The sequence below is a fragment of the Teleopsis dalmanni genome, chromosome X (assembly GCF_002237135.1).
Source record: "Teleopsis dalmanni isolate 2A chromosome X, ASM223713v2, whole genome shotgun sequence".
In the NCBI taxonomy this organism is placed as follows: Eukaryota; Metazoa; Arthropoda; class Insecta; order Diptera; family Diopsidae; genus Teleopsis; species Teleopsis dalmanni.
This window is the reverse complement of record NC_051848.1, coordinates 52,035,657-52,099,505: the sequence shown is the minus strand read 5'-3', so window position 1 is coordinate 52,099,505 and position 63,849 is coordinate 52,035,657. Positions and strand designations below refer to the sequence as shown.

At 28.8% G+C, this 63,849-nt stretch overlaps 2 protein-coding genes across 3 annotated transcripts in view; one reads left to right on the top strand and one right to left on the bottom strand.

The window, feature by feature from the left end:
• Nucleotides 1-14,304: 14,304 nt before the first annotated feature.
• LOC119689900 (glycoprotein-N-acetylgalactosamine 3-beta-galactosyltransferase 1) lies at nucleotides 14,305-44,857 on the top strand. 2 transcript variants are annotated; one of them, XM_038104830.1, is made up of 6 exons: nucleotides 14,305-14,586; nucleotides 41,613-41,799; nucleotides 41,859-42,369; nucleotides 42,426-42,522; nucleotides 43,714-43,998; nucleotides 44,069-44,857. In XM_038104830.1, exons 2-6 carry the CDS (start codon nucleotides 41,757-41,759, stop codon nucleotides 44,261-44,263), a joined length of 1,131 nt encoding a protein of 376 aa, XP_037960758.1. In that variant the 5' UTR covers nucleotides 14,305-14,586; nucleotides 41,613-41,756; the 3' UTR covers nucleotides 44,264-44,857. The 2 variants fall into 2 exon arrangements, with proteins under 2 accessions (XP_037960758.1, XP_037960759.1); XM_038104831.1 differs by lacking the exon at nucleotides 14,305-14,586 and adding an exon at nucleotides 37,710-37,845.
• An 18,775-nt stretch (nucleotides 44,858-63,632) lies between these two features.
• LOC119690010 overlaps nucleotides 63,633-63,849 on the bottom strand; it is a 2,102-nt gene continuing 1,885 nt past the window's right edge. The window contains exon 2 of the mRNA XM_038104981.1: nucleotides 63,633-63,849. This exon is cut by the window's right edge and continues 487 nt beyond it. The gene's annotated coding sequence lies outside the window, so the exon portion shown is untranslated.

The window sequence follows — 63,849 nt, the reverse complement described above, 5'->3', positions numbered from 1 at the left end:
TTTTTCCGATAATCAAGAAAACCACATTCAGTATAGCAAACATTTTCACGCTCATGGTATCGCAAGCCACTTTCACTGCCAGATGAATACTTGATTTTATCGTCAAAATATCAAACAGTCTCAGTTTCACTACAGATCTTGAAGCCATGTATATAAAAGATGTTGGGCAATCCCTTAAGCAAGATTTTTGAACCAATTGGATTATTTTCTATGGAAACAATATCGCTGATTCATTTTGATAAGTTTGGAGACATTAGACCAAGCTAGACCAGGATATTATATTTTAAATGTTCAAAATCATGTTTAAATATTAAGAGTCTTAAATGCTCAGAAATTTGACTTCAAAATCCATTTACTTTTCAATAAAACCATTTTTATAAACATATCTTTTGTTTCATTTTATTTTAAAAACCAAACCCCTAAAAAGAACAAACAATACTAATTTTTTTTGCATCATACTACTGTGAGGAATATTTTTTGACTTGATACCGCCATTTATATTAACAACAATGTCAGTCTAGATATCAGGCGAAAAATTAGCAATACCAATTAATGCTAGCGTGAATAGTTGCAAAATAAAACTCTTCTCGGCCGAGAGAACTTGCAATCCGCACTTATATAGTAGGTATATACCTATACGTACTATATACTATATATACTAAATGTATATATATACTATATATATGTATATACAATAAATATATATATACAATATATATAAACTGTATATGTATGTACTATATATATATATATATATATATATATATTATATATATATATATATATTATATATGTATATATAACAGAAGGAAGTGGTAATTGTACTGCCTTGCTATTACTGATTGTAGGGGAATTAACTATATTATACATATGTGACATTTTTAAAGAAATTCTATTTAAATTGGAAGCATTTTTACCTATTTCAATTAGTTTATTTGATACTGTATACAAAACAAATTAACATATACATTTAAAGTGTGGCAGAATAAAAATTTTGTAAAAAAATTGTTTTTGAATTAGTACTTTATTATTATTTAATTATTTAAAAAAATAACAAAGTATTTAATTAAAAGGTAAGTACATGGAACATATCGAATACGCGCATTATCACTAATTGACAACTCTATTTTTACCGGTGGGTCATGCGATCTCAGATAATTGATAATATTAATTTTTTATGATACATCATTTGATTATTAAGTTCTATTTAATATTTTAAACATATTTAATTGCCACATAACTCATTGATTAGTTTATATACAGTCACGAACGTAATTATTAACAGAGCAAACATATTGAACTTTAGCACTGTCTTTACCCCGTTAATGCAGCGATTTTTAATTACAAAAATTTTTATAAACAAAAACGAAGTCATTGGTACACCTTAGGAAAATATTTAAAAACATTTACGGTAACAATTAATATATAGTGGTCGATATCGAAGAAGAAGAAGACAACATCGCAACCAGCACAGGAGTATGCCAAGGATGCTTACTTTCGCCTATCCTCGTTCTCATTGTCATCGACGGTATTCTGCAAAACCCTATTAATGGAAAACGAAGAGGCATTTATTAAAACTTTACTAAACAACTTGAGGACCTGGCTTATGACTTATGGAGACGACATCTACTTAATTTCAGTGAGTCACTCCGATATGCAAGCTAAACTTGATGAACTATGCGTCAAGGCCAGTAAATTTGGTATAAAAATCAACACCTATAAAATGAAATCTATTAAAGTTAAAATCAAAAACAGCAATGAGTTCACGCTGAATGGTAAAGTAATAAAGCTGGTCGAAGATTTTAACCATGGTAGTGTGATATCCGTAAAGAATAGCGGAGGAAAAAATATTCTGACCAGAATTAGCAAGGCAATGGGCATATATTCACAGTTACGTCAAATATGGAACTCAGCGAAAATATTCTTCTACATATTCTTCTATTCTTTAAGTCAAGCGACATATTAGTGTTGCTCTATAGATGCGAGAGCTTGTTTGTAACTGACTTTCTTACTGGAAAAATTGAAAGTTTCATCAACAGATGTTTTCGACGTATTCTCAAAGTGTGGTGGCCAAATGTCAGCAGTAACTCCAACTGAAAAATATAAATTGGAACCAATGGCCAATTATATAAAATTACGAAAATGGCAGTAGCTAGGTCGCACATTGTGAAAGAACGCCACGGAAATTTGTCGATAAGCTCTTGTTTGGAACCCCCAAGGGGTAGAAGGGGACGTCCTAAAAACATTGCAAAAGGAAATCGAGAAGTCCCAAAAACGTAAAACGAGCTGAAGATTTTGACGAAAAACAGACAGAGATGGAAGTGCTTTATTAAAGCCCTTCCTATTTCAGTGGAAGATACGTAAATTGATGATCATAATGATGAAGATGGTTTGTTTAATAACAGCTTCCAATTGCCTTGGCGTCGAAAGAAATCAATTTCTCTGTAGTTTTTAGCCCAATATTTTGCCACTCTTCAATGGTGCCACTACAGTTCTGTCTTTCTTATAACAGCCCTCTGCTTAAGGCATGTATCCAATTCTTTCCACAAATGTTCAATCGGATTGAGATCTGGAGATTGGGGCGGATGCGGTAATGTGTGTTTTACTTGATGTATAAGCCACATATGCACATCATAGACGATATGTTTCAAATCGTTATCATATTGGAAGCTATACGTGATTTGTGAACTCAAGTTTTTGGTCCTTCTTTTTGACATTTCTCTTGCAGATAACTATATAATATTTTTTGTTAATAGTACCATAAATGAATAATAATTGTATTTCCATATAGCACGAATTGAAATAATATCCTTACATTTAGAATGTATCAATATAAAAAAATAGTGTGACTAATGTGAGCTCCATATTTTTAGTTTAAAATGGAAACAAAATGGTAATAGATACCAATATGATTTTGTCATTATTTCAGTTTTGGTCACTTCTTCACATAAATTATATATACAAAAAGAATCAAATTCAACCGAATCATGTATTATGTAGAGACGACTGAAAACATAAGAGATCTGTCATGATCGCAGTGAACCACTCTGTCGGGAGCCAGTATCCTCTTCATTCAAATTCTAAACCTCTTGATATTTGATAAACATGACCTTCATATATATAAAGAATCATGCATTATGTAGAGACGAATGAAAACATAAAAGATCTGTCATGATCGCAATGAACCACTCTGTCGGGAGCCAGTATCCTCTTCATTCAAATTCTAAACCTCTTGATATTTGATAAACATGACCTTCATATACAATTTTGTATATATACAAAATTTAATTTTAATAAATTATATGAAACTATTATAGGAAAAGTTTTAATTGAAATGAGAATTGTAATGAGAATTACAAGTTTTAAATTTTCTTAATTTCGTATAAAAAATGCTATTTTATATCAATCAAGTGCTATATGTTTAGTTTATAATAAATACCAAAAGTATGTAAAATATGTACTTGATTTATTTATTCTGTTTAATACAGTTTGATAATACATATATTTAAATATGATTTGATCCTTTATTATGGCATTGAATACTTATAAATATTAAATTCTGGAACAAATGCAAATATATAACGATTTCAACTACGTCTACTTCTTTCTAAAGTCAATAAGTCTCAAGAATTATCTTGTATATTATGTCCCACTCAATGGAATAATATTAAGTATTTCGATTTTAATATCACTACTTTAGAGATTTTAGGGTCACGGTGAAATTTAAGGTACACGGTGAAATGGATTATTACCAGATTTTGTGTGTTTCATAAAACTCTTCCACATGCCATTAGGTTTGTAAGATCATGTACCATGAGATCAAATTATATATACTATGGTTGGCGAACCAGCCAATCATACAGATGGACGGTATAGAATGAATTATGTACCATACATTAAAATAACCAGTATTACATACACATTCTTTAACATACATGTGTAAAGAATTCTGTTATGTTAATGGGTTAAACTGGACTTGCAGATTAAAGAAATTACATAGAAACAGTTAATAGACAAAAAAAAAAAGAACTTGAGGTCTGAGCTTTTAAAAATATATATACATAAAAAAAAATTTACATGTATAATATTTGATTCTGTACATAATTGTATATACACAGAGTTAGACGATTGGAGTGTTACCTATTCAAGCGACCATATCTTTTTTGTCTGCAATCATTTTTTATTGATTCAAATTACAAAAATTTGTGAAAATAATCAAAATTTCTGAATCTATTCACTTTTGCTCGATGTGCCCACCTTTTGCTTTCACCTTGACTATGGCCTTCAAACGATTAAAAAATGAGTTGCATGCTTTACGAGTATGATCTTCATGCTCGTAAATGGCTTTCTTCAACGTAAACATACTGCTATATTTTTTAGTCCTCACTTTGCTCTACATCAGTCCATCGATGGTCCAGATGTAATAGTCAGATGCATTAGGTTTGCATCGACTCCAAATCCATTGTGTGGATGAAATGAAGTGTGAAACATGATTTTTTAACCAATTTAGTTCACACGAGCTTTATGTGACCGAGACAGGTGCCGAGTCTTGTTGGAACGTTCATGGTCTACAACAAAAATATTTGCGTGCCCACGGCTTTAAAGCAACTCCCAAAACATTTTCCATTCTTCGGATAATAAGTCACAGTAACTAAGACACTAGTTAAATTGGATTGGAGAGTATCCATCGGCGGTTGCAGCTGCTCATACCATTCCTTGAGATGGAATACTACTTCGGGTAGCCATTCGTAGTCTCAAATGGTAGTGAATGGCAGTGCATATTTATAATATTAAAGTATGTTTTTTTTTCGAGGAGTTAAAGCATCAATAGCTTAAGGTCAGTGATGGACTTTTACCTCGTAAACATCTCCTCTCGTCAAAGGATAGGTCCTCCTAGCATCTCCGCACAGTGCGCCAAAACAGAAATCAGTCGCTCAAAATTCTATATTTTGTGAACGAGTGGAGATATTGAATTTATATTTTTCTTTGAATTTAATTTGAGTCCTATTACTACAAACTATTACTTCCGCTTTCCTTCACGTGCCTACATATCTATTGGTCGCATTCCCGATATTACTCCTATTGCCTCATTTGAGACTGTGCGAAAGGCACTGGCGACATTCAATGCGCAGAGACGATACGAAATTGGAACCTTGGACAAATTGAATGTAGACCTTTTTTACGTACTGAAAATGCAGATCAAGGAAGTCTGATGTTCTTTAGTGGCATTTCTCTAAAGACCTCATTAGTTACTCTCAGGAATCACTAAGTACATATGGGCTTTAGAAAAATATACAATCATTTAAGGATTAAATATATAATAGTTACCAGACTGCTGTTTTCCTATAAAGCTAAAATGAATAGAATGTCATTAAATGAAAAATCCAACATATTTTATCAAAAACTGTTCTTACGGTATAAATTCATCCCACATTAGATACAGTATCGCGGAACTAATGAGATGTTAAATATATATAATAGCGAAGTATTGTCTCATTTCATCCGATTGATGGCGTTAATGATGATTACTAACACATTTCCGTATTTACCAATAATGGAAGATGTAAAAGGTCTGAAATATCTACTCGATGTACTCGATCAGCACTATTTGTTTCTTTTTAATTTTACCCCTTTTATCTACTCCTGTTACGCCCGTTGTTTTTTTTTTGCATTAGAAATTGTCGTATTAAAAAAAGACAAAGCCATTTCATATACATATGTTAGTAGTATTGTTCACATCACAGTTATTTAAATAAAATTCCGTATTGTTTACTCGTCGCATGTTTCAATCCCATAAAAAGCATCTCAGTCTGTCTTTGCTATGACTCGAATAGATTTTATTCATTTAAAAACCTCATTTTTGTTCCGCTTTCCTTATCTTCCCATTGATGATCTGTTCGTGAACGTCAATAAATTTATTAGCACCACAGGTGTTTCACTAACGTACATTAATTTTTTCGGCTCAAAACTATAAAATAACACTGGGGCGATATATTGTTGAATACTCTTAACAAGTCAACTCTTTTTGATACTCTTAAAAATTCAAAAAGTTTCATATTATCCGATTATTATTATATGTTTTTATTTCACAACCTGAATTTAGAGCCATCGATATTATATACCGATCCTTACAAATTCACAGGTAATCAAGTTGTGATTAAATCTCTTAATAACGCAGTCCATGTTAACAGAAATCTCGTTATGCTAGATATCTCCTAATGAGGTGAGTGCAGCAGACTACGTTAAGTTCTGCGTTGATGTCTAGGAAAAATGTAATACCGATGATCGGGTCAGATATAGTACTATACTTTAAGTTAGTATTATATAAAATTTTCTGAAATAAGGACATCTTATATCCTTGATTAATCATCTTATTAGATACTAAAAAAGTGTCAATGCAGTGAGTGGCTGGAATTTGAAATCAAACTGTTACAAACTTACCCAAAATTGGTTGAATATAACAATGAGTATGTCAATCTATTTGCATCCGTAGTTACAAGTTTTTGACAGCCCTGCAGAACGTATTATTACTACTTAGACAAAAAAAACCCTTTGTACCCTTTGTACAAAGGGTATATTTGTACCCTTTGTACTTACCCTTTGTAAGTCCGGTTCTCTCCAGATGAAGCGCAATCTTTGATGTTAGTTGGCTTAAGTAAACTTATAAAATTGTAATGATATTATAAAATACATTACATCAATGCTTTCTCTTTTTGGAACTGGCGTTATTACCAAATAATAAAAAAAATAATTTTAATTGTATGTTAACGCCAACAAGGGAAATGATTGGAGAAATAAATTAATATCTTTAAAAAAACAAGAAAATGTAGATAGGTTGTTATCAAGATGCCATACACAGACTTCCAAATTTTAAGTGATTCCAGTTTGAGATATAATCAATAGAGTAGCATTATTAAGAACTACGTGTCTACAATGTGGTCGAGTTCGTTATTTGCCAATAGAATCATTTTATTAACCCTATTATAAGGTTCTTTGTATTTTTAGAAGAAAATTATTAATTAACGATTGTAACAGTATCCTGTTAAGCTATTTCATCCCGGTAGTTAAACTCAGTCATACCAAATAGAGTCGTTTTAATAGAGTCCTTCGCAACGCTGCTTAAACAAATAACACATTCTCCAAAGTATACTTTGCGGCAAGTACATGGTTTTCCACCGAACCCATCTAGTGAGCGTGTGTTCTAAAGAGACAGCATTCAGTGAGTACACTAAGCATTATATAGCAGTCGCTTCCAGTTGAATCACTTACATGTGGTCTGTTTTTGTCAGCTATTAGAATTTGTTGTTGGAGAATAATCAGTTGGGGTAAATACAAAAAAAAAGTGAAAAAAGAGTGTATTAAGTTTGTCAAGATGTTTGTAACACATCAAAGAAATATCATACCCCATAAAGTATATATATTCTTAATCAGCATAACGATTTCGGTCAGTTTAACTCTATGCGTTGGTCTCTTTCATAACAACGGATTTCTCTCACTTTTTAGGTTATTCAAATAAAACCTTGCACACATACATTTTCGTAGACGACTCTGATCATTTGTTGGTTTTGCTGATATTGGACCACTATATCTTATAGCTGTCATAAAAACTGAACAATCGCACATGAGCTCTTGTACTTACACTCATATTTGAACATTTTATTCATACCATTTCCGATTTATATATAGCTGCTTTATATATAACTGCTAAATTGTCGAATCAGTCATAAATTTTTGTTAACAAAACTTGTTTGCTTCCAACGTATATTCTTCAAATTTGAAACTTAAGTATAATTTATTCAATGAGACCTAGTTTGTTGGATTTACTGAAATCAAACCACTATATTTTATAGAACAATCCGATATGAACAATCAAAATTTTTAGTAAAAGTAAAATCATGAGATAAAATGTAGTGCCAAATGTTTTTATATTTATATAGAAAAATGTACTGAAATCGGACCACTATATTTTACATCTGTTCTATAAACTGAACAATCGGAGATAAATGAACACAGTTTTTAGTAAAGATATTAAAATTTAATTTAGTACAAGATGTATTTATATTGCAACAACTTTACGTATATCGGTTCAGACTTAGATATAGCTTTCATTATACTGCCGATTCGCGAACTTTTTTTTTTAATATGCTGAACTTTAAATATGAAAATTAAGTATAATTTCGGAATGCAACCTGTAGAATAAAAATGTGGTCATACAGTTTATAGGCTTAAATCACATCTCTCTCTCTCTCTCTCTCTGATTACTATAATGAAGTCTCCTCAATGCTGTTGAAAACTTCTCCATTCATTCCTAAGAGGGGTTTTTAGTGGGTTCAAGTCTCACACTGTGGCTTTCGATGCTTTCCACATACTGCAAAAAGGAAAAACAAAAAATAGACTTAAACATGGCTTACAAATAAATCGCTGATTTTGAAAAATTTTTTTCTGAAAAAACCTTTTTTGTTTTTGAATGTATTCGATGCATATATACTTCAGATTATTCATATTCTATGAAAAACTGTTTTATATCATGTTTCTGCTGCAGCTAATATTAATGAAATTAAGATTTGATCGTCATGCATAAGCAGATTATTCATATTCTATGAAAAACTGTTTTATATCATGTTTCTGCTGCAGCTAATATTAATGAAATTAAGATTTGATCGTTTCCATTGGCATAAGCTGATTTATGCATGTGAAATAGTTTACTTGTTTACATTTTACATATTAAACATAATCACAAATACTTCTAATTTAAGTAATTTCCTTTGTGGGAAAAAGTGATTCCCAACATTTTGTTGACCAAGAACCACTATGTTACTTTTGTTTTTAGAAAGAACCATAAACTTTAATAGTTCATTCACACTGTTTTATTTAGACATTTGCTCATTTATATTAATGAGTGAACGTTCACATTATAATGAGCTCATTTATGCAGCTTTTATAAACTTAATAATATATTTACTTAATAATATATCACACACAAAAATGGAATATATAATTGATATATTAAATCATATATATGCATTTTATAAATAATTATATATTAAATTATTAAAAACAAAGATTTTATTAAATGCCTTTGTTTACAGTTCAGCTGTTGATTGTTTACATTTTACATAAAAAATATATGATAAATATTTCAAAGTTTATTAATTTCCCTTTTATTTAAAGGGTTGCATTCGACATTTTTTGCCTTAAATGAGCTGATTTATTGATAATGAGCTTATTTATATAAAAAATTTTTGCATGGTTAATCATCCTCATTAGTGGCTATAATAAGCAAAACCGCCTAATGGATACAGTGTAAATGTGCTATAAAAATAATTAGCTATATGATTATTAAAATATGCTTTATGCATCTCTGGTATAATTTATAATGAATTGTATAAGTGCATAGGTACATTATATAGGACAAAAAGTAGATATATAATTACTTAGAAATTTTTTGTTTATTTTCTAAGAAGTGAGATCTCAGTGGATAAACTACAAACTATGTATCCATACTTATTAAATTTGATTCACGGATCATTTTTAACCATCTCGTGGATGACAGATTGGGAACCACTAATTTATAATAAATCCATTTATATGAAATCAATTGGTAAATTACTCTAATTAGCGGGTTTCATGAACAAAACTGCCGAAATGAAAGAATTGAAGACATGGTATCAGTTGTTAATGTTTGTATCCAAATTTAGCTAACGAAAAATTAATGTAAATAAAAAGCTTATTACATTTGTTATTAATATTATTATACAATTTACTATATTAAATATAATGAGGTTTTCGAAAAGTAGTGAACTACAATAACAAAAATTCTTTTTTATATTATTTTAATATAATATATACCCGAAACAGACCATACAGCTGTTTCGAGTATGTCCAAATACCCATCTTCAGTGGTCTTCGAATTATTTTTTATATTAAATTATTCATTAATAATTTTTTAAGACTGCAAGTACCAGGAATCGAATTCGTGCCCTGTCAAATTTGAAGCTCAGAGTCGGCGCTCTTTAACCAATTGATCCAAAGCCGTACTTGACTTTTATGTTCGCACATTTTTTTGAGTTTTGTTTGTTAATTTGCTGTGAAAGTTTTTATTAACAAATTCACTTGCTGTAGAATAATTAAATTAATTAATTATGTTTTTTCTTTTTAATTGTTAAATTTCAATACTGTGCTGTTTGTAGAGGCATGATTATATTATAATATTATATTATATTATTATAATATATTCAGTATACTTATTATATATCATATTTTTCTATGTAAAGGGTATCTAAGTTTCGACAAAGTCTGACTTAGCATCTTTACTTGTTTTTCTTCCGTTATTGTTTCGATTTATTAACATATGTTTTCTTGACATAATAACAAAAAAAAAGGTTCTGTAACTAACAAAACGAAAATGTTTTAAACAGTTTTACACAACTCCCATGTAAAGGGAATATATAGTTTTATATGTACACCTTTACATATGTATTAGGAAATTACAAAAAGGTGTCATTCAGTAGTCGTAAATATCTGTCTATAAATCTAAAATAGTATATTAGTATAATCGAGTATATCAATTTCACGCCATTCATTATGTTTTGATTTTTAGTTCAAAGGCACTAAAAAAATTCAGTAATTATATTTATTATATATTATTTATTCATTAACACATCTTAAAGACAATGCCCCCATTAATTTGATTGCTGTAGCAAATGAAATATAAAAATAAAAATTAAAAATTATTCCAAATGAGATTAACAACTCCTCACTGTATAATGATTTCTACTGCATGTGTACAGATATTTTTGACTTCACGCCGCCGATAACTAATTATAATTAACGGTCTTCCATATGCTGTGCGAAACTCATAGATTGTACGAATATGGAACCATATACATAATTCATTATCATAATCCCATGTCAGCGGAATGTATTCAAGTGCTCTGCAGTTCGTGCATACGCATTTATAGATACAATATAAACGCGAAGTACTTAAACTGCTTTGCACCCGACTCACATCAGTTGACAAATAGCGTACAGAAATATTTGGATTTAGATTTCAATTAATATTTAAAACTTTGGACACATTTTCTTATTGTTATATTATAATGTTTATTGCTCTCTCTCTACTCACTATAAATAACAAAAACATTTTGTTTACTTTAGTATTTGAACCTTTAATTTCTTCCACACCAATGTCAAGCTATCCGTACTATTCATAGATTAAGTTCTTTCTGATACGTGTTTATGTGCTCTCCCAACCCTTAAAGAATCAATATAAACATATTCTTTTTTCAGGCTGCCTTTTTTAATTCAATATAATATTATTAATTCAAATAATTTTATTAATATTATTATTTAATAGAAATACTTCAAACAAATTATTATTATTATTTAGTAGAGAAAACTATATACTGAGACTTAAGTTATATATTTTTTTGGTAGAGTCAGCTTTTTTAAAAATATATTTCACCCTTGTGGATTCACTTAAACCTATTGGCCCATTGTGTTACCGTATTTAGAGAAAAACTCAAGGTTTAAAACCATTTAGAACCTTTAGCGAAGTTTAAAATGCTGTTTAGTGAAAGGTCTTGTAATTGATCAATATTCTCAAGAAAGGGAGCTCCTAAAGTATTGAATCACCGCCGTGTATGAGCTGGGCAAAAACAAAGTAGATGAAAAGTATTGTCATTGTATTTTCTCAGTTCCCTAGTTTGCAGTGACCTGTAAGTAAACATACTATTAGCCTATTACGGGGCATCTCAATGGGAATATTGGATACATAACTTCTCTTTAGAACATGGACATTTATGAAAATTTTATTTGAGGACAATGTTCTAAGGCTAAACAATGAGTGTTTTAAAATTAATCGATTTTAAAGTTTATAACAGTCTTGAAAGAAATGTCTTCATTACTTACTTCCCCATTAATCTATAACTAGTACAGGTGAACAACTCAAGTGGAGTGCCGCTAGTTGATGCAGTCAAAACAAGATATTCCGGATAAAGAATTACAGCATACTAAAGAAAGGTTTCGGAACTTGATCATTTTTCCTATCATTACAATAAAAAGTATCCTACCCATTAGATATGTATAACTTTGATTTAAAGCTTCATTATCTTACTTTTTATACGAACACCATCACAAATCATATACAAATCTCTTTATACAATTATGATCCCCATTTTTTTATTATCTTGTTATACAAATTTGTCTCATATGAATCTGTGTTATAGAGGGTTTACTAAATGAAATAACCTTCGAACCCTAGTTATGTTATATTTGTTACATTGCTTTTGTTTTCCCTCAAATGTGAACGATCGATTTTTTATGCATTCAACATTATATGTATATGAAATAAATCTCGTAACAGTACAAATTACGATTATAGTATTTGGGGCTCCAAATTGATTACAAATTTTTCTGAAGCTCAATAACAGCTAACTTCAAGCCCAATAGCTTTATGATCAAAACTATATCAAGGTATATTATATATATATGTTTATATCGACATATATACATTTTTTTATTTACTTTATATTTTTTATTCAATTCTGCATCAATTTTTACGTTACAATAATTGAGATTATTAATTGGTCATTATAGATTAGATTAGTTTAATAAATAATATTACTATTTTTTTAAATTAATATTTTGTAGGGGTACCAATAATAGACTGAAACCTTTTTAGCATAGAATCAACCAATATTATAGATTAATCTGGATCAGATTTCTCCTGTTTTCAAATGGTTAATCTTCAAAACCGACTACAAATAAAGTCTGGTGATTATATTGGAGCTTACAGAAACCACGATTGTAAAAATTTTTTGGAGAAGTCTGAAACAAACATTTTTTATTTCTTGAACCTTTAATTGAGACCAAATTTCTTACTCTATTTGATGACACATGTGCCCAAATTATATTGCCAGCGCCGTAATTTAATGTAGCGAACTTGACTTAAATTAAGTAAGATTGGAGATTTAATATTTTTTTCTTTCTTGAAGCTTTTTTGTTCCTTTATTTTCTACATTTTTATAAATAAAACATTCAATTGTGTACCGAACTGTTCAGTAGCTTATGTTAGTTAGTTAATTTCTAGCCCGTGGGAAATTCCCTTTTTCAAATGCTCCAATACTAACTCAAGTGGTTAAAAAATGCAGGCACCTAAATTTTCAAAAAAAAAAACACTCTTAGAATTGTTCTTAAAAAATAATATTATTTTTTTCGTCTGAACTATCGATCTATATTAACGGTATTTTTACCAGTATCATTTAAGCTGTGATATGAGTTTAGCATTCACATGCAGTTTTATTTTTTTCAATAAAGAAGCGATTAACATTTGATTGTATTTTATTTTAAGAAATGATGTAAAAGTCTGCGTACTTTATTATTTCAATTTTTGCAAAATATTTTGAAATATACGCAACTACTCAAAAAATTCTTAGCTGCATCTAATAGGCAGTGAGCGATTGTCTGTATCTATAAATGTATATATGTAATCAAATATATTTATATATTCTATGTAGGTCAATTCATTTATTTTTCTACATTCATTTATTTTAATATTTTTGAATTAGCTTTTATTAAATGAACTAGCAAAAATTAACAACTAAAATAATTTTTTTAATACTGGTATGTTAAATTTATTCACCACGGCACCCTTAATTAACAGGATTTCATTGTATTGCTCTGGCACCCTTTCAAACAAAACCACCTCATTATATCAAATAAACCAAGAAATGCCAAAATTTAAGCGTAAACACTTCAAACCGATTAATGGTCAGACGGAATATGTTATAAGTAATATAACATATTTGAAGGGTCACACATTTTTGCCGGCTAAAATAAAAACAACAACATAGCAGAACGCATAAAGAGCGCAATAACAAAACAAAATATAAGAACACAAGGAATATAGAGCAAAGCAGAGAGAGTGAATGAATTCTATTTTGTTGACAGCAGCAGTCGTGCGCATTTTTATGTTTTGGGGAAGATTTGATTTGCCAAACGGACCCTACTGCAATGTTTGTTTGTTTGTTGCGTTAGTTGCTTCGAATTCGTGTTCGAAAGTGGAGTGTGTGCGGTGCTCGCGCATTAAGGCAGTGTGAATATTTACTTTGTTGACAGTGCCAACCAAGAGCATAAAAATAATTTAAAGGAAAATTATTTTTCGTGCGCGCGGTATCAAGCATTTAATAACAAATGTGCACAAAAGAAAATAAAATTAATTTTAATATATAATGATTGTTAATATATATACATAAAATGTATTATTAAGTGGTATAAATAAAATAATAGTGTGGAGTGTTTTTCATTCAAAAACGAAATTCAAAAAAAATAAAAAATTTAAAACTATACAACATAATTTATTTCGATATACGATGTAATTGCAAATTTATTTTATTTTTTTTCAACATTTGCATACTAAATTAAAATGTAAGTTAAACACAAGAAGTACATTTTTGTTGTTGTCGCTGCTGCTGCTTTGGGTTGGTGTTGTGTAAAAAGGATTGCGAAGCGTTTACGACAATGCGGCGTGCAAAAAATCGATGTCGCTAATTTTGAAAATTGAATGAGAAAATCCTTCTGCTATATGTGAGTGATAAATTGATAAATAATAATCGTAGGCAAAAAATTATTAAATTATTTTAATACAAGTTGAAAAATATTTTTATTGTTTAAGTGAACAAAAAAATGAAGAATTCTTCAACGCGTTCAATTTGTTTTTATGCAATGTGACAGTTTTTTATAACATAGAATGTAAATAGGCAAGCAAAAAGCAAACGGTTTTCTAGAATTTAAACAAAAATCATCTACATAATCAACAAACCAATAAACAAAATTTCAGGGGAGGGTTCAGTGTACAACGAAATTTCGTTTTCAAAAAAAAAAATATCAAAGTAAATTTTCAAGTTTTGAAAATTTTAGTGCTGTACTCATTAATCCACCACCTAAAGTTCGTTTCTCTATTCACCATTCAACATCATTCCAAAAGAACCCTTTTGAATTTTACAAATGGTCAGATATAACTAACCACGATTTTGTTGTTATTGTCATTTGTGTCTTCTGAAAACACAGTGCGCGATAAACAGGTGCGCGATATATAGGTACTATAATTAATTTCAATGTAACAAGTTTTGCAAAAATATTTATTTATTAATTATTATTTGATTATTTTAAATGCAGTTTTTATAGTTAATGCATTGTTGTTGTGGTTAATGTCCATTTCGAGATAGTGAACGGACCGGTCACTATGACTCCTTAACTCACCTTCACCTGTACTCAATTGTATGTGTGAAGTTGATAACACTGACAACTGGCGGTACGTTTTCAAATGAATATGGTGAGAATGTTCCCATATCTGCCAGTAGTGATGGATAACCTCTCTTTGTCTTCAGCAAAGTGTGGGGTAGATTCCAATGTGTATCGTTGATGTTGAAAAGTTTCAGTGCCTTGTTGCGTAAATTTAGAGTTTAGCTTTCAATATGAGATCTTTAGAGTGTTGACCTAAAGCACTGTTAAGACCTTTTTAAACGATTAAAATTAGTATAACTTAAGACCAAGAGTGTTGACTTAAACCACAGTTTAGATCCTTTTGAACGATTAAAATATGCTTGACTACGATTTTTTTTTTTTGAGTGTAGTTTCGAAAGTTTTACCATTAGTCGAAGCATTGAAATAAGAGTGTGAAAGATATATAATATATAAGCATATAAATTGAATAAAACTAAAATTCTAAAACAAAAAAAAAATTTTTATTTTAAATTTCCCATAAAATGTAATATTGTATTATAAGAAAAAATTATGTTAATATAATATGTATGATCGTAGTTGGACATAGTCATTCTCTGGTATTGAGTTGACTGCATTTTATTATTGTTAATAATCATCAATTCTATATATAAATAAGTTGGATGAAAAGTACACTTTAAACTTATCAAGAGAATAGTTACAGTACCAGGTTATTGTGATGGATAGTTGTTAGGAAAATATCAAGGAATTAAAGCAGTCTAACGACGAAGAACATCTCTAAGATCGTGGGTTATATAACCAGACACTAGCTATTTAAAACTTATGCTATTAGACTGTGAGTTGCCTTCAATGCAAATTGTAGAAGTTGTGGAGTTCAAGAAGAAGAAGAAAACATAAAACATTTCTTGTATAGATTCTCGAATCTTGCTAAAAGATGCTGGAAAACTTCTTAGGCAAACATGTCTTCAGTTAAGTTTTTTTGTGAACCAGTGGTGTTATTATGGTTCCGCAAAGTCTTAGTGTGTTGGTCAATTAACCCGACTACAACATTAATCGAAATGAATCTACGATTAAAGAGTATATAAAATTAACCTACGACGATTTTATGGTATATAAAAGAGAATTAACCGTATTATAAAATTTTGATACAATGTAAATAAAACTAAGTATACTACGCATATATTGAAAAATTATACAAATCAGTATAAGAATTTAATTACGTAGTCACCATTATTATTATCGATTACGTATTATCAACGCTCAATACTGGAACTCGTCTACGTTAAATGTAGATGTGTTAAGTACAAAAGTGGATAAGCCAAGACTATTGCTTAATGAATGAACTACATTGTGTTCGTTAGAAATAGGAATCAACGGGGTACCAGCTCCCAACGGAGCTAAGTACTGCGACTACTTCATTTTTTGTGCTGTACATTGCGTTCGTTACTGTTGGTAGTATTATTCCCTTTGTATGTTGGTTTAAAACATTTGCGATTAACTATATATTTAAATGTATTTTATAGGGTATTTTTGTTATGAATTCAGTGAATTAAAAGTTATTTCTACAACATGCAGTTTGCTTTTTACTATTTTTTTTTACCTATTTTCTTTGCTTGACTTTTGTGTCGTTATGGACATAAGGTACTTTCAGGAGCGATCGAGTGTGGAATTACTTATATTACTGTTGATAACAACCAATTCTACCTACATACAAAAAAAGGTGAACTAAACCGATTTTTTTAAAAACGGACTACAACAACATCAATATGGTACATCATGATTCGATAGATTTATATTCTGATTTTTTTAGTCCAAATTATAAAGAGTATAAAACAAGAGACAAAAAACCGGTACTCCATGGTATCTTAAAAACGTATATGTTCATTACGATCTAGAAATTTCATTAGTTTCTGATGCTATAGCTACATACTACCAATAAAACAAAACGAAGTTATACCAGCTTTGGAATCCAACTCTTTAACAACTTTTTTCTGGTCACAGAAAAAAAGTCCTCATACCAGCTTATTTGATATTATAGATACATAGATTTTGAAAGCCTTGGGAACTATATCACCAAGTCACTGCATTCTTTGAGAATTATAGTGACAAATTCATTCTAGTTCCATAGGCGCGCAGCACTTAAAAATGCCATTATGTCCCTTGGAGAGATATTTCCTATTTCCGTTATAAGTGTATAGGCATTGATAAGTACCAAAGTCTGGAAACACTATTACAATTACACAGAATGTGTTCTGCTGTTTTCTCTACTTGGTGACAAAATCTGCAGCTATCGTCCCTTGTAATGCCTAGATTCCAGAGATGTTTTTTGACAACGCAATGTCCAGTGAAAACCCTTTGATAAGTTGGATGCCTTTTCTGTTCAGCATTAATAGCTCCCTAGTTCTGGTTTTTCATCTAATGTGATAGTATAGTAAATATCCACAATTCTTCTAAATATCTTTTATCTATTTTATTAACAATTTTATTTTTCTGTTAATTGCCTTATGTATAATTATAAGAGTTTAATAAAAATTTTCAATTACTAGTAAGAAGGATCAATTTTTAACAAATAATAAACGAGAAATGCATATGATATATTCCTGTTTAATGAATATATCTCTTATCTTAAGCTTATGATTAAGCTTTTTTGGTGTTATCTCGTAAAATTTTTTACATTCATCTTTAAAACACACTTTTTTTTATAGTAAATATATCACTTGTTTTAAGCTGTTGTCTCAAAAGTCATTTACCATTACACGTATTTTATTTTAAAACTATATTTTTCAGGTATATATAACTTGAGACTATCGATTTTCTATATTCGTCCCCCAATGTATGCTACGAGTATAATCGTACTTCTGCTTACAATAATCATATCGCTCGCTTGAAACTTGAGTGTACTACTTTTTTAGTGTTGTTAACTTTCAAGACTTTAGTTTCCATTTTAAAATATTATTTTTATTGTATAATGATAAAATCTCCTGTTAAAATTTTGAGGCTACTGTTTTAGAAGAGCCATACTTAAGTTCTATTAGTTCATTTTTAGTCGTGATGGCTTTGTATAATTAACATCTTGCCATTAACCGTTCTAGGCTATTACTTTTCAAGAGTTATCTTCCCCTTAAATCTCAATTATAGACTATACTTCCACTGTTTAGTGACACATCTCTCTTGTTATCAACTTAAAGCTATTGCTTTTCCAGAGGCTTCTCTCCTTTTTTTATTTATACTATGTTTTTAAGTTTCAGAAAAATCCGTTGGTTATGTCCTCTGAAGAATGTGTCACTCTGAAAAGTAAATATTAATTTAAATGATAAGAAAATTTTTTTTTGATTATATATTTTTTATTATCTTCGAAAATCATTCGCTTTTATTTTGTATAAATCAGAATTTCAAACCAAAACTGTCTTTTTTACATACCCGACCCATAAAGCGGTAAGAATTACAACAGTAATATTGACTCATTTTTGATATGATAATTACAGCCTTGATATATCTATATCATAAACCATATAAGGTTGGAGGAAGGGTGTGCATCTTTACAACATTGAAAGCTATAAACTAAATTTATTAGAAAAATTTTATAATTTTGATAGCAACATTTTAAATTATCAATAGCAGTTTTTTTTTTCTTAAGATAAGTAACCAAAAATAAAATCTAATAAATTATATATTTTTTCTAGCTTATAATTAAATCATTTTTCCATTTTGTGGAATTATATTATATTGTATATAATTTTTTTTTAATGAAGTTTTTATCTGTAAGTATTATGTGCCTTTTTGAAACGATTACGAATGAATAAGTTTTTCAAATGCCATTTCCTGAAATTTAGATAAGATTTTTTTTTATACTAAGAAGTGAATATATAGTTGTGTGTGTATATAAGAATTAGTTAATGAAGTATAATTTTTTATAAATTATTTTAAATATTGAAGTTTAAAATATTGAACAAATAAAATAAATAATAGTAAAATTATTCAAAAAGTTATTAGTCATATGAGATTTATTATTCAGAACACCAATATCTTATACACAGTACGAGTATTGTGTTTCACACATAGTCGGAAGAGTTTTCTCTTTCAATGTATATATACAAAAAAGCACGAACCTAAAATCAAATAAAAATTCTCCAATATAACATCACACAGAGTACTGAGTTTTATATAAATCTGCAAGAAAACGCCTTCTAAAATTTGGAGGTTAAAGTTTGTATATAGGGTAGGAATTTAATATTTTTGTTTTTAATATTTTTGTTTTTAGCTTATTATTATATGGCATACCTTCTGCTCAAAAAGTATCCGGATTTTGTTGTTTGTTAACTACTCTTCCAGTAATAGACCTTTTTCAAACCTTTTTCAAACCTTTTGTTATGTTGGTACACCCTTTCTTGACATACGGTACAAATTTGAGTGCCATCTGTCAATTAGCTTGTTAACAGCAGCTGTTAATGTGAGACTACCTCAAGTGCATTTAGCGAATTTTACTATGGAAAATTCTTGTTGTACGCGATTTTTTGACTAAACACGGCACCACTGTCATCGCTCAGACACCATATTCGCCAGATCTGTATCCGTGCGACTTTTTCCTGTTCCCGAAACTCAAATTCCCCTTTCATGGTAAGCGTTTTGAGTCCATTGAATCGGTAAAAGATAATTCGCTAAAGGAACTAAAAGCCATAACTTCACGGGCCTACGAAAAGTGTATGGAAGATTGGGTTAAGCGTTGGCATATATGTATCGCTTCAGAAGGAGCATATTTTGAAGGAGATAAAATAAATTTGGAATAAAATTTAAATTACAAAATCCGAGTACTTTTTGAGCCGAAGGTATACAATAAAAAAGAAAACTTGTTAAATAATATATAAATTTCTTCAATTATAAGTTGAAATTATAAGTTGAAATATTACAAAATGGAAATGCAAACCTTATACCTTTCTCATAAATGACAAAACTTAAAACTTCTCTTCTTATTCCCCTTGATTTCGAAAAAATGAAGTTGAACACGGTTTGAGACACTTGACAGTGTAACGAAATCACTAACCTTTTATGCGAATGTAAAATATATATTATCGGAAATTTTTTTTCAAATCAAAAAATTATTTTGTGTGGTAAATAGAAAGAAAGTAGATAGCCTAAAATTACGAGCGGACCATTGAACCATTCTTGGTTTTTGCACGACGATAATACACTATTCATTGGTTCTTGAAGATCATTTCTATAAAAATTAAAATCATATCATCTATCCACAACCATCCATTTAGAACTGTGTGATGTCTTGCTATTTCCTAAACTCAAGAAACCATCATTTCGGACACATCGTTAAGGATTTTTATCTCCTTAATCGTGTCAAAATGATGTCTTCGTCTCCAAATCTCTGTGCACTTTAAAAGCGATTCTGAAATCAGTTTTAACTATTTTTTTTTACACGCTAACGTCCCATCCGTACTATTTTCATGGATAAAAATCTGCAATCCTCTAACAAGAATAGGATTCCATCTTTTCCTGATATAGAAAAAATGAAATTGAATTATTTTAAAAAATAAAATAAATAATAAATATGAATTAATGAAAAGATTTTTTTTTGAAATAAAAAAGGAATTAATTTGTACTAAAAATCGTTAAATACTTATTTGACAATTTAGTATCTTCACAGCAAGTGGCTTTCTCTTGTTTTTCAGGGCTTTTTGAGGCAATCTGGATCATTATCAGCATTTCTAAAAAATTGATACAGTCTGATTTCATCCGTTTCGTGCTGGTCTGTCAATTTTGCGAAACAATCTACTTTAGTTCTTGATATTCGACTTAACAAGAGAAAAATCAAGCATATGATCTGATATCTCTTCGTTTTTATACATTAAGTTTTCAAAAGAAAATTAATTGTTAAATTATTGGTAACAATTTGTTACGATACACAATTTTTCCAAACTGAATTACTAAATTTAATTAAATATTTTTCTACTTATCTATTTAAGATAAAAATCTAATATACTATAAATGCCGTCAAGTAAGTATTTATATACTATTCCTATATCGTATGATAAGCACGTGAAAAATATTTGTTTCAAAATTAATTTCTATCATATATCAATTTTTTTTTTGAAGCGATTAGTAATCACTTCAGTATTTGTTCAGTTCTATTATTGGAAATTGATGATGTGTTCTTAATTATTAGCATTCTTAGTGCTTAATTTAAAGTATTGAACATTATTGATTAAAAAAGTTATTTTGTAACTACTTTGCCAACCAGAATACTGTTTTGAAAAACTTCCCAACAATCTACTTTAGGGTAAAAATCATTGTGAATTGAATTAACTTCTACAACGAAGAGTTAAACCTTTATTCATATAAATCTATACCATTTACTAAGATTACTAATATCTTACCTAAAACATAAACTAACATGTTCTCCTAGATAATACGTATCTACAGGAGTATCCCTTTACGATATGCAAGAGAAACTTCGATAAAGCAAAAGTAACACCATACTTCCTACTTATTTAACATGAAGTATAAAAGCATAAAGCTTTATAAAAGTATAAAGCTACTATTATCTACAGTAGTAGCCCCTCAACCTAATATTTTGTACATATGCAGTTTAAATGCAACCACTGTGAAGCAAACTACTACCTAAGACAATACTTGATCACTGCGCTTAGGTGCTTTAAGCAATACGCTTGATCCTTTTTGTTCCATACTATATAAACGAAGCGACGACGACTGAACATATTATCTTTTATTATACAGGATTCAACATGGAATATGCAACACTGAAGACTGTAATCTGTGTCACACCCACACCCGCAAATCTATTTGAACAGATGTGCGCATAGTTTGAAAAATGAAATGAAGCAAACACCTTTACAAAGCAAATTATAAACGTTCTTATAAGAATCAAACTACAACAGTATTTGTAAATAGAAATACAGACGATCCTGATTTATTTTTAATGCTAACGATGATCTTCAGATGTAATACCTATCACAGTTTAGTGCCAAGTATATACCAACGTCAAAAGGAGATGTCATTGTTCCACCGTCATTAGGAGCACTAACTTAGTTTGCTTATGATTAGTCAATCTTCAATAAAGTGATAATTAGTTATAGTAATGCTTGCAGTATTATTTTTATTTTTTGTTTTTCTAAAAGTGACGCTTCTTACAACGAAAAGAAACTATTATTTAAAAATTAGAACAGTTCGAATAGAAATGAAAAGACAGCAACAAAAATTTTAGTTATTTTATTGAAATTTGGCTGACCATACAACGCTGTTTCGAGTATTGTCAAGTGCAGATCATCAGTTATTTTAGGAAATATTCGCATTTTTCAATTAGTTTATAGTTCATATATATGTTAATTTGTTTGGACTGCAAGTGACAGACTTCGCTTCAAATTAGAAGGGATGACCAAACGTGTTTTTCCACAAGTAGCCAAGACTGCACAAACTATCAATACTCAAGCTTTGACTTTTTTGTCACTTTTTCTTGTTTTTGCTGGTTAGTGATAAAGCAGATGTTTAGTAGACACTTTCTTAGTGTTTCTCACAGCCGTGGCAAGAATCATTAAATGATGTTTTCAATCGTTTACCATAACTGCCATATACATACACCTAAGAATTTAATCTGAGAAACTTTTGTTACGATACTTTTCTTGTTGTTTATAATTTTGTGAATTTGTGAAAAGTAGTTACCCCTTTTCATTTTTGATTTTCAGTAATAAGTGATAAGTAATAAAATGTTTCCACTGACTTCGTAAGACCAGTTAACTTACTTGAGATTGCTTAAATTACTTGAGATTGCTTGAAGTACTTGAATCAGAAGTAAGTTAACTGCTCTAACGAAGTCAGTGGAAACGTTCTTCGTGCTCCTCGGGGAGGTATGCAGATCTGAGGTCAATTATTGCTTAGTCTGATAAAGTGATAAACAATAATCCAGTCAAGATGTAGAGAGGGGTTTTGAAGAAACCTCGAGTTAAAAAAAAATATAAGTGCTTAACTGCACTAGCTCAAAACAGCTTCAACATAATAATAGTGGACACGTATTACATATATGATTATCAAAATCTTAGATCTTAAAGTTAAACATCTTATATTCGAAAAAATTTGTTTTGTTGGATATGCAAATTATTTTATCTACAATTATTTGAGCTATTTAAGAATTAAATATCTTTCTGCTGTACAAGTTATATCCATATAAAATCCATAGATATCCATAGATAGTACTGTGATCTGTGTACCAGCTGCGTATAACCTCGTTTTTGTAATGCTTATTATATATTATTATATACCAAAATTTTTCCATAAATTTTCCACGTAATAAATTCTAACAAATTTGCAAAGCAAAAATCAGAAATCAGAAATCAGCAGAAATTATCACTAATTTTTAATTTCAATATTTTTCTCGTTGACGGTTCGGCTGATATACTAAACTAAAAAAGCGTCTGGGCGATTAAGCGGTTAAGGTCAAATAGCATTATTTACATTATAATTAGTATATCTTTTTTTGAATTCCAACAAACTTTCAATTTTACTTAATTATTTAAAATAATATAAATTCAAAACGAAAGTATGTGAATATTCATACACACAGCATTTCAGCACGATACGCCCTGAATTTAAATATGAGTGCAGTTGTTTTTGTTCACTGCCGGAAGTGTCAGAAGCAGGCATTACAATAGAACAAAATATGACAAAAAAAAAAAAAAAACAAAAAAAAAAACATTAAAGAACATATAAAAAAATAAGTACAATAGCATCGAAAGAATTTACAATCTGTGTTTATCACAAATTTCCAGTGTACAACAATTCATGCTGATCATTCAAATGGCTTGCCATGTAGACAAAAACTATTTGTACACAAATCATTGCATAAATGTCAGATTGTTACACATAATGTTCATTGGATTGAAGCCATTCCTCGCAACTTCACCGCATGTTCTGCTGTTGGGTCTCGATTTGTCGCAACTATCGTCGAATTGGTGCGGCTGATTAATGTGGGCTTTAGGCTGTAAGTTTCATGCTGTAGCAATTCATTGAGTGCCAGAACTACGTTCTTCTTCTAAGTGTACCACCCTCGCTATGGATGAGTACGTCTCACACACAATTGCCTCTGCCTACTGTGGTCTCCTCTTGTGTCTGTCTTCAATGCTCTCTGCTTACTGCACTGGCCGCCTACTCTTTAAAATAATATAGATGATTATTCAATTAATATAGTGTCGTCTGCTCTCTCTTCTGTGTGATCGACTGACTGCATGCATTTCGATGTAAAGTCATTAGTATTTTTTCAAATTAATTTTATAATTTTGTTACGCTTTAAGTGCAAATATACTGCAATTAAGAGAGAACATTTATTTAAAATATATTAATTTTATTTTTTTTTATTTATAACATTTTAACGATGAATCTTTTGAAAAATTAATAAAAACAGTAGTTGAATTATAATTACTTTGATAATTACCTACCTCTAAAGTTCAAGTCTTAATTTAAAAAAAACCATACATTTACCATATTAAATTAAAGTGAAAAAAATTATAGTTTAAAGAAAAAATACAGAGCATTAGAACAACTGTAAACATCTGTCGTCTGCATTTATTATTGTTATGGCTAACCAAGAAACTACAAACTTCACCATTCTTTTTTTGCAGTAGGTGGAAGCATCGAAAACCACCATGTGAGACTTAAACCCACTAATTCACCTCTTAGGAGTGAATATAGAAGATTGCCACAGCATTGCGAAAACTTGTTTCCAGAGAAAAAATATAGACTTAGTACCTAGCAAGCTAAATTCACAAGGGCGTACATTTACCATTCAATTCTAATGCAGCCCATATATAGTCAGTCATTATAAAAGGCTACTGAACAAAAACAAATTCCTTACTAATAAAATTGCTTAAGCTGGTTTTTCTATAAATTCTGTTATTGCACCATTGTCCTTTTCCAATATAATCTATTATAATAGTTTTATTTTACCTATCTTATAATAAATTGACTATTTAATATATTAAACTACAATTTGTTAGCTCTGATATTTTTCTCCAATTTTATAACAATCATTCCAATGCTTGTCTCAGAGTCTCTGCACTTTTTTATAAAGCGATTTCTAGAAAATTTTTAAATAAATATCTATTTATTCAATTCCCTCTTTATGCAAACGAAATTCTTTTCTTCAGTACATCATTTTGGGGTTTGCGCGTAGAAAATAATCGCTAAAATATACACCACTAGAATAATCGAAGCAGTTATTAAATTAGTCTTTTCAAACACAGGATCGTTTATCGATAACCTTCATCACACATACTTCTATGCTATATTATAGGGAGAGTACAATAAGCGATAGTAAAAATTTATTTTTGTTTTTATCGATACAAATCTCGACTTATCAATTACCTACTAAGTCCATAGCACAAAAAACAAAAAAAAATATAAAAGGTACTATCTCCTAATGGAGAGGAACCAGCTCTTTAGTCTGGCGGTTACCTGAAATGTCGCGTCAGTAGCGACTTCTTTCGCTTGGAAACCATTTTTCAATTAGAGACCTAGTTGTAGACCAACTCAATCCATAACATAGCTCCGTACTAAATCCATAGTAACATCTGTTGGTAGAAATGACTTCCTGTTTTCTCTAGTCTGATAATATTGTTGGTATTATTGCGGATTCCAAAGTAGACAAAGTTCTTTATATTGACAAAAGTGCAGTTATAATAGCGACATGCTTACTAATAAAAAGTATTTTGTAGATTATATAAAGTTCACGAGTTTTTAAATTTATAAATTTGAAGCAGGCTTCAGTGAACCAAATCAACATCGGTACAACGAAATGGACACTAGGGAGCAGTATAAATGAACATAAAAATGACTTCAAAGCAGAAAGAGAAACTATAGCATTAGCACAACACATGATTAGCAACAAACATACCCCAGATTTTGATAATAGGCGAAGAAATTGTACATATAATAGATTAAGAAAGGGTACATGGCAAAAGACTAACACTAGAGTGCTTACACACCCAGAAAAATATCGGGATGATATTTTGAAAATGAACAAAAAGAAAGACATAAGTGCAAGTTACCTGCTCCTGTTGCATTTCGTATCAGCCCACTAATCCTTCTTTTATTGGGGTTTTGTTTATTATTTATCATTAAGTTATTTTTATTTTATTGTTTATCAAATTTACTCCTTGCATTATACCTTGTTGAGTATCAAAAGGATAGAGCAGGGCAATTCTCATTTTAATCCAACTGTAGATACTATCGAGAATCATTTTACAAAGTCATATAAGTTTTTGCAGGGATACCGTAATCAGGCATAGCGGCTTTTATATATGCCTGATATATAAAAACCAATTGGGGAATATCTGCTCAAAAAGTATCCGGATTTTGTTGTTTATTAATTACTCCTTAAGTAATAAACTTTTTCCAACCTTTTTTTTTTGGTTATGTTGGTACACCTTTTCCTGACATATGGTGCAAATTTGAGCGCCATCTGTCAATTAGTTTGTTTACAGCAGCTGTTAATGTGAGACTACCTCAACTGCATTGAGCGATTTTTACTATGGAAAATTCTTGTTGTACGCGATTTTTTAACCAAACACGGCACCACTGTCATCGCTCAGGCACCATATTCGCCAGATCTTGATCCGTGCGACTTTTTCCTGTTCCCGAAACTCAAATTCCCCCTTCGTGGTAAGCGTTTTGAAGCGATTGAATCGGTAAAAGAGAATTCGCTGAAGGCACTAAAAGCCATACCATCACGGGCCTACGAAAAGTGTATGGAAGATTGGGTTAAGCGTTGGCATATGTGTATCGCTTCAGAAGGAACATATTTTGAAGGAGATAAAATAAATTTGGAATAAAATTCAAATTTGTATGTTTTATTTATAAAATCCGAGTACTTTTTAAGCAAAAGGTAGTAATATTTATATTATAAAATACTGTTCACTCAGCTGATTGCCGATTTTTACTGATGAAACCGTGTTACTACATTCCTTTTGCTCTCTACTATCTCTACTAGTTCAACAAATTCCGAATTTTGTTAGTCTAATTTTAATTCTGCCACATTATGCGTCGGTACAAGCTTTTTGGTAAGTATTCATATTCACAAAATTAATGCAATAGATTTTGTATCAGAGAACCTTAATGTACCACATCTAGGCATCCTCATTTTTCCAACAATTGTGATTTACTAATATTCCATCGTGTATAAGTATTTTGTTTTTTCTCTTGAATTACTACTATTAAATCACATTATAGGTAATTATTTTTTCGTCTACATACTCATAAACTGCACTTTATATTAATGGAGAGCGCTTGACATATATTCTCTATTTAAGCGCTACATTGCCTTGCAATCGCTTTTTTTGCTTGCACTATTGAAATGCACTACAATTATTTTAGATATATCAGTATCAATTGCAGTAGGCATCTTGAACTTTTCATCTTAATAATAATAATAATAATAACATTTTAAATAAACAATATTAAAGTGAACAGAATTAATAACATTTTAATGTCACATATAATATTTATTAACAGCCTAAAGTCAATAGATGTTTTTGTTTTGAAGTTTAAAGTTTAAACGAGTTTTGTCAATAATTAAAAAATAAAATATAGCTAGATAATATTACCACAGTAATATTACTAATAGCGGAGCTTAAATGACTTAGGTTGACTGACATTATTATATTCCCACAGCGCATTTACCTTTTTTATTCAAAAACTATTAGCGTTTCTTAAAATGAGAACACCCATGGCTATACTTAATTAAAAAAATTATTATTCCCACTGTGTATATTGCAATTGACGATCACTATAAATTAGATAACTCTTAAAAATCCGTTTCATTTGATAGTTCGTTTCTTTAGAAGGTGTCATCTAGACATCAGACCGAACATTTCCTTTACTAAAAGAAAAACAATCCTTTTTAATGTATAAGTTTTGGTTTGTTACATAAACTCAATCTCTATCATGACAGCTGTAGGCAGTATCCATAATATTATTCCTATGTCATTTTATAGCAATATCTCGCTATATTTCATAGTTGTATACTTCCCCAAGTTTTTCATTATCTTCTAAGATGTCGTAAATTTAAAGTTTATGTTTTTAAAAAGGCCAATAAAGTAATGGTTGTATGACTCATTTTCCATTAGCAACCTCGAGTGCAGCTCTAATGTAACATCTACTCTTGATCCCCATTCCCTTACTTTCTTAAAAGTGGTGAACCACCCATTACTTGAAACAATTAAAAAACTGTCAAATATTAATTATGTGTAGACATAAACCAAAAACATTTTGCTCTACAGTGAAAATATTAAGCATTTTTGCAGCACTATTTTAATATATTAGTTTTTTTTATTTATGATATTTTACCTACCAAATGAATGGGAAATTTGGAAAATGTTACAGAGAGTAAGTTTTGTCATCTTCCAAATGAAATTTATTTTTGTCAAAGTAATATATTAAGGTTTTGATATATATGCGGAGTTATTTCTATGCTGAAATTTTAAATAAAAAATCGGAAGTCTCAACGATATGCAAGCATCTGGTGCAATCTGGCCACTTTTCAGTAAAAGAAAATTCGATATTCTCATTGAGTTGCCGCATAGAAATATCAGTCTTACAATAGGTTTACTTACAGGTCACTAAAGACTAGAGAACAATGTTAGAATATTAAATCTCTCTTTCAATCATGCCTATCGCCTCTTATCTACTCTGTCTTTGCCCAGCGAATTAGGAGCCTCTACTCTTGCCTCTACAGCAAGCTTCGCCAATGCTTCTAGATAGTTTTAAACCCTGAGTTTCCTCTGTATATGGTAATACAATGGGCCAATAAACCTATGTGGATTTCATAAAGATCGCCACTAAAACCTAGCCTAACATATTTGGGTTTCTTTTTGTATACTATATACATAATGCCTTGTACTACAACAATTGACTGACGCTGAGCTCTATGTAATCGTTAAATTATAGAGCAAAACAGGCTGTCCACAGCAAAGTGAAATTGTTTAAAAATTTTTTTACTAACTTGAAACGAATTAAAACTAATTTTAATTATTTTCTTTTATTATTACTCGCTTTGGAATTTTTTTATTAAAGTTAATTAAACATTGAAATTTACAAGAAACTTGAATCCACTAATAATATAGATAATATACCTTAGGTAAATAACAATTTGGTGTGGTAGACCAAAAGAAGTATAATTTTTAATATTTTCTACGTTTTGAACTGATTTCTATCTAAGTTATATATTGAGTTATTTATTGTTCTTTTGAAGTGCTCCTTTATATTATCAATATGGGTTAATAATTCTTTCAGATAAGATATTTTATATCTACTCGCTTTGTTGGCAGTGTACTCTTAATATTGTATGTATATATAATATCAAATTAAAATAAATATACTTGACAAATAAAAAAAAAAAAAAAAATATATTTTAATCATTAAACTTTGGGTTTTTTTCTATTAATTTTTATATATGTGATATTATTTAAATACTATAAAAAGAAATAATTTATTAAAATATGTTTTGTACTGTTTTATTGTGTGTTATTAATGCATTTATTATGGAAAATATATTTCATAAAATTTAAAAATTCATTTGTGTAATATTTTCTTATCTCTTCTGTAAATGCATTTTTTGTTTTTTTTTTTTTTTCTTTCAATCGATTATATTTTGACCAGGTCAAAGATAAGAAATAAATTATATATATATATGTCTCTTATTTGTATATAAATTTAACACTAATTCGTAAAATCTAAACTTATTCCAAATTATATAAAAATGTTGAAAAATTTCACGTATTCCCTATCAACTCAATCGACAGAATTTTATTATTCTATTTCGAATAATTAAAAACAATATATTGAAATATATAATGCTTCCGTTAACTATTTATTTTGAGTCATAATAATTTGAAAACATTTCATAAAATAATAGGAATTATTTTAGTTGATCACTGAAATACCCAAAAATTTGATTTCTATAAAAAAAGGTTTCCCCTACCATTAAAAATAAAATAAAATCTGTTAGTTAAATCATTTAATAATAAAAAAAACTGTGAAATGAAGATTTTTTAAAAATATTCTTGAAGGTATGCTATATAAAATAGTAAATATATAGAAAACGTGTTTAATATATATTTATATTTAAAGATACTGTAGTGAAAACTCTATTAAACGGACATCTATCTTTACCATGCAATGTTGTTAACCGTCAGTTTCAGAGCCTACAATCTACATTCCTTTAAATGGAAAGTTTTCTTAACCCTATAGAATTTCTGGTTTCGTCGGTGTCTGCTTTAAAGAACTTTATCTTTATATACTCTAGTTGTTGTTATATGGTTATACTCGTATATTTGGTTTTATCAAAGTTTTTGGTTTTATTAAGTTTTATCAAAAGTGGAATTTTTCGCAACCCAACTCTTAAACTCTGTTGTAATTATATATTTATTTAATGTATCGACAAAACGTCAGCGCGCCAAAACTGGTTAATACTTAAAACATGCCTTTCTCTAAAAAACCTATTTAATTTTATACACACAAATAAAGAAATTGATTATTCCAAATAATCGTAGAAGAACTTCTGAAATCGCTGTGAGATTAAATTTATCAAACTCGACGATTCGTAATTACATGAAAGACGTTGATCCGCTTTTCTTTTGTAGAAGAAAATTTGGTCAGTGGTATTGGTATCTGTTATTTATTTTTTATACATCCAAAAAGTAATCCATTTTTATAGCAAGTCATTTATAAGGGGAAAATAATGTAATCTCAAATAACTTCAAAAACCGATTTTCATTAAAACGATATTTAACTGTCTATTTAATGAATTTGCGAAGAACATGTTTATTATGGAATGGAAGCATCGACTAATTGAGATAAATTCTTAAGTACACTGTCAATAAATAGACAATTCAAACTATTCACTTGAACAAACAAACCTAAAACTGATCATTCGATAAGCTGTATTCTATATCCACATTCATTATCTTCTTTATATTTAGCGTATTTAGATTATTACTTGTTCCACTCTACATAAAATTCTTCGGAAAACATATACTTCATCAAAAAGTCCTTATCTTTTCATAAGGAATTCAGTATTGGTGCCTATGCCGACGATTACCATATAATTAATAAAGTTGGGAAAGTAGTAACTGCTTCGGGGTTAAGCTTGCATTAAACAAATTTTAACATTTACATATATGCAGAAATCGTCAGTAACTGCTTTTAATGACGTCCATTGTTATAACTAACCCCTTTAAATTTTCTTCATTATTCAAAGCGCGATTTGGATAACATTTCAACTAGGGAACGGTCTCCGGAAGAATAGTTCTTACTTCATTATCCAAAGCGTGATTTTGTTAATAATATGAAATCTCTACACAAATTTCATCTCAACTGAATCAAATACGGTAAAAGCGTTATAAATTAAATTTAAATATACAATAGTAAATTTAAAAAAATTTATTTATAAAACATAAATTAGAAATTTGCTGCAATAAAGTGTGTATAAACTTTTTTCAATATTTCAATTTGTTTCTTTAATTGAAAAAAAAGTAAAATGCATATGCAAAATAATTTTTTATTTTGAAATGCATTCAATCGCAAAAATTATTAATGGCTTGTGTGCTACATATTTCGACGCCGTATAATTTACAATGTCTCCAGCAATCATTGGCCCAATAAATCATATGTAACTGTTCTTAATGTTTTTTAATTAAATAAATAGTGCTAAATGTCAGTATATGACTTTCTTCAACTTTTACTTTGTTCCGACCATTGCCACTCATTCTATTTTTTGCTGTAATTAACAGCAAATAAACAAATATATTTTATGGATTTTTCGGTATTTTAAAGACCAATAAATCATAACTATATATATAACTATATGTTACATACTGATTATATTCGCATACCGATTTACATATACTTTGTCTGTACATTTATTTGTGTTCGTAATTAGTAGTTGTGCTAATTTGTCAACTTTTATCATTAATAGTGCAAGGTTTTAAAATATTATTAAAAATCTATGTATAATAAATATTAGGGTAGCGTTGCTTTAGGGAGCCTAATATCAATAATTACTCTTATTACTTTTATACCTTGGATGTTACTTATTTCCAAAAGAATACATATTTGCAAATAAAAGAAGAAAAAGAAGAACTAAGAAAGTAAGGTAGTATCAAAACATTTGCTTTAATAAATACAAATATCTATTATGTACTTTCTTAGTACCTTACTAAGCATGGAAAAATACCAATCTAATTATTAAATAAAAATTAAAATGCATGCAACATATATCTTTGTCTTAGCATATAAGGAACTTATCCCATCCAAATAAAAACTGATAATAAAATATAAAATAATTACATATACATAATCTTGAAGATTTAGTGATTCTAAATATAACTGAGTAATAAATTAAAATGACATTTTAGTTATGTGGTATGTAAGAAGCTCATTGAAATCTCATTGAAATCGCCAACATAATTTTTAAATAGAGATTTAAACGTTTACTGTATATTATATATAGTCTTAAGGCTCAGTTAGACGGTAGGTAACGTAAGAAATTAATTCAAAGCGAAATTCACAACCAACCAAACGTGTGTGTTTGATAGAAACGAAATAAACAAAGTACAGTGTTTTTATTTATTTCGTTCCTATCAAATACGCAGGTTTGGTTAGTTGTGCATTTCGCTTCTAATTAATTTCTTACGTTACCTACCGTCTAACTGAGCCTTTAGTCTTTAAAGAACTTTTTAGGGTAACTATCATAATTATATAGAACTTAAACTTGGAGTTTTATTATCTCATATTAACTAAATAATAACTGATAGTAATATATGAAATCATAGTGGATATATTTTTAATCTCAAAGATTTCCTGATTTTATATGTAACTGAGTAATAAATTAATATGACACTTTAGTTATGTTGACTACAAGAGAAATCTTAAATTTAAAGTCAAAATAAAGTTTTGCTACTATATAAAACAGTTATTTCTTCTCTAGGCTAATATTTACTTTGCAGTTGGTAAAACAATATCAGATATATATTATCTTAAAAAAATACCGATTTTAGATATAAGTAAGTAATAAATAAATACGACATTGCATACGAAGTAGATACTTATATGTATATAGTAAATACATTTTATTTCTTATTTAAAAAAGTTCTGCGTAATTAAATACCCAAAATTAATTATTTGAAAAACGCACGGTATAACCATATAAAATTTTATTATAACACTGCGTTTATATCGATTTTTTAATAATTATACGTTTGAGTGTCCTGCGACAGCACAAAATCATCGTCGCGTGAGATTTTCAAACATGACATGACATCAAACATGATGATCACCTTATACAGCCCAATATCACATTTTTTTCTGTTTTTAATGCTAAAATTACTCGGAAAGTATTCTGAGTCGAATACTCAATTAGTCTAAACAAAATGTATGCAAAATTTATTCCAGCGCTGACATAATTGTAATGCACTCGATGAGGTCTAGCATAATACTTTGAAAATAACAAAATAAAAATTATAATTTGATTGATGATTTTATTTTTGCGTTTTAATTAATAATTCCGGATACTTCTCACACAGAGTATATATTTGTTATATATTAAGTAAATGTTTTTTTATTTTTTAAAAGAGCTATTAGCTTCTGATGATAGTCTGTATAAAACACTAAAGTAAAAGATTACTGCTACTATTTGCAATCCGAAAAAAAGTGGTAATAGCTGCAGATATATGAGTTCGATTAAAAACCTTGCCATTTTCAAAAAAATTCGTTCTCTGAAAGAATAATACTTAATTATTTTTTAGTTCTTGAAATAAATAAAGAGTTATTCTTGCTATCAAGTGCTTCTGTGATCTTAATAAACAGTTAAAAAATATTGCTCCCTCTTGATTATGCATTTATTTATTTTCATAGAGGCATTAATAGTGATGTACAACGAAAACCGATCATTTTAAGTGGGACTTTGACACTATATGTGTTTATATTGTTTAGCGTTCTCGAGGCGATATATAAGAACTGCACAATGTCATTTTCAAACTGTTAAATACCCAACAGTTTTGATGATTAAGTAATATAGTTAAAATCATAGATTACCTTATTCTATATAATCCTCTTAATCACTTATTACCATAAGCTTCAAAAAGGGTTCAATTAGATTTGGTTTCGATAGCGATTTGAAAGTGAAAATTCTTAACAATTGACAATTAAACATCAGGCATTTTTTAACCATTTCTTTTACTTAATCTCTTGTTCTTTAGAGAGAACCAGCATGTTAACAGTTTTGACTGTTTCAACTTTATCCATATGTTCGTCATTTTTGTTTGAGGATAGATAGAAAGGATGATAATACTTACGGTCAAATGTCCAGTAAATTAGCAAATCTGTTCCTTGAATCCACTAAACCACCTCTTAGGAATGAATGGAGAAAACTTCCCCAGCATTGTGAAAACTTTATTCCAGTAATCGGGGGAGAGAGAAAAAAAAATAGACAGTACAAATCTGTTCCTTGTAGCTGATTGAAGAAATATACCTACACCGTTAATGGCGCAAAACTGTTTACACATCTGGGATATATTCTACTCTTTATTGTAATAAAATTGTATAATATATTGAATTGATTACGATATTTAGATCTTTTTCACAATAGCTTTTAAAATAATCGTTCAATTTAAATAAATTATTTAGCAATAATCTGCTAATCTATAATCTATCAAATATATTAAGAATGGTAAAAAAAGCTTTCCATTTTTATGTTAATCCACATCAAAGTTCAGCAAACAAATAAAACGCCGAATACTTTTTGCTCAACCTAATATCCTTAATTTTTTTAAGTTGGTGGGTGAATTAACATTACAGTGGTTAACTTTTTGTTATAATTTTGCATAGTATAAGCCTATTTTTTTTTTTAATTAAAACATACCTTTTATTTATAATTATCCTTTCCATTCCTTGTCTTAAGTTCGATGACCTCTCTGATAACTAATCGAATCAACTTTTATTAATCTTCTCTTTTGAGATAACGGTGTAACTATCAATTTAATATTCTTGCTTTGTTGTAGTGATAGCGTTTTTAATATTTAGATCTTATGAATTTAAATAAGAATTTTGTATTAAAAGTTCCATGTTTTACATGAAAATTTTGTGCTGTATTAAAGCTTTAATTATTATTCAAACTTATTGATGCTTTGAGCATTTTGATGCTTGAGTATGTTTGTCCGTTTGATTCGAGCATATCAAGTTACCATGCCCAACTCCAATGCAATGTGAGTCAGCTTACGAGATGTGATGAACCTAACAAAGCTACTGATAGGGTGACATTTGCCTAAAGGTGTAAGGAAAGCATTGAAAACAAGAATATTCAATAATGTGTCTAACGGTGATACATACATGTTTATTAGTGACAAAAATATCTGTCACTCAATCAACGTTTGTTCATTTAGTTGATACGTCCACTGATTTACAACAAATAAATTGCATTATTAAAGTGTCAATTAGAATCGCATAATCTGCTCCCGCTGACGTGACGAGGTAACCCAACTCTTACGTCCTTTGTTTCCACCAGGAGCTCGTGTTCCAATTCTATAATACTAAGAAACTAGAGCAATATTATAATAAGTATAACAAAAAGAAGTTAGAATGATCCGATTTAGGTCAAATATGCTCCGTTTTTTTCGATAACTTGTTTGAAGGCAACCATTTTCAAGGCAATTTGTTTATGCCTCTCTCATAGAAGTCCCCGTTCCTATTAGCATAAAATTGAGGCAGTCGATTTTCACAAGCCTCTGTTGAAATGGTTCCAAACGGTTTTCAGTTTTTGTACAATCTTTAGCTCTTGGCCAATCGAAACAGTGCTTACATAACTCGTACTGATCGGACTCGACAATTTCTATGATTTTATCGACATTATCGACAATTGGCCTTCCAATACATCTTTGACAAGATTGGCTGTTACAGTATCAGGACCATAAACACTATGCACATTTTTAGGCGTCTGGCTTGCCTAAAAGGGTTTTCCCTTTTATCAAAGAAAAATTGTAAAATATATATGGTGTGTTTTCTTTTTGGTAGTATCACTCTTTGTTACGCGCTCCAACAAAACTGAGTCAACCAATTACCAAAGTGTCTAAAGTTGATTAAGTACGAAATCTCATCTTTCTAATGTCATATAACGTAACCCGAACTCAATACAGATAACTAAAGCCATCTATTAGGAAAATAATGGATTTATTTTTACTACACCTAATATATTTATAACGTTAAAGCAGTTCATGTAATATAACCTTATTAAATAAAGCTATTAGTTAGACTTTTGAAACTGAAACTTCTAAAATTGGTTGAAGTTCTTAATTTATTATTAATTAATAATTTAGTCTTTAATGACCAAATATTTTTAATAATAATTTTATTTTTGTTATTTGTTTGTTATTTTCACCAATATTTTGACTATAATCTATAGTCATCATCAGGGTACTATCATCCGAGAATTAAAATGTTGTAATACCCTGATGATGACTATAGATTATAGTCGAAATATCGGTGAAAATAAAATCTTTTAAAAACAATTAAAATTTTTGTAAAAAGTTTATTATTTAACTATTGATCAATTAGCCCGTAAAAAAAACAAAATTATTATTATTAATAATAATATAATTAATTATTATTTAGTTAACCGTGGCTACTGAAGTACTTATATGTACCTGTTTGTAAGCTGTTGCTTTATATAAGCTTGAATAGAATACGGACCTGTGAAGTCTATAAAGTAAAATTTGAATTGTTTAGTGATGTATGGTCTAAGTGTTAGTTATTCTAAAATATTTAAATCTAAAAATTGAATTACTACACTAATCGTCTTGTTGGATACTTTTCAATGCGTTCAGATATTAATTTAAGCTCTTAGGTTCTCTGCCATGCATCAAACTAAGAAACCCTATTTAAAATTTAACTTCAGTAATTTTTATATTTTTGACTTGTTCTATATTTACGATAAAAACAGTTATTTGTTTATATATTAATATACATACATATATATATATATATATATATATATTCTTTTTTTTTCTGTTTTTGTTTTTTGCTAATTGATTTCATTGACTTCAGTTTTAGTGTAGACAGCATTTTTGTCAAGTCGATGAAGGTTGCGTGGTAGTACTTCTAAAGTTTCTGTTGTAGTTGCTACTTTTCAATGTTGCAAATTCTAAATAAATATTTTAAATTTTTTAATCCAGCATTTATAATTTTACTGACATTCTCATGTCATATGTGAAATTTTCTGAAAGTATGTACGAGTACAATAATTTTTTGCCGCACTCGATAATGTGTTGACTAAACGATTTATTTTAAATTTTAATCTGCTCTGTGGCCCAGCTCGGTTTCAAAATCAAAATGATGATATATTCGAAACGTGCTTAAAGTTAGTTTTACTTAAGATTAGTTCATTTCTTCGCGATATTTGCAAATCGACAATAGAACCGTGGAATAAAAAGTGCGCCTCAGTTTGTGGAAAAAGTACTCGATGTAAAGTACAATATATTTTTATAACGGAAACGTCACATCCAAGACATTTGTTTCGAACCCCTCGGAATTTTTTTAAAAGTATATAAATAGCATTTTGAAATAAATTTTTTAGTTATGATATATTATATTAAAAGAATTTAAAAAGAAGTGTATATGTGGTGTGAACTACGAACTTATAACTTAATGATAGTTTTAATGATATTGAGTTCAGTGGATTAATTTCTATACTAAAAAAAGAAATAATATATAATAGATCAGATATAATAGATTAAAACGTTTAACACAAGTGATAATATATTTTGTTTACATCCATTATATATATAATGTATTATATACATATTATAAAGTTTTAATTATTTCTAATAAAATCTGTAGTTTATATATTCATTCATTAGATGGTTTATGATACATTTCTAGTAAAAAGAAGTTATCTGAAATTTATTGTGTGCCTAAAACATATCTCAACAAATTTTGTATCACGCGAAACTTGATGCAATCTGTTACCGTCAGTGCGTTTATATCAACTGATTTTGTGATTTTACTTTAGAGTGTTCTGCGATAGCGCAAACACGTCGCTGTGTAATTGTTTTCACCACGAAACTCAATGAAAATATTAATTAGAGTATAGAGAAAGAGTATAGACTCTCTTCATATGGCCCCGTGTAACTTTGTTCTGTCCTCGAAACTCAAATGACCACTTCTACAAACGCGTTTCGAGTTGATTGTGGCCTTGAAAGAAAATTCGCAAAAAGAGTTGAAAAATATACCTCCATCAGTTTACGAAAAATGTATGGAGGGTTGGATCAAATGCTGGCATTTGACTTTGTTGACTAGACTCTGTAGAGCCTAGTTTGAAGGTGACAAAATAAATTATGCCTAGCACTTGCAAATCTAATATTTCCGAACACTATTGATAATGAGTACTTAGCAATACTTGAAACATCATTGTTAGGTCAGCCAAATTTTAATAAATTAACTGCATTTTTGTTGTTGTTTTTTCATTTCTATTCGAACCCTTCTTACTGTTAAAAAATTTCGATTGGTTGTAATAGTTTATTTGTATTTTATTTAATAGTTTTAAAAATATTTTTCCAAAAAAGATAAATATCCAAATTTAGAATCATATCAATATGGGATTTTTAAAATACTACAGCAATTTAAAAAAATTAACTTATATTGAATTATTATAAAATAATATGTATTTTCATTTAAAAATGTTTAGTACTTAGTGATTTAGTGGATTTTATCCACTCTCTAAATTTAGTTTTAAATTTAATCAGTCAGAAAACTTCGAAACACTTCTTACAAACCTTGTTTAAGCAGAAAGAATATCGATAAAGGATTTATTGAACTATAAGTATTTGTTAAGATCTGTTTAAGTGGTTATCTTTGTTGCTGTTTTATTATATTTTGTTTAATTTCGTATATAATATAATAATATATATAATATTATAATATTTTATATTCAATAGTAAAATATTAAAATTTAATACCTTTTTTTTTATTCTATTCTATTATATTCTATTTTATTTTATTTTATTTTCTTTTATTATATTTTATTCTATTTTATTTTATTTTTTTTATTTTTTTCTATTCTTTTCTTTTATATTCTATTCTATTCTATTCTATTCTATTCTATTCTATTTTATTCTATTCTATTCTATTCTATTCTAATTTATTTTATTCTATTCTATTTTATTTTATTTTATTCTATTCTATTCTATTCTATTCTATTCTATTCTATTCTATTCTATTCTATTCTATTCTATTCTATTTTATTCTATTCTCTTCTATTCTAATTTATTTTATTCTATTCTATTTTATTCTATTCTATACTATTCTATTCTATTCTATTCTATTCTATTCTATTCTATTCTATTCTATTCTATTCTATTCTATTCTATTCTATTCTAATTTATTTTATTCTTTGCTTTTCTATTCTATTCGGTTCTATTCTATTTTTCTATTTTATTTAATTTGGTTCGATTCGATTCTGTTTCATTCTACGATTCCATTCTTTATTTTATATTATTGTATTCAATTCTATTGTACAATTCTACTTCTTTTATTCTAAAATGAAAGCCTGATCTTTACTTAAAATGATCACTTGTTATATTATAATTTTAGCGATATTGTTTTGACACCATTGATGATGTCATATGATCTTTCTTTTGAAATACTTTATATTTTTAAAGAAACACTATTTACGGAAATGAAAATATTACCAAAAAAAACCCAAAAAATTTTTTTAAATTATTGACTAAGACTAATCTATCTAAAGGTCAATAGAAACTTTCTTAAACACAATATGTGTACTATAAACTTTTACCAGTGTGTTGGTAAAATATTTACATTCTACTACATTCATTTGATGTTAATTGTAGTCTAACCCTAAAATTTTATAAATCGATTTTGTCCCCGTTTTATTATATAAGGTATATTTTATTTTTCATAAAGTTTGCCTTATAAAAGAAATCATCAGTATAAGTAATATAATCCATATAGGTCCTATGTTTATTTAACAATTGATTCTCACTCTAAATCTTATAACGCCTATAGATCTTCCCATTGATTTCATTAGTATTTTTTATTATGTATTTTAGGCTACTTTTTGTTTTAATTATCTCTCAATATAACGTTGTTTGACATCACCCATAATCATGTCATTTAGCTGATCATTGTACCATTTATCATTTAGTAAAATCATTTTTACGACTAGACCTGCAAGATCACCTATAGTAAGCCTATGTTTATCAAATTTTCGATTTCACAATCATACTAAACAACCAATCTTATTAATATTATATATGTCATCAATTCTTAAAAACAGGCTATTATGCTAATCATATAGGAACCTTAATTGTATGTTTTCATAGGTATCTCAAGTTTAACATTAATTGTCACCTTTTGTCACTGTGTCCAGTAAAAAAAACACAAACGTACGCTCTATATAAATATGGTTTGAGTTAGGCGAATCATCATCAATTTCTGTGGGAGATGCAGGAGCATAGGGCCTCAAGAGGTTTCTGATATATTTGAATTTTTTCTAAGCTAAGATGAATTTTGCACCTCCCAATACGGTGTATAGGCAGGAGGATAGATTTCCGTGCAATAAGTATAAACACAAATCGGGAGCTTAGTAGGACTTACCATAGATTTCCGTTGCTTCTAACATAAAGAACAGACGTGGTTTGGAGCCGCTTCACTGGAGTACAGACACGCCGTGCTGCATATTTTGACCGCCCTTAACATGGAGAACAGACGTCGTATTTAAGCCATATGCAAGCATGGCCCCCACCATCTTCATCTGTTACGCCCTGCGGATGCGGCTAACAGGAAATGGTTGTGAAGTTCTTAGTTCACCAATAACTATTATTCTAAAAAAAAAGATAATATTAATCAGGACAAATGTTTATTTTGTTGACAATATTTTTATTATGCATATATTTTATTATCTTTTCATTTATAACAGATCTTAACTATTAATATCTCGGTAGTGATACTACCTTTGGGAATAAATTGTTCTGCTTTTAAGGGTGGCATCGACTTCCACGTTGAAGAATGTATATTCTCAGTGACCTTTAGATAAAATTCTAAGTACAATGCTGGTTTTTTACATGAGTAAATTTCATTTCACCGAATTATTTATCTCAATTGCTATGTATTATTAAATTCACACATCCGATTTGCAGTACGAGACATTAGCAATTTATGTAAAGACAATTTAAGATTTAAGATAAATATATGTCACTATTTTTATATATACTATTTTATAGATATTTTTATATATTATTCCCCAGTTTATGAAAACTTTATAAATCATATCCTCTTCTTGTACATTTCAGATTCTGTAAACTCAAATAAAGTTTTAAACTCCTCAGATGTAACCAAAGATATTTAAAAGATTTCCAACTACTTCACAAACCAAAGAATTTAGCTTTAGTCAGATACTATAAGATATAGCAACTGTAGACTAAAAACCATTTCAAATGACTGCAAACGGGTTGCTAGGCCGCACAAATCACACAGATCGTAAGTACATATGAAGTATATCCCTACGTGTATAGTTTAGTATATCCTATCGCTTACAGCTTCACGTTCAAATCGACGTTCACTCATTTCATTGATTGTCGGTTTGGTGGTTGGATTCTGTCTAGCTGAAATGTTTATATTATCAACACCACAGCAACCTGAATGGATGCTATATACAGGCCATCAACATGGGCACTTAAGCGATGCACACGAGAGTCATGATTTACTGGAAGCTGCCGGACCAGAGACAGATATTGGCACACATCAGCATTCATATGAGAATACAACAATTGCACAGAAATTGTACAATGAAGTTCGCGTATTGTGTTGGATAATGACAAACCCAAATAATCACAAGTCTAAGGCACGACATGTGAAACGCACATGGGGTAAACGTTGCAATAAAATAATATTTATGAGTACATCCGAGGATACGGAATTGGGCTCTGTAGCACTGCCTGTTGGTGAGGGTCGTAATAATTTATGGGCCAAAACGAAAGAAGCTTTTAAATATTTATATAATAACCATATTAATGATGCGGACTGGTTTCTGAAAGCTGACGATGACACGTAAGTTTTTAAAATTGAATACTTAACATATTTTTAACATAATTTTTTATATATAGTTACACTGTGGTAGAAAACTTACGTTATCTTCTATATCCATACTCACCAGAGACACCAATATACTTCGGCTGCAAATTTAAACCATTTGTCAAACAGGTTAGTGTATATTTTTTGAACTGTAACTATTATGCATTAGACCTTGTTTTATAAGACTTATCCAGAATCAGTATTTTAACGCTTATTAGGTGGTATGATTTTAAAAGTTCAAGAACCATCAAAGTTAAAATTATTATTTTCCTATTCACATCATTTACGAATAATATACTCCAACCCTCTTGGGGTCCATAATTTCTTGTATTTTATCTATTTACAAACTTTAAATAATATTTTCATAAATTAAAAGAAACGTAATACCAAATGTACTCCAGAGCCTAGAAATCATCCGTGTTTTATCAAAACGCCTCACATATGAAAACTTAACCACGTGATTCGAAAATCAGATATAGCTTAATGACGTAGGTTCATATAAGAAACAAGATGAAGCTACAGAAAGAGAAACTCAAAGAAGGGGATTAGAGATGATGTAAATAATAATAAGATCTTAAAATACTAAATATCTATAATTACGAGATTATGGTGATTAACCGTGTATTTTAAAGAACACTGTGAATTGATTTCTAACCCAAAGCGATTTACAATAACTATAAATTATGTTGATTACTTGTGGTATGCATATGCTCAACAAAAATATTTTAAATAATTTGAGAATTATTGATGCTAGATCTATTTCTCACACATTATCGTCTGACAATCGCTTTATAATGATATACATAGACCATATACAAATAAACAAAGCTGCAGCAATACGATCGGGTCTACGTCTCGGAGCTACTCGTCATTCTCGACAGCCAAGTGCCGTTTATGTTTTCCCGATTTATAGGTGTTTGAAGAAGCTTATAAAGAAATTTTATCCAAATCGGAGGGGATGAAGTCAAAGGGCACACCATTTGTAAAAAGATGTCATATACAACTGTGCAAGTGTTCTAGACTTAGTTATAGAGAAATATCTCCAAAACGTCAACTATATCTTAACAATTAATTTGGAAATATTGACTGGACTTTCTAAATATCCAAATAACTCTTATTTGAGCCAGCGTTACTATAAGTACAATAAATCAATGTATAGATTATCAACACCACTACTAAAAGTAACAGTAACACCTTATCAATTTATTTATATAAAATAATGAAAGTAAAATATACTTTAATTATTTCGTAATTAATTTTAAAAATTACAATTAATTATTAATAAATCGCGTAAAATATACAATACTTATATAATTTTAGGGTTACATGTCTGGAGGAGCTGGTTACGTATTAAGCAAAGAAGCTGTTAAACGTTTTGTCGAAAAAGCGTTACCAAATCCAAAGCTATGCAAATCATCACCATCCGGAGCTGAAGACGTTGAAATAGGAAAATGCCTGGAAAATGTTAAAGTAATCGCTGGTGATTCACGTGATGCACACGGACGTGGTAGATTCTTTCCTTTTGTTCCAGAACATCACTTAATACCAGCACATACAGATAAAAAATTCTGGTACTGGAACTATATTTATTATAAAACAGATGAGGTTCGTATTATTTTAAAATTATAAATTCATTTTTTATATTTACTTTTGTCGAAATTATGTATTTTTTTAGGGATTAGATTGTTGCTCTGATTATGCAGTATCATTTCATTACGTCTCACCAAATCAAATGTATGTATTGGATTATCTAATATATCACTTACATCCTTACGGTATAGTCAATATACCAGAATTACCGGAAAAACTAAAAGTTGGCGAAACTGAACCATCGCCAACCGATAATGAAGTAACATCTGAAAATGCTTAAGTTTGCAATAGGTACTATATAAAAATTGTTAGATTATTTGTAAATAGTTTAAAGTTAAGTTAACTTAAATAAATAATATTTTGTATTATAACGTATATTAAGTATATTAAGACATTTTTGACTAAGCTTTATACTTAAAATTAAAAACAATATGTAGGTATATTGCTTCACCGCATAAGATTTTCGAATCGCTGCCAAGGTGAAGGATTAAAAAGTACCACCCTCATCCCTTAAGAAATAACTCAGTAGCATTTGGTTAGACCAACTGTTTGCCGATTAACACTATGAAGGGGCGAATTTATAACATTCGGCCAAACCACACCATGGTTTTTAGACGAATGGCTTTAGCTAGTAAGATGTAGTGTATTATGTATATTAGTTAAATGTTGCTGTACTGTAAAAAAGAATTAGTTAGTATTTTATTTGCACCTATAACATAAAAGAATTTATTGTATTTTTTCATACATTTCATAGGATAAAATCATAGGAATAAAATCTTTTTGATATTGCTTGAGCTGATAACATAAAATTATTTTAATATTACTGTGAACATTTGCACAACTATAGACGAATAGATTTTCATTTTGCATATTTACCTCATTAATTTATTTTATATTAATTAATAATATTTAATAAAAATGAATAACTTTTGTGAATAATACCAAATTGAACTGTACTAAGTATAAATAAATACTATAAAAATAAGCTAATGCTATACATATTATATAAATTGCTGCATTCACACAACTAACTTAAGATGAATTAGATATTAAATAATTAAAATTGTGACCTAAATGTGAAAATATTTAAAAAATAAACTCTTCACTTCATATATTAAAAAGCTATCTTTTAATGCAATTTATTATTTAATACAACTATTATTTATATTAATATTTATATATGTATATCCAAAAGGTTTTTTATATATGATGTCATTTTTTTTTAATGTTTAGCAAAAAATCCTCAAAAGGAGAACTAAATAACTAAATTTTTGAATGTTAAAAAATCACATAATTAAAGATTGGATAAATTTCATTAATCCAAAAATTTTTTACGGAATGTACACTTATCAAGTACTGATGCTGTGCTTATATTAAATTCTTTAAAATTCCTACAAAAACATATAACCGTCATGAACAATTTCTATTAAATTCACAGCCATGGCTTACTTATAAGGAACTTGGACTAATTAGTTAAACTTTTATGTAGAAACTTTTCGAAAACTCACTCGGATCAAGTCCACGAATATATAAAATTGGATAACTAAATCATATAACTTAAATATGAAAAACGCATTTAACATTTTTAACTTAAAATAAATTTTTTTTTTATTTGAATATATCTAATACCAGGTGTACCGGTATGAAGTGAGCGTAAAGATACAAATGTTCCGACAGGGAACATTTGTTGTGAACGAGCCTTTATTTCTTATTGTTTGTTTGCTATGACATGTGTGAAATATATTTAGCATACATCAAGTCATTGAACAGACAACATCATATTTTTTCATCGTGTTAAAAATGTCGAATTTTGTACCAGAAAGTGATGATTTGCGGAAAGCATTAATTTTTTGTTTTCATTTGAAGAAAAGTGCTGCAGAGTCGCATCGAATGCTTGTCGAGGCATATGGTGATCATGCTTCATGGTTCAGAAATAATGATTTTGATGTGAGAAATGAAGAACGTGGAAGACCGCCAAAAAAGTTTGAAGACGCCGAATTCCAAACGATATTGGATGGAGATGACACTTTGGGTCAAAAGCAAATGACAGAAATGTTAAATGTTGCACAACAAACAATTTCTGACCGTTTAAAAGCTATGGAAAAGATCCAAAAGTGTGGAAAATGGGTGCCACATGAATTGATAAAAAAACAGATGGAAAACCGAAAAAACATTTGTGAAATTTTGCTTCAAAGACACGAAAGAAAATCGGTTTTGCATCGGATTGTTACTGGCGGTGAAAAATGGATTTATTTTAAGAATCCTAAACGAAAAAATTTTGGGTTAATCCGGCACAACCATCAACATCGACTGCAAAACCGGATCGATTCGGCAAGAAGAGAATGCTGTGTGTTTGGTGGGACCAGAAGGGTGTGGTGTATATATATGTATTATTTGTAATATATCTAATATATAATTTTTATTATATGCAATCTGACACAAAGTTAATAATAAGCAATATTTCGAAAATGTGCAATATTAATATTAGAAAAAGAAGAAATATATATGGACAACAGTATGCATCCAGATCCAATAACTTATATATACTTGTAATCGAAATGGTACTACATCTGCTATTGTATTCCATTTGAGGCCTTGAAACCATATGTTTGAAGTCAATATAATTTTTGCAAATTTATTTGTATGGTTGCGTATACGTTGTTTTCACGATTTTGAGTCCTTGATTTTTCTTTAGGTGTTGATATTTTGTAGTCTATATATAGCTTTGCGACAGTTATATCTCTACAATCATTTACAATCATTTTTAGTTTTTGGCACGCTAATTGATTAAATTTAAATTAATTTAAAATCTGCAATTATAAACTTTTACTTTGTTATGATAATACAGTTTCCAAACTTAATGGAGTAGTTAGTTGTAGGTGTATAGTTATATCCGTACTATTTTTGGTAAAGATTTGTAAGTTGATTAAGCTGATAATTTTTTTGTTTGTTTTTTAATACATGAGGAAATAATAAAAATAATTTTTTGCAAACGTTAATATGTTAAAATACGTTGCAAATAAAGATCTAGGTAGGAAGATGTGAAGTTCTTCACTGGAGAAAAAATTGTTGAGAAAATAAATTTAATATTTCAGTTGCTTAATAAGTGGAGACAATCTTAAAGTAATTGTTAAACTCATGGACAACACTTTTCTGAAATTTCGACTTCAAGTGAATGAGATCATTCATCTGCCCAGAATATGCAGACAGGTATAGCGCTGAACCGATTCTTGTAAGTAAAGGATGGACAGTACAAAATTGGATGGTATACTTCAGAAGAAGAAGAAGAACGTTGAAAATAACACCCACCCTTCTACACATAATATCAAATACATTATCAATACCAACGCTAGTAAATGCAGTAGTCTAGTATATACAAGAAAATATTTCAAGGGAATATTTTTTGTAGATTATATTGTCAAGTACGCGTATGATCAGAAGATATAAAAAGTCAGTAGCAAGACTTTTTGCTGTTAGACAACAGTTATGGACAATGAAAAAGTTTTATTTCATTTTTTTTTAAATTATATCTTTTTTATTATTATTTCTAATAATTATTATTACAGTATTTCTTATTTTAAGATATCTTCATCTTTTTATCTTGATATCTTCATCTTAAGATGAACAGTTCTTGTGTCTTTTGAAACTTGCAAGACTTTTCCTAGAGTTTATTTTGGAATATGCTTACCAATTAAGGTGTGTAGAGCTTGTTACAGCTCTTCGACTATTCCAATTATAGAAAAATAAACTAATAAATAAAGTATGCGTTGGCTTTACATTTTAACATACCGATACACATCTCAAAGTTGGTAGGGACAGGGGTATACCAGACACTTTCAGAAACTATGCTTGGACAATTAAACCTATATTGTTTAAATTTTTAAAAGATTTTCATGTAACTAATAATATTCAATTGTATGTGACGTTATGCACGATTTCTATATTGAGTCAGTTAGTACAATTTAGGTAGGGTATTATACTAGGTGGATTGATAAATAGCCGGCCCAAGTAATAAAAATACATTTTTTTGCAAAATTCTATATCAAGCTTCAATATAGTCCTCTTTGAGTTTGACACACCGACGAGGTATCCGACGATCTTTCAACATTTGGATGCATTTTAAATAAATAATACGTTTTATCAAGTTCTCCAAAATATGCCTCAGTTTTTCCCTGGAGCCATCTTTTCAAGTTCAGAAACAGGTAATAGTCACTAGAAGCCAAATCTTAAAAATACGGTGTATGAGGAAACAATTCGTACCGTAATTCATTTCATATTGTCATGGTTTTCGTTAACGTGTGAGTGGGTGATTGGGTGCGTTATTCTGCAAAAACAAAAATTTTTTCTTTGACACATGCGGTCACTTTTTTTTATTTCCTTATTTAATCGATCCAACAATATGCAATAGATATCACTACAAAGGAAAACAAAATTTATTTCATCAACTATAATTTTGTTAAAAATTTGATACTTTGTTGTTGATTTTTTTAAGTAGCTGTATCACTACTTAGAATGAGATGGATTTCTTTTTAAAAAGAGCCATAAAGTAATCTTTTTGCGTTTGTTCAATTTTTTGGAGTATTTTTGTCCCGTTTATAGGGTTTGGTAGTGAACCAGGTAAAGCATAATTTTTGTGAGTTATAAATTATTCCCACAAACTGTATAAAACACGCTACAGATAATATAATAAACAAATATATTTCGTGAGAAGGACTCGAATAGAAATGAAAAGACAACAACAAAAGTTTCATTTTAACAAAACTAATTGACTTGACGATGTCTGCCTGTCAATCTATTTAGATCGAAATTAATATTTCTTTTTTTGGATCAAACTAAACAATTTTTCTTACTGACTTTTTCTCTGACCCTATCACATATTCAATAGGAACAAGCTTGTGTCTTGTATTGAACATAATAATAAATTTCTACATGAATGTGAAAAAACATGTTTTAATACAGAAATATACATATACACAATTTGTAGCAAAATTATGCGAGTAATATCGACGTATAATTCGATATATATTCATCTCGGTATATATATATATATCGGTAAAGCGTTATTTTGAGCCTAAAAATTTCATATCTACCTCCCAAAGCACAATCTGTATTAGATGCAGGTCCAAGAACCCAGCTGCCTGAAGAAGATTCAACTACAAATCTATTAAACTAAGCTTATGTATGGGTTATTATTTTATAAGCGAAACGGGTTATAACGAAAAGATAAAATCTAAAATCCAGATAAGCTGCAATTTCTCTAAGCGCCTTTATTTAAAATATAAATACCCTAATCCCGGAAATTAGAGATACGAAGCCATGTTGTTTGTAGAGGTTATTTTTTACACCAATTTTGATATGACCACATCTCTGACATCTCTGTTATTATTGGAGATTTAAAATTGATTGTAAAGTAAACCTAATTAATTGAAATTTTTGTAAATTAAAATTAAAATCAATTAAAATTGTTTAAGTACTAATATGCTAAGGTGTGCGCCTAATCAATTTTTACAAATACAAATACACTATTCTGAAAGTTTGGATTTCTGATGAATATAATAATGATTCCAAGTTATAAGTAAAAAAAAAATGTGTGGTATATTTTATTTTATGGCAATGTTTTTAATTAAAATTTAATGATATATCCGAATCAGATATAAAAAAAACTAATAATAATAGAATATTTTTCAAAATTTAATTCACTAAATATTACTGAGTATACCGTAATGTGTTAAGTGCATACTTAATTATTTCTTAAAAATAGTATCATTCTGAAAATTTTAATTATTAAAAAAAATTTAAAAACAAATTTATATTAGAAATAAAAAATAAAAATTTCTGTGATGAAAATGAAACAAGTTTATTAAAATTAGAAATAAGTTAAATTTCTCTATTTAAATTATAAGAAATGCAATAGTAAACGAATTACTTTCATTCTTGATATATTCTCTATATCTGATCCATAGTGGATACTACCTTATTCTCTAGAAAGAAACGAATGATTCCAATGAAAAAATGATTAACAAAAGTGGATCCATTTTTAAGCTGCTAATATTTAATTCTATGGATAAATTTTAAAAATAATGGAACAAGGATGATTGTGTTAATAGGAACAGCTTACTTTAAAACATTAAATATTTTATAATACAATACAATATAATAACACAATATTTATACATCTAAAAGAAATTTCTTGAATCAAAATCAAATTAATTCTTAGACTAATCATACAACTGCTTCTGATATTATCAAATATCCACCATACGTGGTTTTTGCGAGTGATCAATTTGTGACACTTATAGACTAAAAGTTATCTATTTTATTTTAGTTTATAAAGTTAAGCACCTGCAACTTTATATCTCAAAACAAAATTTTCGAAGTGTACCAAAAAATTACAAAAAGCCGTCAAATTACTGAAACGAACGAATTTACAGAACTATTCATAAGCTTATCGTATCAGAATTGTTCAGATGGATTATTCTCTATAGAAAGCTTCAAGAAAAACATATACAGATCTATCGCCAATTTGTTGTAGCAACAACTACGTTGTATTGCAGCCGCTTAAAATTTCTTTATTTATAAGCAGACATCCATTCATTCTATAATAACTTTTATAACGATTGTCTTCTCAAAATATATTATATTAAGTTTTTGAAATATTAACAAATCTCTAACACATTCACTTTACGATCAAATGATGACGACTCAACAGATGCACACGACATACATGAAATTATATACAGGATAAAACCTGCTGACCACTGTCTTACTTATTGTGTATTACCATTAGCCTCACATATTTCGACCAATTGAAAGCTAATGAGAATTATAATATAATATAATATGTGTTTACTTTATTAAAGGTGTTTTCTAGACGGCAAAGAGTGGAAATTTTTTTTAACTTTAAATTAAAAAAAAATATTGGTTTCGTTTAGTTTTTGTTGAGTCTTTTCGGTTAATTTCGACCAATTGAAAGCTAATGAGAATTATAATATAATATGTGCTCAAGTTCAGTGATCAAGTGATCGGTTCAGCTGCAAGTGATTTTCGCTTCCTTCTATTGTTAAGCAGACATAAATATTTTGTTATTTAATTGTAATTCTTATGTTACAATAAATAAGTATATATTTTATTATAGCGATAACTTTTTTCATATTATATTTATTTAAATTTAGATATAGTTTTAAAACGATGATAAATGCAAATAAATATATTTCAAGCGTCAGTGAGAAAGCATTATAATAAGATAAATTTGATAAACCAATAATTCGTAGTTTAGCAAATACCTATCTTGCCTATTAGCAAAATTATTAAACTGTAATTACTTCTTCATAGATGAAATTCAAAAGTAATTATTTTATATATTAATTAATACATTAATATATTAAAAAAAAATAAAAAATGAAACAATGTTACTTTCAAACAAAAATGAAACAAAAATTAGATTAACAATTAAAAAACAAAAATATAAATATAACAAATAAAAATAAAAAAAAATTAAGTAAAAACAAAATAATGACATAAATAAAATAATAAGAAAATAAAAATAAAATTAAACCAAAATAATAACGAAATAAAAATAAAGTTAAAATACAATGAAATTAAAATAATATTGAAATAAAGTTAAAATAAAATTAAAACAAATTAAAAACAAAATAAAATTAAATGTAAATAAAATAAAAATAAAATGATTTGGAAACACAAAAAATAATATGAAATAAAACTATATAACAAAATTAAAATTAAATAAATTAAAGGTGTTGAAAAATTAAATAAAAACGGGAAAATAATGCATATTGTATATGTCTTAAGTTAATAATGTTAATATACTTGAAAATTTTAATAAAACATATTTTTAATTTAGTATAATAAATAAAAAATAAGAGCTTTCATATCATGCAACTTAATAACTTATTCGAAACTTAGAAATTAACGATATGAAAAGATGATTATATTACTCGTAGTTATTAATTTATCTGATTCAAATAATATATATCACTTCATTTCTTGAGGGTTAATTTGATCATATATCATAGCTGTACTACATATATTAAGACCCATATTATGTATATGAATGGCTCTCATTTACAAGTGAAAGAACTTTTAAAGTCAGCACTTTCGTTTCTCATCAGCCTGAGAGCTCCATTTTTAAAATAAATGGAAGTGTTTTTCATATAAAAAAAAATTAATTATTCCAGGTAAAAGTTTTAGAGATTTAGGTTTTTCCGTAAGATAAGGTTACAAATATTTTATAAATGCAGTGAATAAAAAAACAGCCAAATCAGAGGTAATGAACTAAATTATTGTCAAAATCCATTACGCTTGTTAAAGAATTATACATATATACAAAAGTATACAATAATATGGTAAAAAATAATAAAGCTGAAATAAACATATAAAAAATTTTTCAATAATTTAGTATTAAATGTAAGTAAAGTAAACATTTCTGCAAGAGTTCGATATATCAGATTAAACTAGTTTGAACCAGAAAATTGATTTATCATATCCTTTAAACTGCAAAAAGGATAAAGGTGTAACGTTTCAAGTTTTCGTATTTATGTAGCAATTTTAAAATTTCTACTGCACCCTGGTATATAAAATTATTTGGCTACAATTTCAACTCCTTTAAACAGGTAATGTTCTATTATAGATAGAAAAACTACTGATTTAACGTGAATCTCCGATTTATGCATATAAATATGACTTCGATAAAACTTTATAAGTTTTGACGATGTTAAAGATAGAGGATTATATTAAACCACCTCAAATTAGTTAAAATGTCAATAAAAATTAATTCACATCACACTGACAACGGATATAAAAAATTTCATTCTTCCATACTTCCCCACCAGTTAAAATATCGACAATCGACAATTGACAATATAAAAACCGTTAGTGAAGTTACAGGTACTTTGCTTAGTTTGAAGTCTTACATTAAATTGAACATCGAGTTGGCAATAATTTTTTGGTTTCTTTATAATGTCAAAATATTTAGAAAGCTGAAAGTGAATATATTCTTCTAAATTAATTATGACGTCTTACTGCCATTTCGAAATGCTTTCTGCACTCAACGCCTAATTTGCAAAAATTGTGAAAGAAAAATCCCGCCTATAAAGTAAAACGTCAAAAACTAATTGAAATACTCAGAAATATTGGCGCCAAAGATCTTCAGTGTATTTCAAATCTGTATTATACACGGCAAGCATCTGTTTTGGGGACGTAATAACAGACCAAATACTAATAAAAAGAGGTGTGAGACAGGGGTATATACTATCTATTCAATATATATCAGGGTTCAGAAAAACACTGTGCTGTGCACAAAAATGCAAAACACCACGCACAAATGTTGTGCGATTCTAAAATTTCACACCACAAATGTGGTGTGCGAAAATTTTTGTGCACATCTTAAGTGCACATCTTGTGTGCACAAACGAAACGCACATTTCACACGAGTGTGGTGGAGTGAAATAAAACTCGCACACGCATTCGGTGTTTGTGCCGAAGTTATTTCGCACAGCACATTGTGTGTGCGGCAGCCAACTTGCCCTCGCACACAACGTGTGCAGAAAAGAATACGAGAAGCACATTTTGTGTGCAGGCTCGAAAATAAAAATGCACCCAAATGTGCGGAGACGAAATGTCTACTGCACGTTTGTGTAAAATGATGATTTAAAAGCGCACAATATTATGACAAATATCGCAGCAAAATAGTACGGAAAACTGATTTGTATTAATTTTGGTCTTAATGCGAAATATTTTATTGAAGAAATAATTTTGTATTTATATTTTAATTTTGAATTTATTATTAGATTTACATTTATTGCTTATATTACTTATTTTTTTAAGGTTTATTAATTTAAAATATGGGAATAAAGTTAATTTCACAATGTACTTGAAAACTTTGTTATATTAAATAGGTACATGAATTTAATAGAGAAAGAGTATTTGTTTCGAAATGTTATAAGTAAAGAGGATCGGTTCTACGGATCGTACTTTGAAAAAATTAAATATATCAATTTTGGACTACTTCATAAAATTTTATTTAATAGTAAGTTGTACACTAAGATTCGTTAGTAAAGTTATAAAAAGCAAATTAAATATTTTTTACAACAACATGAATTAATTTTGTTATTAGATTTCAATTAATTTTTTATCTTTAATTACAGCTTAAATTTAACAAAGTTATTGAAATAATTTTATAATTTAATATCTTAATTTCTTATTATAAAATATATAATTTTTATTACAACTTTTTTTGAAATAAATTTTCATTTAATCTTATTAATAACATTGCTGAAATATTTTTTTCACTTAAATTATATCTCTGCTTACTTATCACAGTAGAAAGGGCGCTAAAATCCTGCTACCTGTTCAAGAAAATATTTTCTTAATCTTTCGCGTTTTTTAATGAATGTTAGATACTCTACCTATGTGAATACATATTTCTGGAGAAGAAAAATATCTATTTGTGGCCCTCCCGTATTATCTTTTTTAAACTGTTGCAAAATTTATTAAACAAATACACCAATACCAATACCTGCTACCTGTTCAAAAAAAATATTTTCCTAATCTTTCATATTTTTTGGGCATAAAAAATCTTCCTAAAATATGTTTTTATTTTTTTTAAACTGGTGCAAAACTTTCCAAACAAATACTTTAAGTTCACTTACTATATTTGCATTTAAAAATGCGCAAAAGTTGGGAAGTAATATACAAAAAACTAATATTTTAAGTTAAAATACAAATAAGGTTAAGACAGTTATAATTTTTAGTTTATATTAATTAACAAAAATAATTATTTTAAATATTTGTTAATTTATGCAATTTTTAACATAAATTACGATCCCAACGAACGCAAATATCAATTTTTTAAAAATTTGCAACAAAATAATATTTTCTATTTCAAACAAAATTGTGAAGTTCCTGTAATTTTTTCCACCCTTGGGTGCAAGCGCAAAATCGCACATTTGTGCACGTTTGTGCATCGCACATTTGTGCACATTTGTGCACGTTTGTGCAGTCGCACATTTGTGCACATTTGTGCAAACGTAATATGAGCAGCACACTCGTGTGCAAAGAGAATTTTTTGTCGCACAGTGCGGTGCGAGCATATAATTTTCTCGCACATCTGATTGTGCACATTTTTAAAAATCAGTCACACAGCACAAATGTGTGTGCACGAATCTGTGTGCACAATCATCGCTTTGTGCGATGTGAAATTTAAAATCGCACAACAAATTTGAGTGCGTGCATTTTTTTTCTTAACACCACAAATGTGCGTGTGCATATTTTAAAAATAATTTCCACTCGCACAGTGCAGTGTGCGATTTTGTGCACCACATTCCGAACTCTGATATATATGCAGAAAAAATACTTGACGATGCTTTTCAAAACTATAACGACAAAGGTATCAAAATAAATGGCCAGTATGTCAACAATATAAGATACGCTGACGTTACCACGATAATAGCGGACAATATTCGTGACTTACAGGAACTCATAACAGCTTTAAGTGAAACAAGCTAAATTTATGGCTTAAATATAAACAATAAAAAGACAAAGTTTATTGGAGTCAGTAGGAAACAAAGCTATGACCCCAATTCGAGAATTGTAATTGATAATCAGAATATTGAGCGTGTTTCAAAATTTAAGTATCTGGGATGTTCCTTGAATGAGCTTTGGGACCCAGATCAAGAAATCAAATGTAGAATTAAAATGGCCAGGAGTTTCTATGTATTATAGTTTTTTTGGCGTTACTATATAGACGTTTTCTCTTTAATCCTTATATTCAATAAATAGCATTTTTTTTATTAAGCAGGCATTTAAATTCATTATAAATAAAGAAATACTAAATACTGTTTTCAGTAAGCTCTTTTATGACTTTATACAATCTATATTAAATTTTTTCCTTTTGTTTTTGTTTCTACTGAACTGTAGGGATTTATAACTCCTTTTCTTATAATATATTTTGATGCTTTAGTAAAATGCAATCTTTAGTTATATGTAATAAGTAGTACTTTTTGTCTTTATTGTTCCTTAACAGACAGCTTCTCTTACCATGCATTATTATTAAGATCAATTTGCCCGATTTAATTCCATGAACTGTAATAAATTGCTCCTTATTCCTTGTACTCGTACCAATCACTATTAGTAATTCTTGATTTAACTTTATTTTTTGATTTGATTTGTAGGTAAAATAAACTTGTTTCTTATTATTTAGTGAAACATACGAAAATTTCTTAGTGGTAGACGAAAGCACTGTCATGCTTTTTAAGAGGTACTTTTGATTTCCACAAAATATTAGTATATATAGATAACTAGCCAAATTAATAAGTTCGAATTAGTTTAGTACTATTAATGTTAATATAAGATTAAGTTGGGCGGAAATTCCAAACCCATATTTGTAACACATGTTTTTTCCTCTAAATTGAAAAATTTGCTAAATTGCATTTCTTCTTATTCTTTATTTAATACAAGTAAAAATCATTGGATGTTTAAATTTGTGGAAAACCAATTTAATTGTTGCAAAAATTATCACTCAATAAAATTCAGGCAACAGCGTTAAAACACTGATCAATAGAAGACATCTCCACATAAGGCATCTCCGTATATAATGTCAAGACTATTAAGACTATCAAAAGTTTTGTGTATCTACCAAAACTAATTTTAAAAAGAAGTCAAAGGACTTATTTTTTTAACCATTTTCTCTGTTATCTCAAATATCTAAATAAATTGGATTCAGTACAGGAATTGGTGACAAATTCTTAGACCAGGACCAAATATTTTTAATAGATAGAAAAAAAATAGTTCTTTTACGTTATTGTAGTGCAAAAGTGACTATTATACATGTCAGGAAATCCGAGTTCTGACATGTGTATTAACGAAGCACAGCTGAGTCCGGAATCACACAGAAAGATTAAGTTTCTCGTTTAAGTATTCTTGTCGCTGTATAATAAAAGACGAAGATACCGGTTTTATCATTGTTTTTGTCGCAAACGCTACGCCGATTAATCGTACTAGAGACTCACTTTCCAGAGAATTTTAATCGGCTTCAAGATATACTTTTGAAAAGCAATTTAAGCTTTGTTGAAGATACAAGTTGGTTTTGAAGTTCTTTGGATTTTACATGTTATCATAATATGGTATGGCCTATTGACTTGAATGTATGCTTAGGATCACCAAAATATTCTATCCTAACTATTATGTTTGCTGTCTGTAGATACACTTCTTGAATTCAAAACTATAATAAGTAAACAAGTAGTATATGTCCAATTAATTAAATATAAGAAATCTAAGTATATTATGGTTTTATAATTGCATTTTATATAATATATAGTTATAAATTACAGCTTGACGTACGTCTCAGCAACATGTAATGTCTGAAAAATTCTATTTTGTGTATCTTTATATGTGTGTGCTTTTTATTTTTCATACATTCATATATACATTCATTCATATTTTTCATATTGAATTATAATTATTTTTTTTGTTATTTTTAGTCGGAAATCACCCCATTCCAGGGAGTATGGAAAATTATTGCTAACTCGATGTTCAATTTAATGTAAGACTTCAAACTAAGCAAAGTACCTGTAACTTCACTAACGGTTTTTATATTGTCAATTGTCGATTGTCGATATTTTAACTGGTGGGGAAGTATGGAAGAATGAAATTTTTTATATCCGTTGTCAGTGTGATGCGAATTAATTTTTATTGACATTTTAACTAATTTGAGGTGGTTTAATATAATCCTCTATCCTCAAAATCGTTAAAACTTTTAAAGTTTTAGCGAAGTCATATTTATATGCATAAATCAGGGGTTCAGGTTAAATCAGTAGTTTTTCTATCTATAATAGAACTTTACCTGTTTAAAGGAGTTGAAATTCTAGCCAAATAATTTTATATACCGGGGTGCAGTAGAAATTTTAAAATTGCTACATAAATACGAAAACTTGTAACGTTACACCTATAACCTTTTTGCAGTTCAAAGGATATGATAAATTAAATTTCTGGTTCAAACTAGTGCAATCTGTTATATCGAACTCTTGCAGAAATGTTTACTTTTCTTACATTTAATACTAAATTATTGAAAAATTTTGTATATATTTATTTCAGCTATATTATTTTTCACCATATTATTGTATACTTTTGTATATATGTATAATTCTTTGACAAGCGTAATGGATTTTGACAATAATTTAGTTCATTACCTCTGATTTGGCTGATTTTTTTATTCACTGCATTTATAAAATATTTGTAACCTTATCTTACGGAAAAACCTAAATCTCTAAAACTTTTACCTGGAATAATTAATTTTTTTTTATATGAAAAACACTTCCATTTATTTTAAAAATGGAGCTCTCAGGCTGATGAGAAACGAAAGTGCTGACTTTAAAAGTTCTTTCACTTGTAAATGAGAGCCATTCATATACATAATATGGGTCTTAATATATGTAGTACAGCTATGATATATGATCAAATTAACCCTCAAGAAATGAAGTGATATATATTATTTGAATCAGATAAATTAATAACTACGAGTAATATAATCATCTTTTCATATCGTTAATTTCTAAGTTTCGAATAAGTTATTAAGTTGCATGATATGAAAGCTCTTATTTTTTATTTATTATACTAAATTGTAAATATGTTTTATTAAAATTTTCAAGTATATTAACATTATTAACTTAAGACATATACAATATGCATTATTTTCCTGTTTTTATTTAATTTTTCAACACCTTTAATTTATTTAATTTTAATTTTGTTATATAGTTTTATTTCATATTATTTTTTGTGTTTCCAAATCATTTTATTTTTATTTTATTTACATTTAATTTTATTTTGTTTTTAATTTGTTTTAATTTTATTTTAACTTTATTTCAATATTATTTTAATTTCATTGTATTTTAACTTTATTTTTATTTCGTTATTATATTTTTTAATTTTATTTTTATTTTCTTATTATTTTAATTAAATATTCATTACGTTATTATTTATTATTTTACTTAATTTTTTTTATATTTTTTTTTTATTTAATTTAATTTTCTTTTGCTTTTTATTTTTTGTTTAATTTTGTTTTAACTTCCATTTTTTCCAGCTTAAAAACAGGTAGTAGTCACTGGGAGACAAATCTGGAGAATACGGTGGGTGAGGAAGCAATTAGTACCGTAATTTATTTAATTTTGACATGGGTTTCATTGATGAGTGAGCGGGTGCGTTATCCTGCAAAAACAAAATTTTTTTCTTCAACAAATGTGGTAATTTTTTCTTGATTACCTCATTCAATCTATTCAATGATATGCAATGGTAGTCTGAAGTTATTCTTTTTCCTTTTTCGTTTTTCCAAATAGTCTATGAAAATTATTCCACTTGAATCTCAAAATACGGAAGCCACAACGTTTCCGGTCGATTGTTGAGTTCGTGGTCGTTTTGGGAGCACTATTCCCGGTTAATGGACTCTACCCATTATATGTCTTGTTGCGTTCTTTTCCCTCAGATCTGAAATAATGGATCCATGTTTCATCAATTGTCACTTTTCGACTTTACTAGCTCACAGTCAGTTAAATGGTGCATAAACATTTTCAAACAATGTTTTGAAAGATGAAGTCGTTGTCGTTTTTGGTCAATTTGGTCAATGGGGAAACGCGGGGCCTATACCCATCTTGCCGAAAGTTTTTTATACCTAAATATTCATATAAAATATTCGACATACGTTCATAAATCTGTTCGTTAAGTTCATAGAACACTTAGTCAATTTTACGGTAAAGATAATCGGTTTAGTGAGTAAGCAATTCGTGCAGTTATTGTTAGTTTTCGCACTAATTTTACTCTTCTCAAATCAAACCCATCAACTGAATGAACTGTTTGGAGCGGTTAACATGCTGATGGTATCATTGGTCCTTATTTCTTTTGAAATGAGGAAGAATCTGCCGTTTTGGTAAATGACGAGCGCTATCGAGCCATGCTGATTAAATTTTTGTCAAAAATTTCCAAAAATTATTCAGTTAAACATTAACGACATTTGATTCTAAAAAGACGGCGCAAATTACCATACTCGTACAGTACGCTTAACAATCGATTTATTGCGAAATTAATTTGGTAACAACTTTATTTCCAGTAGTGGTCCTGTTAAATGGGCTCCTCGTTTTACAATTTATTGCCTCTCGATTACTTTTTATGGGGCTACGACAAGTGCGACAATTTGGTTTATGTACACAAATTTATGAGGCGATTGAAATCCCCCACTAGGCTTTCGAGCTTTTCTCCCATTAAAAAAAAAAGAAGGACAAACCAGCAATCTTGAAGCACTGGAATTTAATGTTCATGCCACCATTAACATGTGGCCCTATGGGAAAATATATTGCAAAAAATATTCAAAAATTGGACTGATCGAATTGACCATGCAACTCGTAACCGCGGCGGAAATATGCCCAAAATCATATTCAAAAAATAGTTCCAAGAAATTATCTACCAGATTATAATAAAAAAATTTCATTCCAACAATATTTCTATTTTGTATTATCATTTTAAGTTCTCATACAGCTATTTTTATGCCATAGTTGCTCGACAGTATAGCCAAATATTTTTTAATTCTAACATCTTCCTGACATAAACCAATCTTACCAAAATTTCTTTTTGAAATCCTCTAATTAAATATTAAGACCCGTATCTCGGTAAACTATTTTTAAATATTTACAGTTGAGATATTTTTCCAACTGACAGTGTTAGTTAATTTCTTATACATTTCGGAGTCGCCGCCTAAAAGTATGCACTAGTTTAGAACATCTATCTTAAGCGTTTTTAATAATTCCCGCAAAAGAATATATCATAGCCAAAGTATTTGATTTGGTATATATTTCATAATACATATATAATAAACAATAACTTTAGAAATATTGCAATGGGTGATTTCTCAGATTAATTGAATAAATTAAAAACAAACTCCTGTAGAAAGATTTTCATCAGTTTACTGGATCTAGTCTGTCAAAAGTCTGCGTGTAGAAAAACTGATAGTTTACACTGGAAAATAATATGAGCTTACGCCCTAAATTTCGGTGCTTACATGATAATTGCAGGAAAAAATAAATCGGTTATGTGTAGGCCAATGATCGAACTGGTCCTCCTGAATATTTTTTATTGGAACAAAATGTGTCTAAGTGCTTTCTTCGGGTTCGTTTTTAATTGAGATTCACTACCACTTAGTCTTTCTGTTTTAGCAATTGGAACAAAATTCTACATAATCAATGTACGTTACCCACTTTAAAGTTGATCAAGTGATACAATATTCGCGCGTTTCCTGTTTGTGACGAAATAAATCTAATATATTTTTTATATTTCCAGACTAGAAAAAAGATATTTACACCATCCATTGTTATTGTGTACTTTAGAAACCTCTTTCTTCACAGCAGCTGGTAATTTGCAAGTAATAAGTCTATTTCTGCGTATGGTATTTTTTAAAAATACACCATCCTTAACTCAATGAACCGTAACTGCAAAAGCCGTCTAATATTTTTCTTGCTAAATTTAATAGATTTGTTTGGAATATACGACATCAACGCAAAAATATATTCAATTAGATCATTTCCTCCTATCCTACTTCACTTTCATGCAGAGGAACTAAAAAAAGTCCGTTCGTGAAAGTTCGTGAAAATCCAAAAAACGGAAAAATCCAAAAATTCCAGCTAATTTGATATAGTAATGAGCAGAGGCGTCGAATGGTTCAGAGTGTTCACTTAACACCTTAACAAAGCTTCCTTTTTAGATTTTTTTTTTATTAGGTAAATAATCTCGCTATTTTGCTATTTAACATCTTTTATAAAAGCTTTTCCAAACATATTAACATAAACACAAAACGTATAATACAAACAAAATCACACATACAAATGTTAGTTACACCCAACATTACTTATAATTAATAAAAGAGAAAACACATTCCTCTTAAAATATACTTAGGTTCAGAATAAAAATGCTCCGCGTTGCTTACAAAGCATGCAAATGAAATAACATTCACATTGGGACTATGTTCAATATTGAATACACAACACAAAACATACAAACAAATATAAAAATAAAAGAGAAAACAAGCCCCGCAAAATATGTACGTAAAATAATCATAACTCTTAAATTAATGCGTGCAAGCGGTTCAATAAAAAAAGTGAACCTCCAATGTTATGCAAAATAAGTACAAAAGAGAAAAGAAATGACTGAGCGAAAATCGCTTTACATTTGACGAGAGGTTCAATCGATTAAATTGAAACGCAAGTTCATACAAAGCGTGCAAATACAATCAAAGTCACGGTTGCTGTTTTATATGGGGAAATGGTTCAGTATAAAAACTGAACCGGGCATTGTAAATACAAAGTAAAAGAGTAAATGAATGCATGAGAGTTTCTTACTCTTATATAGAGGTTGAAAATAAATCAAAACAGTCATTATTGCAATTTTATACTAGAAAATGGTAAAAGTAAAGAAAGAGATTAAAGAAATTTGAAGTGAAAAATAATATTTAGAAATGGATAAATATGTGATTAAAGATTTGATTCAAATATCTTTTTTTAAACGATATTCTGAAAAAAAGATTTTAATTCATAAAATGAATAGACCAACTCCAAATATGAAGAATTTCATACCTGATGTAAAAATGTCGAAAACTGTGGTAAGTCGCTGTTTTTCTACAGCTACAGCTTTATGGTAAATAAAAACCAGTGGATCACAGGCTGCGAATATTTAAATAAATTGTTTTGTTGGTCTTGTACGCTATTCGCTTGTGGAAAGACAAATTCAGGAGTAGGGGGAATTCTGTTTTGATTAAATTGTGAACACCTTGCCAAAAAGCTGACGCCTCGCTACTGGTAATGAGATATATAATTTGTAGTTTTTCGAAAGCAGTCAAATGGAAACAAGAAAACAAAAATTTAATGAAAAGAGTCTATGTAAATTCCATTGTGATCAGAGCAAGATATATGAGACAAGATAATAACTTATATACTATATCTTCATGCAATAAATTGCCAATTGCTATACCTAGAAAGACTATAAAACATACTTACTTTTCTAAATCGCTTCTTCAAATTTCGTCGTTGAACCTGTTCCATCGTCGAGTGTTTACTGCAAAATCCAAATTCGGTCGATGATTAGATTTTCATTTGACTTAAAAATGAGTTTAAGAAAGGAAAAAACAGATTTTTCAAATAGCTTTGTTGTCAGTGGAGGAATGAGATTAAGCAATAGAAAGAGACGATATGAATATATTTTCCTGATTTTTCAGGAATCATAATTATTTCTGCAATTTTCCATAGACTTAGAATATAGTTAAATTTGATAGATGACTTAAGAAAATAAGTTGAACTTGTTAAGTTTTTATTTGGTAATTGTTGTTTTAAGAGTTAACCCACTATTAAGTCAAAACTGGAAGCTTTTTTGTCTGTTACTGGTTTGATCTAACACAGCTGTTTGAAAAATTGCTAACTATCAGTTGAACTTCTTAATTTAACATAAACTTTAGCTTCATATTTAATAATACATATAAATATTTTCAGATACACTTTATCATAGAAACCGTTGGCTCCAAACTCTCTTTGACTAAATAATTCCCACCAATCATTATAACTCAGTCTTTCGAAACTTTTAATTGAAAACGACAATTGTTGCTCTAAAAAAAATTTATTTGCCAAAAATATTTGTGTTTGACTTAAAAACCTGAAAACTGTTCATGTTTATACTTAAGTTTATAAAAATACTCCAACAAACTTTACGTTATTGGATCCATGATCGTGCGCCTCAAGGTTTGATCATTTTGTTTTTATTTTCATCACTATTCATTAGACATTACCACAGTTTTGTTTCTTCATGCATCGGCGTTGATGGGTG

Coding starts and splice junctions, on each gene's coding strand:
- LOC119689900 (XM_038104830.1), top strand. CDS start 41,757: ATGACTGCAAACGGGTTGCTAGGCCGCACAAATCACACAGATC. Junction 42,523..43,713: donor TTAAACCATTTGTCAAACAG/GTTAGTGTATAT, acceptor ATATAATTTTAG/GGTTACATGTCTGGAGGAGC. Junction 43,999..44,068: donor TTTATTATAAAACAGATGAG/GTTCGTATTATT, acceptor GTATTTTTTTAG/GGATTAGATTGTTGCTCTGA.